Below are 72,089 nucleotides of genomic sequence, written 5' to 3'. Positions count from 1 at the left end.
GTCCCTACTGGCCTAAGTGCAAAGGAAATGTTAGCGCAAATATTTCACATGAGTTCATTTCGGATCAGAACAAATGTTCAGCCATCTTTAAAGAGCATTAAAGAAATATTGATGTTGTTTTGAAATTTTTTAAGCATATATTCTAGGCACTTAGTGCTGAAGACTTGAAATGTAGGCAAGTAGTGTTAGTATTGCATGTTAATTTGTCCTGGCTGAAGAAAAGATAACAGCTAGAAATTTAAAATATATTCACAAAATCAGGCCAGAACAGTCTTAGAAAAATGAATCCTGATGAAGCCCATGGGTTTCCATGAGCATCGCTCTTAAAATCTGCGCATAACTTGTGAGGAATAATATTAGTTCTGCAAAACTCTTCTGGTTGTGCTGTCTAATTCAAGAAAAAAGATAGTGCTCTGTCCAACACAAGCACAGCTCAAAATCCTAAAACAAAATTCTTTTATTTTTTGATGTATATGCAGATCATAAATTTTGGGATAAGCGTTTTTACTGTGGCTAAGGGGCAAATCTGCCCCTGTAGGGTCTACTCTTGCAGCTTTTAAAACACCATCCTACTATCTAAGATTTACTCATGTGACCATAACTCAAACAAAAATAAAACCAGGCATAAGACAAGCTACTGGGAATGCAATAGAATTTTTGAAAAGTGGTGCCTTCCCTAGGAAATCACATCCACACATCCATCACTACTTATACAGAGCCTTTCCCAACAGCTGATCACAGTGGCCGATAATCTGCAGCTTTAGCCCATCCCTGCAGCGCTTTACCACCATTAGGCACAATCATGTGATGCAATTTGAAGCCTTGGAGCTTGATTGCAAATCAGTGTCAGCTGTTAAGAATATTTTTTAAATTTTATTTTTCCTTCTCAGAGCACTACAGGAGACAAAGAGAATGATTTACATTACCAGCTTAAACATTTATGAAAAATAGATAAAAGTAACAGAAGACTGACTAGATAGACACAAATAAGACTAATAGCATGTTATATCTAATCCCAGACTCCTTGCTGCCACAATAACTAGTTCATTAAAAAGTGTTTCTGTATCCCTGGTGTACTTTTCATGACAACAGGGGTTTTTATTCAAGTGAGTGAGCACAGAGGGGAGCAGTCGCAGAACTCTTTTTTGTTCTGATTACTCTGGTTATAAAAAAAAGATTTTGTCAAATTAATGTTTACTGAAGAGATGGAAATAGACCTAATGCATGCTTGGTGGAAGTGCTCACAGACTGGAACTATTCCATGCTCTGTACTCAGGTAAAACTCCAATCAGTTTATCACTTTAAAAATCATTGCTTGCATTCAGCATCTGGCCTGAATGTATCGGGTTTCACCAAAATCAGACAGTGCCTGTTGGATTTTTTTCTATTTACTTCTATAGTTAACTGACTTTAAATGGAAAACACCAAGGCATACACAACTATGGATAACGCAGAGTAAGTCTTTATACTCAGGGAAAAATACGGAGCCATGAAAGCAGAGAACTCAGCCTTCTTGCTACTTCACATGCTACTTCCGCCTATGATCTTAACACTTTGCTTTTGTTACTTTACTTTGGACCCTATTTTTTTTAGCAGAATGATGATAAACTTACCGATGCTTGTAAAGGACATTCAGAACTATAATGAAAAACACTACAGAAATGCTGTGTGTTCTGGCTTAGTTTGATAAGTTGGGGTGACTCACAATCTATTCAAAAGCTCGGTGTATCTGTAATACGATGATTGGCAGAGCATCACAGGGGATATTTGCAATAGGGAAAAGTCACCATCTAACAAATAGTGTTTTATCTTCTTTCCATTGAAGTCAGTGGGAGTTTTGCCAGTAATTTCAGAGAAAGTATGTCCAGTCCCATAATCTCCTGTGAAAATTACACCCAGAGGAGGAGACAAGCAGGATCTAAAAACTGAAGTGCTCTTAGAGCAGCATTCAGTGTTGTGGCAACATCAATACAGGAAACTTGCTTTGTTCTTTCACTGCTAAAAACCATAATCCCTCATGCTTTATGTCACAGTCACATTCATTTATATATGCATTAACATGACCTTATCGCATATTTCTTACAGGAATCCTTACAAAAATATGTGGCATAGGTTGTTTGAAAGAGCTGTTGTTTTCCAGTATCTGGGCTATATTGTATAGATCTCAGAGTGCCATTCCCTTTTCCTCCATAAAGCTAGACTCCTGTTTTTTTCCAGGGGAAAATACTGGATGGGATCCTGTATGGGTAAACTGTGCCCTTGTATCACAGGGTCAGACAGTAATTTGCAGGTTCATCCCCTATGCCTTGATGATACATGCAGGTCATCTCTGTTGGAGAGTAGACGTGGGACAACTGAAAGTGGTTTTAAAGGATGCAGCAAAAGGCTGCAGAGGACACCCTTTCTCAGCACAGCTAACCATGGCACATGCTTCAAGAAGTCAACTGACATCTTCACTGCAAGGCAAAACCAGTGCTGAGAGTCTGAGCTTTTACTTCTGTTTTATCACCTACAGGTAACTCCCCTGTGAGCTGAAAAGGAAGAGGTGTTGGGATCAAAGGCAAGCTCAAGACACACAGACATTTCAAGATGTAGACACAAGTAGCGAGGTGCTTTTAAAAAAGAAATAAGGATCAAAAAATTAGATTCTCCCACCCCTCTACCCTGTAAACCACAGGAAGGACAAGGGTGCAGGAGCAAAGGGCTCTGTTGTTCCATCTTTATGAAGGCAAAGTTGAAATCACTTGTCTTAAATTCATCAATGTTTTAATGCCTTCAAGATCTCTTATTTGTGCATTATCTAAGTGCCTGGCTACTAAATTATACACTTCCTATTTTAATGAGGCTGTAGGAAATAGAAAGCATTTGGCAAGTTGTATCTACAACCAACAAGACAATCAGAAACCAGGAAAGGAAACTTAACTCTACCTGTAATCAAAAGATGCTGGATGCTACACAGGGAAGTCTATATTTGGCATAAAGTGCCTCAAAGCTTGGCAGAGTTCAGAGCAGAAATAAAATCTGGCTGACTTGAATTAACACAGGGTTTGGATTCACTAAACTCCTCATTAAAATTATGAAATACATCAGAGGTTCCACTTGCTTCACAGATCCTTCATAGTGATTTGATCTGAACCATTTAAATACAGGTAAATCTCTATGTTTTGCATACAGAGCACTTGGTTTGCAGTCAGTGAGAGCAAGCAGGCAGCAGTGACACTGGAAGCACAGCCAAGCCAGGCACTGAGGGAGATGTTTAGCTGAAACAAATAAAAATGTGCTGTCAGCACAAAAGAGTGAACCTGTATTTTCCTGAGTGACCCCATGTAGATGTTTCCAGGTCTTGGCCATGTTTCCTTTTTCCAAGGGTTCCTGAGGTGTCTAATAACTCCATGTGTGTCTCGGGTAACCCTTGAGCTCATACATCCTCCTGAAAGCATGGCACCAAATAACTTGGACTGACTTTGCAAATGAAACTTGTGTTCATCACAGACAATGCTGTGCCAAAAGAAATAAACCCTGATGGGTATTAACAAGGTCTGTGGGGAACTGTGTCACAGCAGCTGCCGTAAGAATCATAGAATCATAGAATGGTCTGGGTTGGAAGGCACCCCAAGGATCATAGAGCTCCAACACCCTTGCCACAGGCAGGGCCAACAACTTCCAGGCCTGGAGCTACACAAGGCTGCCCAGGGCCCCATCCAACCTGGCCTTGAACACCTCCAGGGATGGGGCATCCACCACCTCTCTGGGCAGCCTGTTCCAGCACTCTCTCTGTAGAAAACTTCCCTCTAATATCTAATGTAAACCTTCCTTCCTTTAGATTTAATCCATTCCCCCTTGTCCTGCCATTGTCTACCCTTTTAAAAAGTTGATTACCCTCCTGTTTGTATGTTCCCTTCAGGTACTGGAAAGCTATAGTTTGGTCCCCCTGCAGCCTTCTCTTCTCCAGGCTGAACAAGCCCAGCTCCCTCAGCCTCTCTTCGTAGGGGAGGTGGTCCAGCCCTCTAATCATCTTTGTGGCCTCCTCTGAACCCTCTCCAACAGTTCCACATCTTTCTTGTATTGGGGGCCCCAGATCTAGACACAGGACTCCAGTTGGGGCCTCACAAGGGCAGAGTAGAGAGGAACAATCACTTCCCTGTCCCTGCTGGTCACCCCTCTTCTGATGGAGCCCAGGATACCATTGGCCTTGCGAGTTGCAAGAGCACACTGCTGGCTCATGTTAAGTTTCTCATCCACCAGAATCCCAGGTCCTTCTCAGCAGGGCTACTCTCAAGTAGCTCTTCTCCCAGTCTGTATCTATGTTTGAGATTCCTCTGACCCAAAGGCAAGACCTTACACTTTGCTGTATTGAATCTCATTAGGTTCGCCTGGGCCAACTTTCAGATCCCTCTGGATGGCTTCCTTTCCTTCTGTTGTGTCAGCCACACCACTCAGCTTGGTCTCATCCGCAAACTTGCTGAGGGTGCACTCAATTCCATCATCGATGTCATTGATAAAGATTTTAAAGAGCACCAGTCCCAAGACAGACCCCTGGGGGACCCCACTTGTCACCGGCCTCCACCTGGACATAGACCCATTGACCACCACCCTTTGGCTACATCCTTTCAACCAGTTTCTTATCCACTGGATGGTCCACCCATCAAATCCACATCTCTCCAATTTAGAGATAAGGATGTGGTGGGGGACTGTGTCCAAGGCCTTGCACAAGTCCAGGTAGATGACATCAGTTGCCTTCCCTTTATCCACCGATGCTGTCACTCCATCATAGAAGGTCACCAGATTGGTGAGGCATGACCTTCCCTTGGTGAAGCTGTGCTGGCTGTCCTGGATCAAATGCTCATCCCTCATGTGCTCCAACATGTCGTCCAGGAGGATCTGTTCCATGATCTTCCCAGGCACAGAGGTGAGGCTCACCGGCCTGTAATTCCCTGGGTCTTCCTTGCTCCCTTTCTTATAAATGGGAGTGACGTGACCTTTTTTCCAATCCCCAGGGACCTCTCCTGACAGCCACGACTTTTCAAATATGATGGAGAGCAGATTGGCAACCACATCAGCAGCTCCTTCAGGACCCTGGGATGCATCTCATCCAGCCCCATGAGACATTCAGTCTCATGAGGTGGTCTCGGACTTGCTCTGCCCTTACAGTGGGGGGGGGAATTTACTCCCCCAGTTCCCACCTAGGGGTCCAGGGATGCAAGGATCTGGGACCTGAGAATTATGAGAATCCTGGCTGCCAGAGAAGCCTGAGGCAAAGAACTCATTCAGTACCTCAGCCTTCTCCACATCAGTTGCAGCCAGTTTTCTTTTCTCATTTACCAAAGGGGGTACACTCTCTTTGGTCTGCCTCTTCTGGCCAATGTACCTGTAAAATCCCTTCTTATTTTTAACATCCCTCACCAAGTTCAGTTCCATCTGAGCCTTGACTTTCCTGAGCCCGTCTCTGCAAGTCTGAACAGCATCCCTGTATTCTTTACAGGCAACACACCCTTGTTTCCAGAGCTTGTATTTGCCTTTCTTTTCCCTCAGTTTGGCCAGCAGGTCCTTGCCTAGTCACGTTGGTCTCCTGGCCCTCCTGCTCACTTGCTTATTTAGAGGGACAGAGAGCTCTTGAGCTCTCAGAAAGGCATCCTTAAAGAGTAGCCAACTTTCCTCAACATTGGACCACCTCCCAGGAGATCTTGGCCAACAAGTCCTTAAACAGCTTAAAGTTTGCTCTCCTAAAGTTCAGGGTACTGATCCCACTCTTTGCCAGGCCCACATTCCTTGAGATCGCTAACTTAACCAGGGCATGGTCACTGCAGCCCAGGCTGTCTCCAACCTTAACACCTTTAATGATCTCCCCCACATTGGTGAGCACCAGGTCCAGCAGTGCATCACCTCTGGTCGGTCTGTCCAAAACCTGAAACAGAAAGCCTCATCAGTAGTCTCTCTTTGATCAGGTGGCCTGTAGTAGACCCCTATCACCAGCTGTTCTTTATTAGTCTCATCCCTAATTCTGAACCACAGGCTCTCAACCTGCTCCTGACCACTTCTCAAAGAGAGCTCCTCAGAGTCTACCCACTTTTTAACATAGAGGGCAACTCCACCACCCTTCCTACCTAGCCTACCCCTTCTAAAAATGCCATACCCCTCTACAGGGGTATTCCAGTTGTGGGAATCATCCCACCATGTTTCCGTGATTGCAACTAGATCATAATTTTCCAGTGACATCACGGTTTCCAATTCCTCCTGCTTATTACCCATGCTGCGTGTGTTCATGTAAAGACACTTCAGCTGGGCTTTTTGACTCACTACCTTTTGAGGAGCCCTCCCTCAAACCTCTGGGAGGAATCTGAAGTTTTCCCCCACTGCCTCCTAGAGGGACATTAGAAGGTTCCAGAAGGGGGGTCAGCAATACTACCTCCTCTGAGGAGTCCCCAGAAATTCCTATGGGACACTTTAGAGGTGTCTCCCTACAGTCTTGTAGAATTTCAACATCCCCAAGCCCTTCTCTATCTCATCGAATTTCACCCTCTTCATCCTTTTAATCTAGTATAAAGCTAGAGGCTGCTTGCTCTACCCTAGCAAGCCTCACTATATCCCCCTCCCCTCTTCCTAACTAGTTTAAAGCTCTGTCAATGAGGCCTGTCAGCTCTTGAGCAAGGATTCTTTTCCCTCTTGGAGACAGATTGGCACCTGTCCGCTGCTATCAGACCAGGTGCTGAGTAAACCGCCCCATGATTGAAAAACCCAAAGTTCAAAGGTGGCACCATCCCCTCAACCACCTATTCAAACACCTCTACTTTCTTAGCCCACTTGGTGTTCTTTGCTGCCCCAAATGGGATAGAAGAAAACACACTTGCACTCCCCCTCCCTCAATCAGCTTCCCTAAACTCCTGAAGTCTCTTTTGATACTTAGACTTCTTCAAGAGATTTCATCACTGCCTGCCTGAACAATGAGTAATAGGTAGTAATCAGAGGGGTGAACAAGAGTTTTCTAGCTATATCCTTGATCCACACCCCAGGGAGGCAGCACACTTCCCTATGGGTAGGGTCTGGTCTGCATATGGGACCCTCTGTTCCCTTGAGTAGGGAATCCCCAACCAAAATCACCTTTCTGTCTTTGCTGGTGGAAGCAGTCTTGAGGCATGGAGTTGACTTCCTAACTCTTGGCATCCTATTAGGGGGATGGTCCCCCATGTTCCCATTTGCCTCCTCTTCAACTCCCAGCACCTCAAACCTATTGCTTAGGGGGACTTGGGGAACCAAGGTCGGCAGGAAGGAGGTTTCCCCACGGCGCCGAGCCAGGACTATCTTCCAACCCTCTCTGTCTTTCTGGTCACCCACTTCTCCCCGTTCTGCCTGATAGGGCTGGGGATTCATCATTTTTTGGGGAAAATTTCCCTGGTGACTTTCCTTCTGTCATACCAGAGACTTGCTCCACCAATCAATCTCCCTCTCACACTCCCTATCGCTTCTTAGTTTCTCCACCTCTTCTTTGAGCTCTGCCCCCATGCTAAGAAGGAACAGATCCTAAGAGATCTTAAAAATTTCTGGTTTTTCTGTTTTCCAAATCATCCTGGCCCAACATTTCTTAGGGAGCAAAGACGTGAACTGAACTAATTAATTCTTCATTGACAAATACACGATTTTTTCTGGAAAACTTCAGTGCTTAAAGGGTATAGAGTGGAATTTAGCCACTGAGTTGCCCAGAGGTGTGACTGGCGCCCATGGACCAGTGCTGGGGGTATTTGACCTGTCATATATATTCAGCTAAAAGTATGAATTTTAAATGAGTAAACTTATTTCCCTCTTTGATTTAAAGAATCTGAAACTGAGAAAGTGTGTCGGTATAATCTGTCTATCTCAATGGTGGTCCAGGAGGCAGGAATAAATGCAATTATAAATTCTGTCTTCCTGAAGCAGACATAGCCATATACTTCTGTGCAAAACCCTTGCATATCAGAAGTTCACAATAATGACAGTGTTAGCTGGAAAAAATTAATGCTAACTGACAGTGCCTTGAAAGCAGAGAGAGTGGTAGGCCAAACAGTGTCACCTGTAAACCGATGTTTTCAGTAGCAAAAGATGCTTTTGCTGATTTTTGTCAGAAAAAACACCCAAGGAAAAAACTTCAGTTAAACAAAACAACTTCAGTTGTTGGTTGGTTTGGGGGGGCGGGGAGGGGGGTTCAGCTTGATTTTGTACAACATGATTTTCTTTATTCCTTTTATGGATTTGGAGTCACAATTTTTATGTGAAAAGTCATTAAGTTACATTATCACCATGGAGCTGCATTGCATGGGATGTGGGAAAATATGCTTCATGCAAGGAGAGAGTGAGGTATGGAAAGTTGGGTCCCTCTGACCTTGAGTGAAGCCTTCAGCTTCTGCCTGGCCAACTTTGCCTCACTGCAGCACTGCTGCAGGACACTAGTCGCATCTTCTTCACATCTCTAGAGGTTGCAGTGAATGCGTATGCGTGTTAGCATTGGGGGCAGGGTGGGGGGGAGGGAGGGGGCTGGCCCCCACGTATTCGCTCGAATTCTTCTCTGAATAAAAAAGGTAGATCTTTAAGTGACATGAAGTCATATCACCTCAAAAACAGAATTCTTACTCTGCAAACTGTACTGCTTTGTCTTGGCTGCCCAGAGAAGTGGTGGATGCCCCATCCCTGGAGGTGTTCAAGGCCAGGTTGGATGGGGCCCTGGGCAACCTTGTGTAGATCATGCCTGGAGGTTGGTGGCCCTGACTGTGGCAGGGGGTTGGAACTCTATGATCCTTGGGGTCCCTTTCAACCCAGACCATTCTATGATTCTATGATTCTGTCCCTAGGTAATACACAAGTGGATGCACACATTTTAAAGACATAGTATTCCTTAGATGATAAAGGAAATATTATACTCAGTGCAGCTGGTCACCACTAACACACTAAGCACTATGGAACTCTGCTTTCACCTGTCATATCTGTTGCATCAGATAATGAGGCTGACAGACTCTGGTGTAGCCTTTTTTGAACCACTTCTTGCATTACCAGCTTTATGACTTAAGGAAAGAAAGAACTGATGTTTTGACTTGAATTTGCTGCTTTGGAGCTCATTTAACCAGTGTTCTGGTGAGAGGTCCTAGAATGAAAGCAGTTGGAGTAAGACTATACAATTAGGTCTGTTCTGTTAACATAATTGGGAAATAGAGCTCGAACGCTTAGCAGGAGTCTCTGTAGAGAAGAGAGGTACAGAAAGCCTTGAGCATAGATTTAAGGAAGCTAAGTTTTCCAGCTTGCTGGACAGTAGAGTCAGCAAAAAATTTATCCACACAGGAAGACTGAAGAAAAATTCAAGCTCCAGGCAGCAGGCGAATGTTACAGTTATATTAGAACATAGCTATTTGAGGAAAATATCATCACACCAGTGGTACCATATATCACTATTTTTATACAAATATACACAAAATGGACTGAATTTAACAAGATGCATACAGCCATTATCCCAATAATTCACCTTCTTTCAATTTTAATTTTTTAGGGTTTTCTAATCTGCTAAAGCTTGTGTTATGAAAGTTTTGAAACCTTTCTCCTCCTATTTTAACTTTTGGTATCTAATCAGTATTTAAGGCAGCTCAGACACAAACAAAGGCCAGTATTCATATGTGGAAAAAAAATCAAGATCCTCAATATGTGTAATGTTATGCAGAAGGAAAAGAACTCATCACCCAAACAATTTAATAATTTGTGGCCAGATTTGCATAGGTAAAGTTGATATCCTGCCACTGGCATAATGTATACACTATAATCACAAGTGATCTCACTCAGCGCATAGTGGGATTCACAAAAATATCTATTTGGTGTGAGAATTAAACAGAACTGGATGACCAGATGAAATTAAATCTGAACTCTATAAAACTTGGGCCAACTACATCATTCAATTCATTGTTCTCAAATTATTAAACGAGTGGTTTCTTGGCATTTTATGTAATATTCGACAACTGCCCAGGGACAAATCTACACCAACCACAACCGACTGGTGTAACAGAGAGGGATATAGTGCTGAGTGGCTTACCTTAACTCAGAGCTCTTGACCCTTCTGCATCGATATATAAAATTAAATATAATGACAGGGTTCTTGCTGAAAAGTTTAACTGTAGTAATTTTAAAAGATTCAAGAGAAACTTAAAGAAAACCCAAAACAACAGTATAAGCACCTATCAAAAAACTCAGCAGAGTACAGTCTCCCAGCCTGGCAGTCGTCTCCCTCTGAAGGTTTCCTTGGTTTTAATCTGAAAGTGCTCTAGGCAACCTCAGTTGTGACTTCTGAACATATGCAGAACTGCTCCAACTCAGCAATTACATACTTTTCACCTTTGTGAACCTTCCTGGTATCCATAAACTAGGTGGAAACTCATCTGAGGCTCAAGGGAAGTACTTATTGAATTGAGTTGTAGCCCTTGTACACACAACAGCAGAGGGTTCTATAACAAAAAGGAAAAAGATCCACTTCTAACTGCCCTTTTGAAAGGCAAATAGAGACCCCTGCCAGACTATTATGCAATAAGAAAGTGGCTTAATGCTCCCAGATTATTTGGGAGTCTTGTGTTTTAGGGCCCCCTGGGGTCAATGCAAACAAAAGAAGGGGTTTCATAAACTGTGAAACATTCCACATCAAGAAAGCCATAGATATCAAAAGATTTGAGTCTTCAAAAAAACAGAACTGCCATCTTATACTATGCAATTTTTGTCCATATACATTTTGTGAACTGGTTGTTTTTACAAGCATAGATATGAAAGCAGTGAATTTTGTTCTACGAAACAGACAGAATATAAACTGGGCAGCCTTGGAGACACCAAGTATCTGGAATATGTGATAAATGAAACATCTTGCTGGCTCTGCAGGACACCTTGAAATCCTAGAGTGATAGAATGGTCTTTCATCATAAACGAGAATAACCCTGAAATTGGAACTTGTTCATATTTTCCCAGACAGGAGAGCTTGTTGCCTTACTTTGTTTCATTATCACCTTCCTCTCAGTGATGTGAAGCAGGTTTGGAGTCTATGGATCCCTATTTTAGGTAATGTTTACAATTGTTTTACCATTAATGCCATGTGAAGTTTACCTTGAACAACACTAAATTTTTGCATGATACAAAGGCACTCATATGAGAGCAAAGGCTGCAGCTCTGGCTGGGGACTCTGCACCATCTACCCCAGCAGTGGCTGATTTTTCCACCCAGGCAGAGCTGCTCCTGAAGGGAAAGACTGCAGTGCAGACCTCAGACTGTCAGGAATGCCCAGACCTTTCTTCCAGGGCAGCAACAGGCAGCAGACTTGCCTGCAAAAGGTGTGCCCAGGTGGATGACGTCCTGCAGCTCAGCCACCTGCTGCAGGAGGTGATGAGAAGGCTGCACAACAACAGGGAGGCGGAGTAGGAGTTAGAGAGCTGGGTCCAAGAGCAGTCTGCAGAGGACATACAGCCCACAGCCAAACTGCAAAAAACCACCCCAATGGCACACAGAGAACAGAGGGTTAGGGACATTAATGTAAAGGAATGAAAGCTTGCAACAGCAAGGACCAATGGGAGAAAGAGGGTCCTCCCAAAGCCTCAGGATCGCTTGCAGAACCACTTCACCACTCTTCAGACTGAATAGAAAAGTCCTTTAAAACAGCCTGACCTGCTCCCTGTATAACAACCAAAGCAATTAAGAAAAGGCAGCATATGATAGTAGTAGGCAGATCTCTTCTGAATGGTACAGAGGCACCCATTTGCCAGCCTGATGCACTCTTTAGACAGGTATGCTGCTTAGCAGATGCTGAGATCAAAGATGTCACCAAGAAACCGTCAAGTCTCATACAGTCCAGTCATTACTATCTACTGCTGCTGTTTGCACATGGGCACTAGCACTTCAACCAGGAGCAGTGTGAGGAGCATCAAGATGCACTACGGAGCGATTACAGTGGCAGAAAGGGACTCAAGTACAGGAAGTTTTTCATCAATCCTCCTAGTTAAAGGAAAGGGGTTTGAAATGGCCAGTTGAATCTAGCAAGTCAGCAAGTGGTAACAGGACTGGTACTAGAGTCAAACCTGGAGAAGGATCACAGGTCAACAAGAGAGCACTTTAAGTGTGCACAAAAGTATGCCTGTCAGTCAGCTGCATCAGGGGCCCAACCAAAATGCTGCTATGTGAATGCACATAGTATGGGGCATAAAGAGGAGGACTTAGAGATGTGCACATAGCTGCAAGGCTGTGATCTTATTAGAATCATAGAGATGTGGTAGGATGGCTCCTATGACTGAAATGTTGGGATGGAAGGATACAGGCTCTTCGGGAAGGACAGACAGGGAGATAAGGAGGGGCTGTGACTCTTTATGTCAATGACCAGCTGGAGGACATGGAGATCCGCCTGGGGATGGATAAGGAGTTCATCAAGAGCTTCTGGGTCATGACTAAGAGAAGGTGGGAACAGGTGACATTACAGTGGAGGTCTGCTTGTGGCCTCCCCAGACAGAAAAACCAAGCAGATAAACAGCCTCATGTGTGCAAGCCCTGGTCCTCATGGGGGATTCAGCCACCCTGATATATGTTGGAGAGGCAAGACAGCAGGACACAGGCAACCCAGGATGTTCCTGGACTGCACTGATGACAACTTCCTTCTCCAAATTATAGGGGAGCCAATGAGAAAAGCTGCCATGCAGGACCTTGTTCTCACTGATGAGGAGGAGCTGGTGAGCAATGCAGCCTTGTCTGCAGAGCCCATGAAATTCTGATGAAGGTCAGGATCCATAGGACAGTGAGAGGAATGCACAATAAGCTCACTAGTCTGGACTTCAGGAGAACAGCCTTTGGCCTCTTCAGGGACCTGCTTGGTACAGTGCCACAGGAAAAAGCTATAGAAAGAAGAGGGACCCAAGGAAGCTCAGCAGTGATACATTCAAGCATAAAAGAAGACAGAAAAAATGCCAGAAGGCCTGAGGGATGAATAAGGAGCTGCTGGGCAGACTCAAGCACGAAAAGGAAGCACAGGCAGGGTGTAAGCAAGGACAGCTATTCTGGGAGGAATACAGAGAAACTGTCTGAGCATTCAGAGATCAGGTTAGGAAAGGTAATGCGCTAATAAAGTTAAATCTGGCCAGGGTCACTAAGAGCAACAAGAAAAGCTACTGTAAGTATATTAGAGAGAAAAGGAAGATGAGGAAAAATGTTGTCCCTCTCCAGAGGGGAAAAGGAGACCTGGTTACTCAGAATATGGAGAAAGCTGAGGTACTCAGTAACTTTTTTGCCCCAGTCTTCACTGGAAGCCACACTACACAGGTGGCAAAAGGCAAAGGGAACTGTAGGAGAATATCAGGTTCAGGAATATCTAAGGAAACTGGAGGTGCATAAGTCCATGGGACAGATCCATGTGACCTGATGGAACTGGTGAATGAAGTTGCTAAACCACTCTCCATTGTATTTGAGAAGTTGTGACAGTCCAGTGAAGTTCCCACTGACTTAGATGATAAGATGACCTGCTAAGTGGATGAGGGAAATGCTGTGAATGTCGTCTACCAGGACTTTAGTAAAACCTTTGACACCGTTTGCCACAACATTATCCTGGAGAAACTGATTGCTTATGGCTTGGACAGGCATACTCTTCACTGGGTAAAAAAGTGTATGGCCAGGCTCAAGTACATATGGTGAATGGAGTTACATTGAGGAATGTCGATCTGCTGGAGGATAGGAAGGCTCTACAGAGGGATCTGAACAGACACAACAACCCCATGCAATACTACAGGCTTGGAGAAGAGTGGCTTGAAAAATCTGCCCAGTGGGAAAGGACCTGGGGATGCTGGTAAACAGCTGACTGAATATAAGCTGGTAGTAAGCTCAGGTGGCTAAGAAGGCCAATAGAATCCTGGCATGGGTCAGAAATAGCATGGCTAGCAGGACTGGGGAAACGATTGTCTGTCTATACTCAGCACTGGTGAGACTGAATCTTGAGTCTTGTGTTCAGCTTTGGGCCCCTCACAACCAGAAAGACATTGAGGTGCTGGACGACATCCAAGAGCAGCAGCAACACTGGTGACGGCTCTATAGAACAAGTTTTATGGGGCTGAGAGAAGTGGGGTTTTTAGCCCAGAGAAATGGAAGTAGTGACTGGTAAAAGGGAAACATCGCACACATTTTTAAAAAAGGTAGAAAGGAGGTCCCTGCCAAATTTGCAGAGGACACTAGGCTGAGTGGTAGGGTTGATACACTTGAGAGATGGGATTCCATTCAGAGGCACCTGAATTCAGAGGGACAAGCTCAAGAAGTGGGCCCATGTGAACCTCATGAAATGAGTGCCAGGTCCTACATGTGGGTTAGGGTAGCCCATGTTACCAATACTGAGAGCTGAGAGATTAAGAGATTGATAGCAGCCCTGAGGAGAAGAACTTGGGGATATTGGTGGATGATAAACTCCATACAACCTAGTAATGGTCACTTGCAGCCAAGAAAGCCAACTGTGTTCTGGGCTGTGTCAAAAAAAGTGTACCAGCAGGTCGAGGGAGGTGATTCTTTTCCTCTAATCCACTCCCATGAGACCTATACCCAGAATAGTGTGTTCATCTCTGGAGTCCTCAGCACAGGAAAGACATAGAGCTGTTGGAGCATGTCCAGAGAACTGGAGCACCTCTCCTATGAGAAAAGGCTGAGAGAGTTGAACTTGTTCAGCCTGGAGAAAAGAAAGCTCTTGGGAGAACTTATTGTGTCCTTTCACTACTTAAAAGTGGCTTATAAGAAAGATGGGGACATACTTTTTAGTATGTAGCCTGTAGTGACAGGACAATGGTTTTAAGCTAAAAGATGGTAGATTCAGACTAGACATAATGAAAAAAATGTTTTGAGCTAAGTGACGAAACACTTGAACAGGTTGTCCAAACAGTCTGTAGATTCCCCATCCACAGAAACATTCAAGGTCAGGTTGGATGGGGCTCTGAGCAACATGACCTAGTTGAAAACGTGCCTGCTTTTGTGGGGGGAAGGAGGAAGGAGGGAGTTGGACTAGACGACCTTTAAAGGTCCCTTCAACACAAATCATTCTCTGAATCCATAATTCTATGATGATTTTCACCCATGTGGATAAATGTCATACAAGAGGTGACAGAGCATATGACAGACAATGTCTAATTGCATTTACCCTCATAAACAAAATATTAGCATTTGCTGGGTATTCCAGTGCCTTCAGAATGAGCATCCTGAGGATAACAAGAGTCAGTAAAATTCAGTTTCCAAAAACAAAATAAATCAAAAATCTAGAAAAATTATCCCTAAGGCTTTATCAGCCTGTTTCTAAACATTTAAAACCATGAAGACATTTGGGCTTTCTAAATACACAGATATTTATTGTCTGAAAAAACATGTTACAAGTGTCAAAATTTGCATAGATCGTACAGTAACAACCTTGACACTAGGCCCTTTATTCTACAAGTCTGTTTATAAACATGCATTCAAAGGATGAAGGTGGAGGACAGGGAATTAATTTCATAGATGAATACTGCCAGGTTGTGTGTTTAGTAATATAGAAGACAGTTTGAAATTATATGACTGTATGTCATTACCATGCCTTATTCACCCTGCAATGCTAACATGCAAGTCACTTAAGAAACGCAGCTAAGGCTTTAAACAGCCCTTTCCTACCCTGGACCATCCTGCTATCATTATTAAAGTGGTGCAAACCTGGATGGCTTGCACTGAAATCAACTGAATTATTTCAGAATCACACCAATATAATTAGAATAAATTTGTCCCTGCACAAAGAAATTGTTTGGTGAGTTTTCTAGCAAGCTGAAATGGACAGCAAAGGAAGTAGGGCTCATGCAAAGCAAATTGAATACAGCTCTGCAGATGAGATGGCAAAGCTAAAAAAACAGGGTTGAAAAATAAATTTATGGACTGGATTTTCCAACACAGTGCACCTCTTCTCAACAAGTAACAGCATTCTTGCCTGAAAGGCAGCCCTAGCAAAATCATACCCAGGAAATGGGAATTTCAGAGTCAGGATACAGACGAGCACTGCCCCATGGCAGCACAGCAGGTGAAATGGACTACTAAAAGAAGCAGGAATGTATCTGCCTCAGTTCCCTATAACCTACATATGGACAGCTACTTGGGGCTTTCATCTACCTTAGAGTTGCCCTAACTTGGTAGAGAGAGGGAGATGCCACAAGTAGAACTGCAGCAGGACTAGGCAAATGAGATGGAGTTACTTGTATAAAAGTGATCCTCACACGTTTAAAATACGCATCTCTCCATGGATCTACAGGTTTGGGGTTTTTTTTGGTTTTTATGATTTCTAGAAAGTACATACTGGAAATTACTGATTTTATTTTTTCATAATATATTCCTAGAAATGAGGTCCCCTTCTCTTAAATACAGCCTGAAGAGATGGGGTGGGTCATGTGGATGTGATAGCTGGAGATATTGCAGTTAAAGGCTTTATTTTTAGTAATATGCAGGAGGTGGCACAATAAGGAATGTAGTTCTGACATGAAAACTTACTTTAATGTTGTAGGATTCTAGTTTCTGTTTGAAGGACAGGTTTCATATCTAATGTTCTGAGCATTCAGACATTTTTTCCTCTTTTCTGCCGCTCCTTTATGTCAAACGGTCTTTTCACCCTTCTAGTTGCCAGTGTAATTCACACTTTTCAAACTCTTCTGCCTTTAATAACAACAGAAATTAGCTGGATTAGAGTGTAATAAATGGATCCACCAGGGACTAAATAAGGATAAGGTGACATTTTCAGAGGTAAACCACATTTTTGAGACTACACATCTCTTATTGTTAGGTAGCTCCTTCCTTCTGATTTGTTAGCTTTCCTGTAGCATATACACATACAAATCACAGCCGTCCCTCCTGTCTTTGTGGTGTCTCTGGAGCGGAACTTCTGGTGACTCACCACTATGTTGGCACCACCAGTTAAGGGGGCATTTTTTGAAGGACTGTAGCTAGGTCTTCCATCACTTTCTGTGATTCAGCAGGTACCTGAAACAGCAGGTACCCCAGCCTAAATGTGTTATGAACTGTTTTAAAGTATTAGGTAACAAAAGCACCTCAAATCTGAATGATTTCTCACGTAACAGCACTGAAGCTCCAGCAGATGTATGTAGTCTAGCATTTTCTCTGTGTGCTCCTGATGACTGTGCCATGCATTATATTTCCTGTAAAGCTGTATGTCTGACTCCTCTTCTGCCTGCTGATGACCCTCTTCTAGGAGTACTTCAATATTCCTGAGGCTATGCAGCATAAAGTACCCACACTAGTCACAGAGATTACTCTGGTTAATGTTTTTCTTCCCTTGCATGTACTTCCTCTTATCCAAGATGAAGAATAGGTGGAGAAGCTCTGCATACAGAGCTACTGTAGCCTGTGGCTACCTAAGAGTTCAAGTGCAACTTCCAGCCCAAAGCTAGATCACAGGATTGGAGTTATGATGATGCCCAAACTGACAGGCAATCCCAATTCCTAGCTCACAGAAACACTGGAACCCAGGTGCATGCTCAGCCCATGTTTTGGGATTATGCCAGGGAGATATTTCTCATCTGTGACATTCCCAGGTCTCCTTCACACAGCAATCTGCCTTCTAGCTCCACACCTCACAGAGGTTTTGCTGTGCTATGCTGGAGTTAGGCAGTTGTTTCTCCCTGTCTTCTTCGTTCTTTGTATCATCACAAAAAGAACACACATATGTTTCCAGTAGACAAAAAGAATATACATATGCTTCCAGTAGACACGAGTAATAACAAAAAATGGAAGATGTCCTGCATTAATTGTTTATATTTCCAGTCTTTCAGAATAAGCATCAGCATAAATGTCTCTCTTTCTAGAGGAAGTGTGTGACTGATTAAAGACTTTAAATAGCTCTCTCACTGTCTGAGAAATCAATGCAGAGTGAAAATCTGAAAGGTGCAGTTCATACTCAGTAAACCTATTAATTGTGGTTAGAAAATTAGACAGCACTTTAATCTTCTTAATATCCACCCCAAGATTTTTGTGGCACTATTTTTTTGATTAATGCAATCAGGAACATTTAAAGAGTTAGCTAGCAGATGCATTCACAGTGTTTGAACTAGTAATTGAAGACTGGAGAGAGAGGTGAAGAGAGACCAGGCTATCTGAAGAATGATTAACAAGGCTATTGCAGTTAGGTCCACATATTATATTTGTGGGTAAACATGGAATTGTCCTTTGCAATAATGAAGTGTTGGAGATTTATAAGAGATTCTGAATAGGAAAGCTTCTCTTTTTTTGTCCCAATTCACTGGAGACCATATCACTTCTTTCAGCAGCTAACATAGAAAATGAAGTGGTCAATATAGACTTTGTATTTTAATTAACTTGCACTGGAAGTTTTCCAAGGTTCAAAGGCTGGATGTGCATGAGCATTAAACTCACACGTCTCCTCAATACTGTGTATGCAGTCAGTCATGGTACAAGCAAACCCAGCAATTTCACACGCAGCAGCACTTTCATTCTCAATTGTGAATGCATTTGTACTGCTCTGTCACTGCCTTATGGATGTGCTTTTTTGACACCCAGGGATTGGATTTGTGAACAGTCAGTAGATAGCTCTCTTCTATAATAAACAAGAACCTTAAACTTATCAGAGAAGATATTTTCTCCTGACTTATAAAGGACTTCTGTAAATTCAGTGCTGCCTAATTATAAATTTATTAAATCATTTTTATGCTTGTCCTTTGCCTAATACAACTGCTCCTGTTTTTTCTGCCCATATAGATCAGTCTCTTCACAGAAACAACCTTGCCAACCCTTGTATTGTTTGTAGTCATGGGAAGGTCTGCTCAGAATAGTCATATTTCCAAGTTCTTCAAGACTCTGAAAATTATGTAGCAACACTTGGTTTGTGTAGGATTTATCAGGGGCAGCACACACATCCTAGTGCCCTAGTCCCAGCATCCACAAGCACTGCCAAAGAGCTTCCTAAGCTACTCTTACTGAGGAAGATCCACAGACACATTCCAGTACATTACTCTCCAGGAACAGATGCAAACTTCCATGATGTCCCAGCTACCTGCCTTCTTCAGAAACTTGCACACAAATCCCTGACTTCCAATACTTTAATTTATTTGTATCTTTGGTGTACATATGCACATCCTCATCAGCTGCATCAAAGCTGTCCTTCAAACTGCAGCAACATCAGCACATTGTGCACAATCGGTGCTGTCTGAGCCCCTCCTGTGCTATAAACAAGGAGTACCAGTTTTTCAGCTTTCATCCCACACCTTCTACTAACACTCTTTCTCTGAGCAAGTTATGTCTCTTTTGACCAGAAGTGTGCTGAAAAATAGAAGAACAAAACCCAAGGTGGCAACAGCTGGCTTTAAGGTCAAGCAGCCAAAGGGCACTCAAGAGATTTCATTATGGAGATGCGAAGTAATTAAGGGTGCTGCAAGAACTTCAGTACATTCAAGAAGTGCTTGAGACAGGCTTAACTAGATATTGGAAGTTTTGCTCAAAATAATAGGTATTAACCAAGGCTTTTAACTTTATAAGTGTTAAGGGTTTTTTTTAAGTCCTCTGATTTTCAGACACCTGAGGAATCATCTGAACCTGATTTCTAAATGTGCATCCTCTCCAACCATTAATCAGAATTCCTCTGTTTTAGCTTATTAGTGCTAAAATGATCACTGTTTATCTTTCTTCTCTAACCAACAGTCCCTTCTGGGAATTCTGCATCTGTGAAGTCATTAACACAGTAACAAGTGTAGGATATGGATGAGCCAAGACACCTATTATCCTTCTTACAAGCTCCTCTCCCCGTAACAGACATTAACAAGTAACATTGGTTATTTCTTCCACCAACAGAACAATGCTAAACAACATGGCAAACCTGATTCATGATCTAGAGAGATGTTCTCAGGTGTGCATTTTTGAATGTGAAGTCTTTAGCCATAATCACACACATATAGAGATAACAGAAGACCTGGAGCATGCACTCAGGTTTCAGAAAGTACAAAGGTAACAAGTGATATTTTGTTCTGGATTCCTAGTTGATCAGTGATGATGAAACCTAAAATATGAGGCACACATCTGAATGTTTAGGCATTTAAATACCGGTAAAAAAATTACGCAGCTTTCCACACCACATACCAGACTGACAGCATCATACAGTGAATCATTCTATTTGATGTTAAAATGGCTATAATGAATGCTGCATATGTATCTGGTGTATTTTGAAATGTTTCTCTGAGTCTAACCTTACGTGGCCAAATCCCAGCTCACTGACTCATAGCAAAGGAAAGGTTAACATTTTTCACTTTCAAGTTCTGCCTTATAAATAATTTTAAAACTTTGGAAAATATTTGATCCCAAAACTACACATACACTGCCTCGAACAGCCCAGAATTATTTGAATTCATCATTTGACAAACATGAATTAAATCTGAACTGACTTATCAGTGCCCGCTGACATCTCTGTAGTTGTATTCATCATATGACCAATACAGTAATGAGGTCACTGTTCTGCACTCCTCTTACTAGTTCATCTCTCGCTATGCATTGATCAGAAGATTTTTGCAGTACACCTGATAATCAGTTTAAATGCTACTTGAAAAGCCTTGGAAATCATGCTTGAGAGGTGGGCCCATGCAAACCTCATGAAGTTCAACAGGGTGAAGTAGAAGATCATGGCAGTCCAAAGCATAGCTACAGGTTGGGGAGAGAATGGATTGAGAGCACCCCTGAGGAGAAGGACTCATCATCTTGGTGGATGAGAAGCTCAACAAGAGCCAGCAATGTATGCCTGCAGTCCAGAAATCCAATCGTATCCTGGGCTGTGTCAAAAGAAATGTGACTAGCAGGTCAAGGAATACGATTCTGCCCCTCTACTCTGCTCTTGTGAGACCCCACCTGGAGTACTACATCCAGCTCTGGAGTCCCCAGAACAAGAAAGACATGGACCTGCTGTAGTGAGTCCAGAAAAGGCATGAAGTTGATGAGGGAGCTGGAGCACCTCTCCTATGAAGAAAGGCTGAGAGAATTGGGCTTGTTCAGACTGCAGCAGAGAAGGTTCCAGGGAGATCTCATTGCAGCCTTCCAGTACCTGAAGTGGGCCTGTAGAAAAGCTGGAGAGGGACTGTTTAGAAGGTCATGGAGTGATAGGTCAAGGGGCAATGGCCTTAAACTGAAGGACAAATTTAATTAGACATTAGGAAGAAATCCTTCCCTGCGAGGGTGGAGAGGCACCAGCACAGGTTGACCAGAGAAGCTGTGAATGGCCTCTCCCTTGAATTGTTCAAGGCCAGGTTAGATGAGGCTTTGGGCAACCTGGTCTAGTGGAGGGTGTGCCTGCCCATGGCAGGGAGCTCAGATCTAGATGGTCTTTAATGTCCCTTCAAACCCAAACCATTCTATAATTACAATGATCTGCCTGCATTGGGATAATTTCTGTGGCTGGAGTCAAGGAATTAGTAAAGCTGGAAAAAAGAAGTCTCAATAAAAATATTATAGGAGATGCAAATGTTTTATAAATCTTTATGCTTTGAACAGGAATTCAAACACCAGTAGAAGCATATATGTTGCTAGTAGAGCCGCTCATACTGGTTAAAGTTTGTACTTATTATCTATCATTAGCAGTCATTCCCTAAGTATATAACTAATATATTCATAACCTAATTCCATAATATCACACTGTAATTATTTCTAATGACTCCATCTATGTAACATACATATCTGAAGTCCTTAATGACTGAGCACTGAAGGCTGAGATAACTTATGACAAATTTTTTAACATCTTGTCCTCTAGCCCATTATTATGAACTCAGAACCCTGTACAGGAGGGCAGCAGAAGTTTAGGAAAGAAACCGAAAAAATATGGCTGACAGGACCAGACATGCAACACCCAGATCAATGATTTCCTATTTATGAATCCAGCACCGGTGCTGAGCACTTCACCATGGCTTAAATACCTAAATGCAGATTTTTAAATCATAGGTAAGAATTTAAATTTTAGCAGTCTATAAAAATATTTACAGGCAGTGGTGCCAAAATCAGTTCCTCTGAAACGACAGTAAAGATGCACACACAGCAGAATGAGACAGGCCATTGGCTAAATAATTGTTTCTTCGTTCTTCCTCTTTCACATTTAATGAGAGACTCAGAGATGATGTTTCCTCCATGTTCATGCCTTTCAGAATGCTCTGGCTGGCTTTCCCGTTCTGTGCACAAGTCCTAGGCAAAGCAATCTAGCACATGTTCCAACATACTTTCATACATATCGTAACTGCCCTGATCATGTTTAACACAGGAACTGTCCGACTGCTCATCCCCTTTCTCAGTGTTACTGGGGGGTTGCTCAGCTATCCCTGCATTCCATTACAGTAAGTCTTCCCTTCTCTGTACTGTCTGGGGTGAGGGGAGTCCTCAAGTGCTGTTGTGATTGAGGCAAGCAGGCCTGAACTCAACATTCACTTATATATTAGCTGAATGGACCGAAAACTTATATGATTAATTTATAATGATAACAAGGCTGGAACTTAACCTCAGAACAGTAGTTGCTATCCTGAAAAAGTAACTACTTTTAGTTCAAATATTTTTTTGAAAAAACAGTCATGCAACTTACTATAAAGAATTTTTAATAATTGTAGTGTGGTTGCATTAGCAATGAACCTACAAAACTGAAAAAATATTAATTTCGTTTGCAGTCCTGGATATCATTACATTCAACTTTGATGCCTGAAGCACAACCTAATTACACAGGTTTTACAGATAGAGTCTCATCATTTTATATGCCATTGTCAATCCAAATCAATTTAGTACACTGTCTCCAGAGCCCTTAAAAATACTGAGGCTCTCACAGCCAGTTTCTGTGGCAATGGCTGAAAAACTCCAGTCAGGTTTCCTAAGTAGCAAATCCCCAGGAGCATTTTCACACCAGCTTTAATAGCTTAGTCCATGACTGCTCACTCAGTTCTTCCAGCTAAAAGACTCTGCGGTTGCTTCCTAGCCAAGTTAACTGTAAAACATGAGATATGTCACTTGGTCTGCAGGAGGGGTTCAAGCTTTCTTATGCCCAAGATATGGAGATTTATTCATTTATTATTACTTTGTTGCCCTCAACATTGTGAAAGCCAGACTGATTGTCTACGTACCCTCTGCCTCAGTTCACACAGCCGCTCTGCCTGCGAAAGGTAAAAAGAGGCCAATTCTGCAGTCACCGCATGTGTATGGAAGAGATTTAGTCATTATCTTTCCTCCTTAGTAGCTAGCTACCGGAAGGAACATAAATTAGCAGAAAGCTTTTTGAGTCTGACATGCTTTTAGTGGCTGGATTTTCCTGCTGTCAGCAGAAGAGCGCCATGGTGATGTCCGCCAGCAGCACTGTAAGCTGGAGCACAGCCAGGGTTTCTGCCATAAACCTCAGAGGTATATTCGCCTTTATGTAATAACACTTTTCACAAAGGATCCCAAAGTGCTTTGAAACTGCACAACACATATTCAGGGAGTGATTCATCACCAGGGCTTCTCCAGGGCACCACTATCCCTGCATGCGCTGTCAAATTCTGGTGTCTAAAATAGCAGCATCTTCCACTCAGCTTTTTAAAGCATGGAGTGGGTGGTGTTTGTGCTCAGCTAACTCTTGTCTGTGGGGTTTGTCTTATTTAAAATAGGAATAGAAACAACAGTGATACTGAGCATCATCTTGGCTCAGTTCCTTGCAAGTGCTTGTTTACAACACAGACATACATGCTTGCCACTGTTTTAAGACCAACCTGAGTCATCGAAATCTGATGAAACTGTCACCACAAGTCTTTCAGGATGTGACTGGAATCTCCATGTCCTGCAGAGGTCTGAGCTGCCAAAATTCTTGTAGATCTGAGGCAGCTCGTATTAATGCCTCTTCTTGAGCATTTAAATGAGAATTTGTGGTTGCACAGTACGTATAAGTATGTGAATATTACCTGAGGGCATAGAAATAGTGTTCATGAAGATTGCCTTTCTCTCTCCCTTCTGCTACTAATACTTAAACTGTATCAATTTGCAAACTATTATCATTCTTGCTCAGAATGGGTAATATCAGCTAACTTTGTTTTGGGTCCTTCAGAGTACGGGATAAAAGAGACAAGACACAATTACAAGGTTGGGAGAAGCTTTATTAAAAGTGCTATCTGCAAATGCTGAGAACAGTGAAAAAAAGATTATAAAATTGTAGAATAATGTTAAGATTAGGTTTTTTACTCAGAACAGGAAATAACTGTGATAGATACTACCAAGCTAATAAGCAACCTAATGCACTTTAAAATAAAATCCAGCAGATGTGAATCATAAAAAAAAACCCCAAGCATAAAAAGTCGCCAGTGTATGTATCACTAGGACTGAGTGAAAGCTACACAGGCACTAACAGCAAAACAGAGTTCCAGTCTCAACACACAACCTAATCCAATGCTAGAAAGAAAGTGATGATGCCCGTGGGATAAAAAACAGTAAGAATTATAATTTAGAATTAGTTTAAATACATCAGACATATTGCATGAACTGAAGTAATTACAGTCAGATCAAGTGTCTTTCGGAATTCCACTGGGACTGTGGTGGTCTTGACGATCTCAGGCTCTCCGGGTCTTAAAAACCACAAAATCACCACACACAACGACAGTGTGAACAAGAAGAGAAAGCTGAACCCTTCCACTACATAATAGCAACAAACAGGTGAATGTTCATCATCAAAATAATTGATCTAATACTCCCCTTGAAGTGAAGTTTGGTCCTGGGGCTCTGGCATTGGTGTTTGATGGACAGCCATTTGTTGTTCCTAGAATGAGTGAAGTGCTTTTAGGTTTAAATTTATGACAATCAATCAAGCTACAAGAAGTAAACTAGCATTAAGTGAACAAATACGTTTGTAATACGCATTTTCAAATCATATCACCTGACAACAGAACCAACTCAGAAAGCTGGAATTAAAGCTGGTACAAGAATTCACACAGAACAGAAATTCCTGGTGGCTTCTCCTGCAAGTAGCTTAAGAAAAAACTGTACCAGTCCAAGCTGATTTGAGATGTATCATTTCTTTGTCATTCAGAATTGCAGTAGGACAATATGAACTATTAAAAAACCCTAGGAAATTGTCTTAGGAAAAAAAATTTGAAACTTTTGAAGCTTTCTATTTCCAGAAAATATATGACATGAGATACTTGAGTTTCAGAATAAATTAAATTCAACACTATGATACTGATTCATTCTGAAGCTTTCTTTCCTAAGAAGTGACATTTATGTGCCCATGCTGTCTATTTTCTCATCTGTGTAAAAAACAGAGGGGCAGATTCCTGGTGTTTTGTATAAAAAGTATTTAAGAGGTATTGTAAGAGGTGATAAAAATTAATCTTTCCTACAGTGATTTATGCAAAATTTAAAATGTACAAAACCTGATGTTTTCCCCAAAACCTCAACCTGAACCAGTGTTTTCTGATAAAACTTTTCTGAATTATAAATAAAAGTAGTTCCGTGTGTTGAATGCAAACTCAGTAAAGTTTGTTGCTAGTAGATATGTTGTAGAATAAACTTGTTTCACGTACTTAGTATTCATAACCTATACTGAATAAGATTTGACTTCACTACCCTAACCCAAGAAATAAAAGATATCTGAAAAAGATCTTATAAACGAAATCAAACATAGAATATATTGACCAGTAAAACACTTTGCAAAATATATATGATATATAAAGTCTCAAGGGCAAAAGCATAGCCCACAAAGATTAGAATGTTATGTTGCATGATAGAAATTGTAGATTTGAAGTAAAATATTACTTTAGCTCAAATATTTGAAAAGGCCATACCTTATTGGTCACATACATAATAAATGACAACCTGCTGCCTCAAAAAGCGACATAGAAGCAAAGAGAATGGAGAGGGACAAAGGAGGAAAAAGGAGTAACAGTAGGAAATATTGAATAAGACTATGTAGGACAGATGTCCCCTGAATAATACTAAGAGACAAGGCTCTTTTCTTGCCTGTCATTCTGAGTTCAGGAGGTCCTTGAGATTGAAAAAGAATGTATGGTCAGCAACATAAGAGTCAGAATTTCCAAAACACACATCATAGCAGGTATTGAAAGTGCCATCAATCAGAAAAGCACATTTCTGTTGTTATGCTTGTCAAGAATGAGGGTGGCAGGTCTCATCTTTGACTGCTGTGTGCAGAAGGGTGCAAAGGGTGTGCCATTTAGATTCAGATATGCTTCCCCAACTTGACTCCTCTCAACTGGGTTATTGGTTACACTGCCAAATTCTCACAACTGGTTTCATATTCTATTGGCATGGAGAAAACATTGGGGGGGGGGAGGGGGGAATAGCACCATATTTGCTATTACTCTTACCTACAGATCCCCATCTTATTCTTTTTTCAGTTTGTGATGTCACCTTAATGATCATGCATGAAGCAATGCATATATTGACAACATACCTACAAAATTTTAAGGAGTTGCATAGATCAGCAGAAAATGCAACTGTAATAACCTGAGAACTTCACAATTATCCTGAGTATCGTCTGACAGTCTCTCCATACAAGTACCTTTAAAAGTGTTGATTTAACTCTATGTTGTTACACTACTCCAGAAACTTGCCTGACTCCTTGATTTTGGAATCCATCACTACAGTGGTACAAATTAGCTACATAAAGCAATAAAGAATTGTGGGAGTCACAGTTTTTTCAACACAACAAGATGAACACAAACAGGGAGATTTGCAAAAGAAAGTATTGCTTTTTTCATTCTTGCTTTTGATGCAGCATCAGCTGTAGCTTCTAGTGCAGCAGCTGGCCTGGCTACAAGCAATTCAGAGAAGCAATGTGCTTTCCTCCAGATGCAAAGAGTGTACTATTTCCAGTTAGGATATATGTAAATATGTATATTTTCCTCCTGTTACCCACAGAAAGTTCTGCCCTAGCTGAGCATCATTTCAAGTAAACCTACCTTTTTTTATCAATATACATAGCCAGTGTGGCCACTTGCTACCAGGAGCAGATCATTCATGGGATCACTGATATTGGCCGTAAAAACAAAGCCACTTTGTCTTTGGCCTTCTCATTGATAGCCAAGGAAATATTTCACTCCTGTAAGTAGTGTGATAGCTATGTAATCATACCATCAGCACTGAACTTGTTAGCAAGAGAAAATCCTTGTATACAAAAGGCCCCATATGGCTAAGTATGTATTTTTCAAAGATAAAATCATGAAGCTGTCTCTTTCATTATACATTAATGGCTTCTTTATTCTCTGCAGGAAAATAATCAGCCACTGAAGAGAGAATATAGAATGAGACTCATGTGTCAGTTAGTTACAGATTCATTTTCAGGGCTTAATTTTGTCTGGGGATTTTCATGTTAATAAATCTGTCTCACAAAAAAATATTTTGTTAAGGATTTGGCACTTTGAACTGTAACAGGAAATGTAATATTAGAATAAATGTATGACAGGCTGAAAGCAATTCTGAATATACAGATATCACAGACTGATTACAGATTTGGTACCCACTCTCTTTGAGGCCAAAGTAGCATTTTCTACCTGCAGTTGGAGACACGCTAAAGAAACAGTTTGCATTTAGATAGCCTTTCAAAAGGAAAGCATTTGGGTTTGAGTCTTTTAGGAGTCTTTTCTTACTAAACTAACCATGTATTTATATTGTTTACAGTGTACCTATAGAAAGCCATTTCACTGATTCTCTTTTCCTAACTTTGGGTAAAACTGTTTGCATACCTGGAAATAATTGCTGTAAAATACATTTCTTTTTTTTTTTTTTTTTTCTTATTTGACAGTAGGATTGCCTAGCAAACAACGGTGCTTTATTTCTGTCTTAAAGGATGATTTCAAAACTGGCAAGACCTTAGAGGACCTGTAAGTCATTAATTTTATGAACCTTATTTTTAACCCAGAGATTGTATTCTCCAAATAAACTTAAGGGAAAAAAAATGGATTTTAGCAGGTAGCTTGAGATATGAATCAAAATCAATATCTAATGTTTGTCCTAACTAGCAAAAGAATTTCCAAGAAGAAGCTAATTTTTACAGTAAAAATATTTCCAATAAAGTGAAGACATTAGCTTTCTTTCTTGCAGCAGGAAGCAGTTTAATATTACACACAAATGTTGATATTCCATTAGCTGTATTCATTTACTAGGCTCTGCCAAAGGATTCTCACAATACAGCTGCCATCTAAAAATCAGCTGAAATACTCTGTTCTGTAACTGGTTACCTCAACATATTAGAAACAATAGACATAATGTTATTATGAATTTTAAAATATTATATTTTTATTTTAAAGCAACACTATTGTTCTGGATATGTCATATTTCAGGTTGCAGATTTATATCTTCCACAGATGAAAAACTTTTGAAGACTAATATTGTGGCCTAGTCTGACTAGAGCTTCAGTGGAGTAACAAAATACATATGTCTAATGATCAAAAGTAAATCTGTTTCAACAGTCATACATATAGATTAAAGAATATTTTCTAAAGTCTTCAACACCGATGATGTCCTGGCTCTGGCCAGGCCAGAGTTACCCTCCCCAGGCAGCCAGCACAGGTGAGCTGGGTTAGCCCAGGTGACCTGAGTTAGCCTAGGCTGTTTTCCACACCACCTGACATCACTCCACCATTAGAGGGGCTGGTTGAGGAGGGGTGCTCCTGGGTGTCTCCAAGGCAGTCCAAGTGTGGCTGGGGTGTCATAGAAACATAGAATGGTCTGGGTTGGAAGGGACCCCAAGGATCGTAGAGATCCAACCCAATCTGCCACAGGCAGGGCCAACAACCTCCAGGCCTGGAGCTACACAAGGTTGCCCAGGGACCCATCCAACCTGTCCTTGAACACCTCCAGGGACAGGGCATCCACCACCTCTCTGGGCAGCCTGTTCCAGCCCCTCACCACTCTCTCTGTAAAAAACTTCCCCATAATATCTAATCTAAACCTTTCCACCTTTAGCTTCAATCTATTCCCCCTTGTCCTGTCATTATCTACCCTTTTAAAAAATTGATTCTCCTCCTGTTTGTATGTTCCCTTCAGGTACTGGAAGGTTGCAATAAGGTCCTCCCACAGCCTTCTCTTCTCCAGGTTGAACAAGCCCAGCTCCCCCAACCTTCTAATCATCCTTGTGGCCCTCCTCTGAACCCTCTCCAACAGTTCCAAATCTTTCTTGTACTGGAGGCCCCAGATCTGGACACAGTACTCCAGATGGGGGCCTCACAGGGGCAGAGTGGAGAGGGACAATCACCTTCCCTTCCCTGTGGGCCTCCCCTCTTCTAATGGAGCCCAGGATATCATTGGCCTTCCAAGCTGCAAGAGCACACTGCTGGCCAATGTTAAGTTTCTCATTCACCAGAACCCCCAGGTCTTTCTCAGCAGGGCTACTCTCAAGTAGCTCTTCTCCCAGTCTGTAAATATGTTTGAGATTCCTCTGACCCAAAGGCAAGACTTTACACTTTGCTATATTGAATCTCATTAGGTTCACCTGGGCCAAATTTCAAGCCTGTCAAGTCTGTCCTTGTGCTGTGCAGCACTCTGTTATTGTTGGGTTGGTAAGGTACTCTGTCTTATCACCAGGTGTGAGTATAATTTGGGACAGGCTGTTATTGTTCCCATTTTATGGTGCTTTTGTCAGCAAACTGTCCTTATCCCAACCCATGGAGGGTCTGTTTGTTTCTCCTCTGGGAGTGAGAGAGCAGCTATCATTTAATCATAGAACTTTCTTCTGTAAGATCCCTGCCTCATATATACCTGCTAGGACAGAATTGTGTTAATAATCATAATCACATGTTATCTAAAATCATCTATGTATGTCATTTTTGCTTTTCATAAAGTAGCTAGATCCAAGTGATACTGCCACCTTCATTTTAGAGATGGCAGAGAAAGAGGCATATTAAGGTCAAAGCATTTCACTAATTTGAAGTATACTATTTGTGGATACCTGAGACCTCATTTTGTGAGAGTTTTGCATTGTGCAGCTCATTATATATGGAAACATTTATATTGATAAACATATGATCAATGTTTATAAATAACTGAAGAGCGGGAGACAAAGGGAAATGGCCAACCTCTTTTCAATGGTCTGTGGGGACAGGTAAAAGGGCAGTGGCCACAAGTTGGAATACAGGAAGTTCCACATCAATATGCATAAGAACTTTTTCATAGTGAGGGTGACAGATCCCTGGGACAGGCTGCCCAGGGGGGTTGTGGAGTCTCCTCTGGAGATATTCAAGACCTGTCTGAATGCCTACCTCTGCAATCTGCTGTAGGGAACCTGCTTTGGCAGGGGGGTTGGACTCAATGATCTCTGGAGGTCCCTTCCAACCCCTAAAATTCTATGATTCTGTGAAAAAACAGCTCTCCATCATTTCATTTTCAGTTATGTTTATTTCTCATCAGATGTTCAGCAGAGAGGACCCCAGGAGATTAACAGATTATGCATATAATGCTGAAAGTTACCAACGATCAGGGTTTGGTCAGCTAGCGTAAGTAAATCAGGAGTTGGTGGCAGAGGCAGGGCAGCTGCCATTTCTTCCAAATAGCATGCAGTTGCAGCAAGCAGGCTTCCCTTTCCTCCAAGCTGTGGTCCTGTTCAGCAGGTACACTCCCAACTCTGCCCCATGTGAAGGAGGGTACTCCTTTCCTCCTCTTCTCTCTTGTGTGATGTTTGGCTGCAAAGCAAGCTCCTCACTCATGCTCAGTGCAACATAAGGCTTAATGAGGAAAAACTATAAGCATGAAATAAAAGTTAAATGAAATAGCATTTACAAAGTACTGACCTCAGTCGGACTTGCAGTCTTAATAGTGTAGTTCTGCAGCCTTTGGCCAAATCACTCTGCATTCTTAATAATAACGTAAGATTAAAGGGGATATTTTCCCATTTGTTTTATTTTTACAAATACAGGACATAGCAGAAAGCTTATATCGGGTTTTTCTACTTGAGCATATCATATTTGTTCCCAGGAGTCATTTCCAGGCTTTGGACCCCTGTGTCCAACACACCTCCCACTGACTCTGGAGCTACTGAGTGACTGGTCACAACAGGAGGCTGTAGAGTCCCAATGCTCATAGGTGTTAGGATGGGACTACAGGTGTATTTTTCCCATGGACTCCCTCCCCCAGTGTCCCATTCCTCATTCCCAAGCCATTGGTCCCAGCTATGACTTTTTCCCATCCACCACCCTTTCCACGCATGTAGTACTGGCAGCCCCTGAAGATGACCATCACTTTCCACCCTTGCGTCTTCCTCCCTGCCCACCTGGGGATCTTCTCTCCTCCATTACCTCTGTACAGCACAGAATTTGCACAGACAAGTATATACATTGTACTAGAGTAGAAAGAAGTGGCATCATTCTGATTCTGGACGGGAGCATGTTAAGTTCTTTTTGGCCCTTGGCTGGAAATGTCAAATTGTTTTTTAGGATCCAAGTTATATAATAATTAATTTGCTTTTAGTGTACAGAGGGTACATTTATGATACCTTGTTTCTAACTGAAAACATTATTAAGCTAGTCCTAGCCTAGAAAAAAGTTGTATTTAGTTTCTTTATATAGACCTATAGACTATTCTGTGCTATCTGATGACCAAGAGAAATTTATATTTATTACATACTAGAGAACATTTGAAATTTAAATGATGCTCACTAAAGATGTAAATCACCCAGGTTTCTCTCCTCTTTTCTGGCAGGAACACTCATATGCAAGAGTTGAGCACTTGCTGTCAAGAAGATGCTTTGGTATAAATCTTTTGTCATGCACCTCATTTATTTGCTTCAAATTCTAATGGATAGCAAACACGAAACCAGAAGAACACTGATAAATCAAGTTTGCCTAAAGACTAAATGTGCATTCATGGTAAGGTCTTGCTCCATAATCATTTATCGGTGGTAATTGGAAAAGACACTTTTATTTCAGGTCCCCAAGAGCTTCACAAATAGTAGTTATTCATAATGAAAAACGGGGCACTTCTAAAAATACTGTATGGCAGAAGTGGAACAGAAGAAAAACACAAAACTTAAACAAAAATTACTTTCTACAAATATTTGCACTATTGCACCTGCAGCAGTTTGTAACACTTCTACTACCACTGTTGTCCTTTTCCTCATGTGGCTTGTGAATTTTCTAGGCAATCACTGCACAATGAGCATACTCAAGCTTTAACAGCTTTGCAAAGCCAAAGGAGCACTAAACAGAAATGGCAGGACATTCATGGGGGCAGTAGATATCAAAGGACAGCCATCATAATAAAGCTCAAATACTACAACTTGAAGCTCTGAGAGATATTTAATCGTCATTGGCAGTCACCTGTGAAGCACTAATATACTGCCACCTTCATACTGGCCATCAAAATGTTAGTTAAAATGTCCCAGGGACTTCAAAGTACCCTGGCTAGAGCTAAGCCTAAAGAATTGTTGCAACAGTTCCACTGCATTTCATGAAACTGGAGATGTATCTGTCGTCCTGCCTGTCAGAGCACCTGAGCAGTACACTGTAAAAGAAAACTCATCCATGGCTTGCTGCAGTAGAGAGAGCTCTAGTTTTCATCCTGGAGTGAGCAGAGCACAGCTCTGCTCAAAGGCACAGCAGGAGCTCTGGGTTCAGAGAGTGACAAGCACATAGAGTTTTGAATCTCCTGCTGCTAAAATAATTTAGGAGCTGAACTGATAGAATTTCTGGACCTGAGTGGATGGTGGCTTTCCCTAAATAAAACAAAGTTCAAAATGTACATAGAAAAAAAGATAAAACATGCAGTACTTCAATTAAAAATAAAAATCTGTCAGATCTCCAGCAATGTATTACTGCTGTTGTTGCCTGACATCCTGAATGCAAGACTGAAGGTCAGGAAAACCAGGGTATAGACAGTGTACCTACTGCACTGTCCTGCATTTGTACTGTAGACAGATTAACAATCTCAGCTCTACAGGAAGCAGCAGTTTATGGCATTGTACATTTCTTATGGCTCAATCAGCCTTTGAAAATCAGCTGCTGTGTTCCTTCAACCTTTCATGGCAGCAGCAATAAAAGGCTACTGCTCATGTAGGCATTTCTGGGGATCTGAACCTCTCTAGAATGATCACAGCTTTCAAACCTGCAAAACACAGAGGGGACTTGCCTGCTTTGTCCTCCTTTTAGATGCTCCCCAGGCCATACCAGCCTCTTTCCAGCAGTTTGCAGCTGTTTGAGGATCAGTCCCAAATATGCGTCAGTCATCATCATGATGGACAACTTTGTTCTGTCTCGTGCCTCTGCTCTTTGAAGAGCCTTGTGCCCGAGGAATCACCTACAGGAACTGCGATTCAGGGGAGTCTTTTTCATTGGTTTCTTTGAGGATGAAAGGAAGCCTGGAAGGAGGGGGGGTCTTACTTTATCTTTCCCATGGTTTTCATTTGCAGAAGGTTTGCTGCAACCATTTTGCATCTAATTACATCTCTGCCATTCTGATTAGTCACTGCATATGATGCCAGTTGCTGAAGGAACTCTCTCAACCATATCAAAGGCCATCTGATTCAGTTGTCTTTTGTATCAGACACCTGGTATTGGGCTGCTATACAATCTATGTCAATTCCCTGCAGCTTTCTCTACCACTGAGATGGATGTTCCATAGTGCCACTCAAGCACAGCCCCAGCTCTGCCTATCAGCCCCATACTGACAACATCTTTTCTTTGAACACTGGCCTTTACCTTTCATAGGCTCAGCAAGTTTTCCCTGTATGTCCAGTGTGACCTTTTGCAAACATCAGTATAGCTGTGGTAGTTCAGAGCCAAATTTTTCATGCAGATAATTGGATTTGTTTCTTCTTGCAGGAACATCCCCTATATAAAAGCTGTGTTAATGACATTCAAGACAGATATCACTGAATTTCTATCCTTGTTTATTGGAGGGAAACAAGTGATATCTGCAGTTTAATAGTATGCATAGGTTAGTACATATCTTCTTCATTAGTTTGTGTTGAAGTTGAATGGCAAGTAATCATGCCCTAAATCTGGGATTCTTAGGCAGCAATCTATTGTTTCCTTGGAAAATAGGTTAGTTTTCCAAAGTCATGTAAACAATGGGGGGCGGGGGAGTGTTTGTTGTTTTGGCCATATTATCGTCTTCATAAAAATTATCTTCATACTAATAGGTCAGATGTCCCAATACAACACAGTTCTGGAGGAAAAAACTCTTGCTATATAGCACAGCTTAGCTTTGCAATAGCTATTTCTGGGGCTCTTAAGGAAAGATTGTGTTCTTCTTAGTTAATTACAGCATAGGAGAAACAAGAATACAACAACAATCATGGGGCCAAGAAAAAGTTCAGTCTGAAACAACATGTTGAAAAAACCTAATATTGAGGACATAAAAGAAAAAAAATTAATAAATAACAGTGAATTTAAAATTAAAAGTTTTGAAAGGTAGATCATCATTTATAAAAATAAACTGTGGTTCATCGGTTAATATTTTAAGAAAATTTGGACAGGTTTTTGTTCCCTAGGTCTCTGGGTAGCTGACAGCACGTGTTTTAAACAGAAATGGCTTAGGAAATACTCACCCTACTGCCACATTTTCTGACATGAATTCCTTTGCTGACTAATCCATTAATGCATTCCTTGGAGTCAATCTGCTTATCTTAATATTCTTTCTGTGGTGGTCTCATGTAGACCTGGAACTCTTTTCTACATAAATTCAGTATAAATTCCATAAAACAGATACATTTTTAGCTTAAAAAGTTCTAAGCTTTCTCACTTTTCCTTTGAAATTGAAAAAAACATACCTAGTGATGAGCTTTGTCTTTACATTTAAGATTAAATAAGGTCTGTGACTGTTCACAGCATTTTTTTCTCTGATCTTTGCCCGGGAAGTAAAATCATATTAACTTTCACTTCTTTTAACTATATTTACAAGTAATATATCATGTAAAAAATCTGGTCCCATAGGGCAAGGGTGGAAAATGCCCTACCAGTTGTTCGCTTTTCCCAAGTATCCAAAGAGGCAGCACCAATCTTTCAGCTATCCATCAGCTCTTCAAAAGCATTTAGATTGGTCCTCACTGTCTCTGTTTTCTAGAGATAGTATATGATTGATGTATAATATTATCCTTCTTTACATCATCCCTCTCCTGAGCAGTCCGGCTCTCTCAGCCTCTGTATTCTGATTATGACCATGTTTCTTATTTGTCAGCATTTATATTTGGTTCATTTTCTTTGTATTATTGTGCACATGGGTGTGTATTGAAACAGAAGTAAGGTCCTAATGACCAGACATTCCAAAGGCAGTGCACATGTTCTTTCAATCAGTAGTGAATGGTTAGTAGACTGATGCAAGAAACAAGGCATACACTGATCCTCTCCTGCCATAGCTTGCAGCAGAAGCCATAGGAACTTCCTGGCCCAAAAGTTACATCAGGATCACCTTCTACAGCAGCCTTTAGCAACATAGACCTCTGTATCACTTGGCCTGAGACCAGGGGTCTTACTCTTAAGCCAATGCCTATAATAGTATAAACACATCTTGTATTGCTAGAGTCCGCATGGTGCCAATGTAGTATACTTATTTATGTACTAATGAAGGCTTCATTATCAGTTTTCTGTTTTGATGGGTATGGGATCACAGTAAGTGCAAGTTACTTGTAAATCTCAGGTTCTTTGCTGACCACTATTCTCTCCTTTAACGTGGGGTTTACAAGCATAGGTTACACACAAGATTTAGTATATCTGCAGTTTCAACTTCAGTAAGAACTGCTGGATGAATACCATCTCACCTTGGCAGTTTGAGTACTGTACTGTTGATTGCTCTTTGTTCCTGTGGTGAGTTGACCCCAGACAGCAACTGCACCCACCAGTGACCTGTTTCACTACCCCATGGTAGGATGAGGGAGAGAATAAGAAGGGCAAAAGTGAGAAAAACTCGGGGGGTCAAGATACAGAGAGTTTAGTAAGTGAAAAAGAAAAAAAAAAAAAAGAAAAAAAGAAATCTTGTAACCACTTTGTTAACTCCATCCCAAGAAGACCCAATACAGTTCAAAAATCTTAATTTCAACTGGCTTCATTTGTCACCATTGCCTATATTGTCTGTCTGATGCTCTTACCTCCTCTAACAGTATCTCTATCAGCTACCATATTTTGTGATGTATTTCTTTCCCTTACCTCTTTCTGTGAATTAAAAGTGATGGCAAAGAAACTTCATGAGTCTCTCCAAACTCTATTGTTTTCAAAATTAAAACTATTTTTTTCTGTTACAATACTCAATAAAATCCTGTATCCAAGAAAGTTACATAAATACTTAAGTTTGAGGAAACCTTTTTCCAATATCACTAGGTATCTCACTTGTTTTTCTCACTAATAAAATTAATTTTGGTGGAATTTTGGAAAAAAATAATTATTTTTATATCATATTTCATGAATAAAAGAATAAAAGATTTTACAGGAAAAATAAGCAGAGGGAAAAGAGAAACAGGTATTCTCCCACTCACATTAAACAAGCAAAATGTTTTAGAAAAAAACCTTCCTTTTTGGAAGGTTTTGGGAAGAAGAAATCAAGAAATAATGTTTCCTCACACACATTTAACCACCTGTTTCAGCACTGGTGTTTTGAAAAAACCCACAAATTTCTCAACATAATAAACCAATGAAAAATTGCCACCAGTCCCATATGCTTTGGATGATTCACATGTGTAAGTCTCTGCAGGGTTGAAAATGTAGGCTGGATATCATTTCAGGCCTAAGGCACTGTTGCTTTTTCTCATTGGCAAAGGGTAGGGGACACATTGGCTTGCCAAAAAACTGTATATCTGCCAAGGATCTTCTTGGAGTTGCCTGGCTCCATGAGCTGTGCATTAGCACACAACTCAGCTGCTGAAGCTGTACCTGTACTATGTCAGCCACAAGCACAGGGCAAACTGCATCCTGGATTGCATCAAACACAGTATAACCAGTCAGTCAAGAAAGCTGACTACCTCAGGTCATGCCCTTTCTGTAGATGTTTTGTAGAATAACATTAGATAGCTTCCAGTCAGCAGGGAGCCCCCCAGACTTCCAAGACTTTTGGTAGAAAGAGGGATCCTGCCAGAACACCATTAACTTCTTCAGTACTCTGGGATGAATCTCAGCAACATTCATGGTTTTCTGAACATTCAGGTGGCACAGCTGGACCCTTACTTCGGGGTCCACAAGTCATTGTTCCCATACTCATAGTCCTTCAATTCAGGGGATGGGGCAGCCCAAGTTCTATCAGTATTATTAAAGACTGAGGCAAAACTGTACTGAATGCCTGTGCTTCTTCCTTATTAGTCAGATGACCATCTTTAACAACTGTCAGTCCAGTGTTTTCTTTAGACCTCCTTTTGCTATTAAAATATTTAACAAAGCCCTTCTTGTTGTCTGACACCACAATGGGCAGTTTCTACTCTAGTAGAGCTTTGGTCTTCCATGTTTTCACACTGCATACATGAACCACAGTTCTGTAACATTCCTGGAAATTCTGACCTTGCTTCCAGAGATCATCCAATTTCTTTTTTGTCTTGAGCTCTATGATGAGTTCCCTCTGCAGTCAACCTTGTCTTCTGCCTCACTCACTTGACTTACGACAGAGTAGAATTGTGTTCCTGTGCTTCTAAAAGGTGGGTCTTAAAAGACTGAAAAGACTGACCAGCACACTGATTTGCTCTCCTGAAGGACAATTCTGTTGTCCTTTTTTCCTCACTGAAAATTTTTTAATCAACCGTTTTATCATCACTGTGGCCAAGGCAGCCACCTACCATCACATCCCGCAAATCCTTTTCTATTCACAAACAGCACGTCTAGGAGGGCATCTTTCCTAATTTTCTCACTGAGTGCACATGACAAAAAATTATCTCCTACAAACATCAAGAATTTCAGACCTTCTTGTCACAGCAGTGTGATATTCTCAGTTGATATCTGGGAAGCTGAAATCCCTACCAGTGCAGAAATTCCTCCTAATTACCTGTAGAATAACTCTTCACTGCTTACATCCTGGCTGAGTGATCAGTAGTAGGCACCCACTACAACATCTCTTTTGTTTCCTATTCCCCTAACTCTCATCCAGAGGCTCTTAAGCACATCATCACTAACTGTAAGAGCTGTACAATCAAACCTCTCCCTTCCATATAGTGCACCACCTCCACTTTGCCTGTGTTGCCTGTCCCTCCTGAACAGCCCTGAACTCCAGTTATGGGACTCATTCCACCAAGTCTCACTAATACTAATGACATCATAGCTCTGGAAGCTATCCAGAACTTCCAGTTCATTCTGTTTCTTATACTGCATGTGTTGGTGTGCAAGTATTACAGTTACATTCTTGAGCCCTCTTTGCTCCCAGGAGCAATGTAAATGTTCCCACTAGCATGTAACATATTGTTTATTCTTCCTACAGTGCCACCTGACTGCAGTGTTAAAGAGCAATCACTCCATTTGCTAGCTAGAAGTACCCTCAAATTTAACAACACTTGGAAACAGTACACAGGGAAAAAAATATCAGCGTTATTGATGGCCATAATCAATCTGTGGGACAGTAGGAAGTCAGATACATAAAACTTTACATGAGTTGCATTGTTCTGTGGGGCTAGAAACCCCACAGGAACTCTTATTGGAACTCTTAATTTAATCAGACCCTTTTCTGTCAAAGGATATTGTAATACACTTCTTCCCTTTCCTGCTATGCAGCCAGTAAGCAAAGCCATTGCTTTCAACAACAGGATGCTCCTTTGAAAGGTCAAATTAACTTTGGGGTGCCAAGAATGACATCCAGTGGAAACCATTAGAAAGAGAGAATAAAAATTTTTAAATCTATCAGGATCGGGTTCAGACTTTCCCACATAACACAGCCAGACATGAAGAGAGCTGGTGTCTGCATGGAACATTGTGACAGGTGGAAGGAAATGAGACAGAGAAACTCACAGAATTAGAAGGAAAGAAGGGCAAATTCATATGATTAATAATATAGGTTTTCATAAGGAAAAGGAAAGGAAAATGAAGACTGCTGACCAATCTAGATTTTGGCCTCTTTTTATACCCCTGAACACTTTTGCCTCCTAAGATGTTTAGATGAGCATTAGATGTATTCTGTACTAGCAACTGTAATACTGGGGGTTTTTTTGTTCTGGAATGTGTTCTATAGATTTTCGGAAGCTATTTACCCTAAAAAAGAGAACTCAGGCCAATACTTTCCAAATTTCATGGCTTAACTTAGGAACAAAGATCTAGAATACATGGGTCACCTGGCTTTTTCAGATCTAGGCACCCAACACTTCCCTGTTAACAATACTTAATTAATATATTTTACAATTAATTATATCCCTACAAAGCCAGAAAGACAAGCCGCCACAAAGGATTTCTAATAGGGCCTGAAACTTTTTATACCTAGTTTTATTTCCTTTTTCTGTCCAGGTTTTTTTGGTTTCTTTGGTTTTTTTTAAATCCAGAGCAGGTGTGCAAACTCAGGCTAGCTTCTGACTACTAGATATCTGTCTGCTGTTGACACTAATTGGCACCTTTGGTACCAATCTTAATATGACCTCCAAAAAGTAGGTAACTATAGATCCTGACACATACTTCCTCTTCTGCACCAAAAGGCAGACTAGGAAATCTTGGAAGGAAAAAGTCTGTTTGCTTTGCCCCTGAAATATCTAAGCTAAAGAAGATTTCAGCCACCTGACCGCATTTTGGTCCTTTCAAATACATTTACCTCAGCTGAAAAAAAGAACCCAGGAAGGACAAATTATCTTTCCCAGGCCTGTCCTCATTTAGGAGCCTCTAGTAGATCTAGCATTACCATGCAATAAAAGTTATCAAATTTTTATCTTAGTAAAGTTCACAAAATTATTATCTGTATCTTCATTAACCATCTCCTAACTCCCACCTACATCATAGTTGCTAGTGATTTGATTCAATATGTATTCATATCATAACAAAATTTCTTTTGCTTTAATTTGACTCTTCGTGGTATATTGACTGGGACAGCTTTTTAAATGGCTCATGTAAAGACAAAAAAATCTGAGCTTTAAAAAATTTGTTTTGTTTCAGATTTTTTGATATGCTAAACTGACTGAGAAGAGACATAAGCATAATCTCCAACTAGTTCAAATGTTTTGGGCATGCATCTTAGATGCACATTTCCATCATGATGTCTCATGGGCACCTCTTAACTCTGTACTTAACATATTTATTTTATCTTGCTGTTTCCTGTCTCTTTTTTTCTATTTCTTTTTTGATTATTCAATGTAACAAAACATTGTTTTAACCTTCCTCCAAACAGTTTTACATGCAACCCATTAGCTTAGCTGTGGTTTAAGGCTTAGCTGTGCTGTGTTCCCTTCTTGGTACCCCAGTCACACTAACAAAACTTGTGGATAATTCTAGCTTACATGAAAATTTGTACAGTTGGTTTTCCAGATGCTAGATACTGTTGGAAATATGACTCTACTGAAATAATGCAAGCCATAACACTAAGGCAAGGAAAAATAATGTGTGATATTTAGGAAAATCTTAATTTTCCTTTTGTTGTGGCCAGACTCTCCCCTTTTCAGCTGGACGGGGAGAGAATATACATTGAGAGGCTTAGGAGTTGAGATAAGGACAGGGAGCTCCCTCTTCCACCAGCCACATAAAACCAAAACAGCTTGAAATAATTCTGTCTTTAGAATATGAACTGAAGGTTTGACTTAAGGTGCAAATGAAACCAAAGGCCTTAGATTAATTTCATCTGGCCAAATACAGGTATAACATATGAGCTACTTGTCTAGATCATCTGCACATGATTTATCTTAATGTAGATGTTACTTTCTATTGCGATAAATTATATACAGAAATACCCATTTTTCTTCTACTGCTGATGTGGATGAATAATTTATGTAGACATCTGTATTATATAGGGTCAGATTAATAACTCTTTTAATGTCTAAAGGAAAGAGGTGTTAGCATGCACAGTGCCATCTACCAGAAGGTACCACAGTACCTCTGGAGTGATAACAGTGTTTAAAAATTGCTGCATTCACATGTGGTTTTAGATTACATGCCTAGAGTGGAGAGATGCTTTGTGTGTGGGGGAAGAATCTGAAAGAATAATATATCCTTTTTTTAGGGAAAATAATTCGAACAGTAACAGAAAAAGAAGTGCCAATATTGTGGTCAGGGCACGGGAACATGCTGTTGCCAGCAAGTGCTTAGAGGCAACAGCATTTGTAACCTGTAAGAGCAAAGGCAGAGATGATGCAATTGCTGCCTGTTAAAGAATCTTTTGGTTAAACCCAAAAGAAGGTTAATGAGAGAAATTTGGTACAAAAATATTTTTTGGCATGAACATTCTTAGTTTGAAATTTAGAGAAATGTTTCTAATCCTCAGAGAAAGAAGGTATAAGGATATCTTTCTAATGGAAATTCTTCAGCTGAGAAACCTGAATGGTTTAATGACATGACAGAAAGTTATGTAAAGGATCATGTAATGCCATTCTGTTGTGGTAAGTCTAGGCGTCCTCAGCCCTGCAAATTCACCCCTGTGATTCTGCTTTGCTGTAATATAGCCCTGTGTCACATGCCTTTTACCTTTTGAGGCCATACAGTTCTAAAGATTATTCAAAAACTTAGGTATAAATGTAGAGAAACAAATTGTTCATAGATTAATTACTTGATTGCTGCAAATTATGGTGCTGAGAATGGGATCTGGATTAGGAAAAAAGGTAAAATTTCCCCAAGGGTTTGGGTACCAAACTGATCTCATAACTCAGCTCTTCTCATTAATTCATACGGCAAATTAAAGGCCACATTTGGATTATTGTTTTATTCAGCTCCACAGACATTGAAAATTAAATTATTCTGCAGTGTTTAAATGTCCCATGCACAGTGGTAGGACAGAGAAGGAACATTGTCCCTGGTCCTCATCAGGAAAAGAATCTTATCTCTGGCTGGAAGTCTAACATCTATTTCTCACTTCACTGGTAAGCAGGTGGGCCCTGAGTAAGAACCTGGCTGCAAAGAGCTGCTAGTGTTGCTATGTCCTGATTTACAGGCGTACAGGAGCCACAATCTAGCCCTGAGTTATCCGAATCAGTGGTCACAAACTTGTGCTTCCTTGTACTAGCAGAGTTTTTGATGAAGGCTCATGTGCTCTAAATAATCTTAAATACACAGAGAGACTCCTTCTAGCCTTACTTGAATAGCTCATACTCCTAATTCATTTAATTGAGATGATTTGCATGACACAAAGAAACCGTAATCTCTGCAATCCCTTTTGATCACTCAAATGTGCCTAAGAAATGCCAAGGATTAGATTCCTTCTCAGTCTTCCTGATTATGAGTGTTAATGCTAACACTGAAACTCTATTCCCACATCTCTGTACCGTAAATAAAATGTTTTTAAATGAACTTATCATTAGCTTCCACCAGATATTTACTCATAACACAGTCCCTGATTCAAGAACATCTTTGAAGCTGACTCTTCAAAAGATAGAGCACATGAAGATCCAGAGCATTTCCTAGTACAAGCAGAGCTAAAAAATTTGAATTACAAATTACTTCCTTACAAGGGCTGCAATACTGTTTCTGTTGGAGTACATTTTACTGTTGGAACTTACCCATGATTGATGGAAGGCATCTATATAAACCCTCAAAACTATTGTGTGGAAAGCCTTGGAGGGAAGGCTAAAGGGAAGATCAAAAGAACAGAGAATGAGTTTCTGGAATTAATTACTTGGGCCAATGCCTGTGATAAAGGCACTTGTTCAAAAGGGCCAAATCATAGAAAGGCATTTTTACAGAACTGCTGATTCTCACTGCACCTGGGAGCCAGCTGTGCAGTAAGAATCATGCTAGAGCATCTTCATGAAAATGATCATCAAAACAACACTGTAACAGCTATCACTACCCTGAAGTCTAGACACTTTCCTGACCTCAGTCAGTTCACACATGGTGGCAGGCATCAATCCAGGTCGTATTAAAAGAAAAGCAGGACCTTCAAGCAACACACATGTTCTGTGTTCACTGCCATCCATGCTTTATACTGCCATACAGCTTTTCATGCATAGGTATTGCCTTTGAGGGTAGTAGTGACCAGTCACACTGCTTTTGTAACAACTCAAGAGCTATGTTCAAAAGTCATTTAGTCTTGTTTACCGTAGTCTTGCAGCTTGGCTTATTCTGGGCTCAGAGCATTAGCACATTGATTCATATAACTCAGAAGTTAACAGCTTGTATGTTTCTGTTTCATGCTAAAATAGCATAGTCTAAACCCAAAGGAGCAACAGTTCAGGAAAGCAACTACAGATGCTTTTATATATATGCAGATATACTTACAGATGTTTTATAAATATATATATATTTATATATATACTTCTAAAGCCCCTATCACCATATTGATAAATATTCTTTGGAATGCTGGAATACACCAGCATGCAGAGCAGGCAGCCTTTAGGGCAAATCTTTGCACAAGTGGAAGGGTGCTAAGAGAGGAAACCTGACCTCACCACAGAAGCTATTCAAAGATCAGTTTTCCACCAATGTCAATACTCAGTTCAGGAATAAATTAGGCTATAGTTTTATTTGAGAAAACTGAAAAAGCAATCTTTGTCTTTAGCTTAATGGGTACGTTGAAGACATATCAATGAAGTGAGATGTAGTTTGTAGCTTGAGCAAATGCACGCTATAGTATGCCCGAGGGACTGAGTCAAATGTTTTCTCCTTCCATGCATTTTATGGTCTGCAATCTTCACAGAGTTTTGCTTTTTTTTCAGCCATTGCAAATGAAAAGCCAGAATTCTGGTTTTTATGAAGCTTTGACTACAGAAACCTTTCTGCAGAAATGCCACTTTTTGTCTCATGTTGGAATTAGAAGGCAATTTCTTAAAATCTCCCCTGGAAACCTCAGGTGATATACTTCTCACACTCCTCCCATGTACCCATCACACACCCACCAACATAATGTGTTTGGGTCGCCAGTGACTCTGTGTAAGAGGAAGAGCATCTCTCACAGAAACAGCAGCATTTCCTGGTGGCTGAAGGACTGCTGTGCTGAGGAAAGCATGGGGATGTTTGTGAGAGAAACTGCAAAGAAAGGAAGGTCAATTAATATGTGGGACCAGAAGATAGAAAAGGAAGGGCAAGAAGGAAAGCATTGATCCCTTCACTTTGTCACCTCACCTATAGCATGACAACACTGGTGACATTAGAATTTTTCTGCCAGCATAGCTCGGGATAGCAGGTTTCCTTCGTGGTCCAATGTTGGGTGGTGAGATGACATAGTATCAGGCACCTGGGTCCCTTGAGGCCCCAGCCACACTTGCCTGGAGACTGTAACTCAGTGTGGATGATCTTCAGACCAAAATCATGATAGCAAAGGACACTCCATTAGAAAAGGGCAGAACCATTAGAGTGATAGTTGGAAGATTCTATTAATTACAAAGCTGCATGGGCAGCTAAGTACCACAGCTTTTAACTTAATGAAGCATTTCCCTGTACTTAGCTACTGTGGGCATGCCAAACCTTTACCAGCTGATACAAGATCAAAGCTGCATCAGGCAGCTGATCGCTTTGTAGCATCTCTACAGCTTCAGCTTTGACATTTTGCAGTTTTTAGATAGCAACCAGCCAAGTGTGAATGGCTCCAGCCTCAAAAGATTACAACCAACCACGCAGAACATCAGCAAGCATGTTTTAAGCAATGACTACTCCCTTGTATGATCTATTTATTCCCCATGAGACAGAAGTCAAGAAAACTGGTGTTTGCATGGGGAAGATTCAGCCTATCTGTCCCAGCAGCTTGGCAGAGGGGTGGCTTGCTCATATCAAGTCTTCCCTCAGGCTGAGAGGTTGGTTTGGCAGCAATGCTCAAAGCTGCACGCAGTGGGGAACTGATTAATAACCTACCTTGCTGAAAATGGCAGTGCCACTGCAAAACCTCGCTACCACATATAATCCCACCCTACAGAAAGAAACTTAATTTAGGAGAGCCAGCCTCCCCCACTCATCTGTGCTTTTACCCCCAGGGCTCAGCTACCCGCTGAGACTGTCTAGCAAACCAGAGAGGCACAGAATGGTCTGTGCTAACGAAAAGTATTGAGGGATATAGAAGGGCTAAATACATTTGGGTTCATCAAGTCTCTTTATTGCTTGCAAACTACCCATAGAAACTAGTCAGTTAAATCACTTCCAAAGGAAAGCAACCAGTTCCACTTCCCACTTCCGTATGTAGAAATTCCAGCCGTACCTTGATCCCTGCTACATACGATGCACCTTCATGCCTGTAGAATAGCTACTCCTCTAGCCACATCTACACATCTGTGGACACAGTAGCATGCTTGTAGATACTAATCCCAAGTGTTTAAGTTTAATATATGAAATGCCTTTATCTCCCAAACCAAATCCTTACTGAGTATATAGCTCCCAGCATAGCACAAAGGAGGCAACAAGGTGCTACTGCGTGAGGGAGAATGCAGAACTCAGAAAATCAATGCAGCACTATACCCTGCAAGTGGCTGACTGTGTCACCACAGTCGAGCTGTCACCTTAGTCTTGATACACAGCCCACCAGATTCAGCAAGTTTAGAGGTTTCTCCCTGTGTGAGAACAGTGAATGAGTCACTTTACAAAGGAGCAGAGAATAACAGAACTAGCAAAATTCCCTGTGTAAAACCAGAAAAGCTTACTATCAACAACACACACTACTGACTTGAAAGTTCTTCCGAAGTATTTTCTTTCATTTGGAAACTCTATCCTTGCTTTCCACTGTGGCAACAGGAGCTTAATTCCAGTGTTGCACAGACAGAAGAGACCTGCATTACCAAATACAGTAAACAAAAGATTGTCAGCTTACACTATCTTAATTCTGCTTTTAAAATGGCTCTGATATTCGGGTCATTTGCTTCGTTAAAGCTACACTGAGGCAGTACATGAGAACAATCCAGTCTCTAAACTTTATGCCACTTCACTGCACTAAAATAGTAATATGCTTGCTAGAAGTCAACAGGAGTTAGATGAGTCACTTCAAATACAATACTTTGCAATAAAGCCTAATTTACTGGTACTTACAGTTCTGTTTTGCTGATGTTTTCTCAGGCACAATAGAATAATTGGTGCTTCCAAAATTAAAAATGAGCTTAACAGAAAAAGCTTTGAATCACAGCTGGCCTTTCTACAAGCCCTATGTTCACCATTGACATTTTCAAAAAGTTCCCAGAAAGACTCAGTTTGAGCTTTAAAAATGTTATATTACTTCCTTGGAATGAAAAAAAAAAATAATGTCTGTCCCTGTGGTTTAATCTGTTTAATCTTAACTTCTAGCATCCAGCTCTGAATACTGTTACACCAAACTAAGACAGCATTCTGGTGCCATCAAGGTCTTATGGAGAACAAGCTGATATGCCAATTACACCACCAGCGTGCAAGTTCATTACTCAGCAAAGGACAGTTTAAGCTAAGTTTCACACATCCCAGTCATAGTTTGCTGGAATAGTTATTTGTTAACTCCCAAAGGAAGTCATAGCATGGCCATCCAGTAATGTCAAGTACACAAGCTATGGCATGCCCCAGAAAGCTATTTGACTGAGTCTCCTTTCTATGACCTAACAGACTGACAGCTAGTTGAGATGAAAAGATCTTTATGTTCAGACTGCAAGGATTAAGAAATGGTAGATACAGTTCTACTAGCATGTACAAGCTACTGCCTTCTGATAAGCGTACAGCAAATTTTACCCTACATAGCATGTTAATAGAGCACAAGAGATAATCATATTACTTTTCTGCTTCTGCACTGCTTGTCACAGGAGACTTCTTCTGAAGGCAAGGTCTCCTAACATGGAGTCCAGACCCACTCCTTAGGGGCATTTGCTGTCTCCCTGGGTCTTGGGTTAAAGACATGAAGAAAAAGCTTCCTACCCTGGTCCAGCCCTCAGATTATACATTATTGACTTTTCAGGTAGGCAGTGATGTTGCAATTGTAAGCCCAAGGGCAATTAAAAGAAACTTTAGGACCTTGGGACAACTGGTTAAGCAATCAGGAGTGTGAGCAGTGTCCTATATCCCTCCAGATGCAGGGAATAATGAGGAGAAAAAACAAGAAGAGACAGCGTATCAATACCTGGCTCCAAGACCGGCATAGCGTCTGGGATTTTGGTCACATGTCAGTTTATATAACACCAGGCCTGTTGGTGACAGAAGGGTTACACCTTTCTCAAAGGGAGAATAGGATCTTCCCACAGGAGTTAAGAAGGCGCGTTGAAAGAACTTTAAACTAGATTTGTAGGAGGAAAGGAATAAAACCAGGTTCACTAAACATAATCCTGGGGGTGGCAAGCCTATATCTTCTAGTGATGTCCTTCAGTCTGCCATGTCAGTGGAGGTAGGAAATGGAAAGCCCTGCAACAGTAAAGACAAAAGGGTTAGGAACCATGGAAGCACCTCAAAATGTTCAGGTAAGAATTAGGACTTCTTCCCTCACAAAGGTGGAGGGATCCGTAGCCCAGCTGAAGTGCATCTACATCAATACACACAGCATGGGGAACAAACAGGAGGAGCCTGGAAAGAAGCCAGGAAAACTATAATATAGACATATAGTGGCATGATTCACCCAAATGCAATGTTACAATGGATGGCTACAAACTCTTCAGAAGAGATAGGCAGGGAAGGAGAGGCAGTGAGGTAGCTCTGTATGTTAAGGAATGTATTGATTTTTTAGAACTTAATGATATTTACAGTAGGGCTGAGTGTCTATTGGTAGAATTAGGGGGCAGGTCAACAGGATGGATATTATGGTGATGGTCTGTTACAGACCACATAAACAGGGTAAAGAATCAGACAAAATGTTCTATAACCAGCCTGCAGACATCTCTAGCTCTTGTTCTCATGGGAGAAATCAACTTAACAGATGTTTGCTGAAAATAAAATTCAGCAGAGAGGAAATAGTCTAGGAGGTTCCTGAAGTGTGTGGACAATAACTTCCTGACACAGCTGGTGGGTGAGCCAACTAGGGAAGGCACTGGACCTGTTGCTTGTGAACAGAGAAGGACTTTTGGTGATGTGACACTTGGAGGCTGTCTTGGTCACAGTGATCATGAAATTATAAAAATTTCCAGTTCTCAGAGAAATACATACATTATTGACAAAACGAGTGCTAAGGAGAATCTCCATCATATATTGGATGTGAAGGGAAGCATAGTGATAAGGGATGAAGAAAAGGCTCAGTGACTTAATGCTGTCTTTGCCTTAGTCTTTAGAAGTAATACCAGTTGTTTTCCAACCACCCAGCCCCTTGGGCTGGAAGGTGGGGACGGGGAGCAGAGAGAAGTCCCCATAATCCAAGGGGAAATGGTAAGTGACCTGCTACACCACTTAGACACACACACAAGTCTATGAGGTTGGATAAGATCCACCCAAGAGTACTAAGGGAGCTAGCAGAAGTGTTCATGAAGCCACTTTCTATCATGTATCAGCAGTCCTGGGTAACTGGAGAGGTCCCAGTTGACTGGAGCTTAGTAAATCTACAAGAAAGGCTGTTAGGAGGATCCAGATGACTTCAGACCTGTTATCCTGACCTTGGTGACAGGGAAGGTTATGGAGCAGATCATCTTGAGCACTGTCAAGTCCCATAAAGAACAACCAGGTGATCAGGCCCAGACCGTATGGGTTTACGAAAGGTAGATCCTGCTTGACTCATCTCATCTCATGCTATGACAAGGTAACCCACTTAATGGATGAGGAAAAGGCTATGTATATTTTCTGCATGGACTTTAGTCCAGTAAAATCTTTATTATATATACCGAGCCCAAAGAGTGAGTGGAGTTACATCCAGTTGGTGGCTGGTCAAAAGTTTCCAAGGACTCAGTACGGCATCCAGGTCTCTTTAATATCTTTATCAATGATTTGGATGAGAGGATCAACTGCACCCTGGAGGAGTTTAATAGATAATAGATAAAAGTTTGATAGATTAAATACCCTGGTATTTAATTAAATACCCTGGAGGTATTTAATCTAGGTATTTAATCGACATGTAGATGTGGTGCTTAGGGACATAGTTTAGTGGTGGACTTGGCAGTGCTAGATTAGCAGTTGGACTTCATGCTCTTAAAAATCTTTTACAAACAAAACTATTCTATGTTTCCATGATATGCCATGACAGCTCTGAGGCTCATAAGCTTCACTGCACACATCACAATTGTTCCTCTAACACTTCAAGAGGGACTATAGACTTTTCATTTTCCTTTCTTTCATTTATATCTGAAACGAGAGTAACACACAAGACGTGGCAAGTATTTTCAGCTTGAGTATCAGGGTAACATTTGCCCATTGTCTAAGCAGGGTACAATATCAGCATGTTTAGTGAAGCACAGATCTCCTGGGGATTTCAAAACAGTTACGTTTATACCCACAATGTTCACATCCTCAGCAAAAAAACCCAAGACTGCCAGCAATATACTGCCTAGTTTTAGAAAGTTTTACCTCAAGAATGGCCTCTTCTGTGAGTGTTGCACATCATATCACTGCATACATTTTTATCCTCTTTCCAAATAGTACATCAGCTTCACTCACACCTGTCCCAGGTATCTAAAGAGTAAAACACTGAGTAGTGAAACTTACCTCCTCATTTAGGAGATAAAATGTAAAAGTCTGAGATGTGGCTGAGGAAGGCCTTCTTACTGAGTCACAAAGTTCAGAAATGATCCCCTTGCTTTCTAAACTCCTCCTCAAAGAGGAGCCTAGGTGCAGCTAGGTCCAGTCTTAGTCCCAGACTTGGTCAACAGTTTATGTCTAAAGGATTATAGATATAACCATATACCAGAGTCATCAGTTTTCTGTCAGAGCCCTCAAAGGACTTTCATTGAGACAGTCTTGCAAAGTTGAAACTAATAGAAAGTCCAATAAAGCAACAGATATAAAGAGTTTTGAATTGCTGTTGATAAATAAACTTCCTACAGTAGCACTAAGATATGGCTATGATTATAATTACAGTGCTAGAAAAATTCTATCCCAGATATTCTTACATGGTAAAATCATAATTGTTTACCAAGGTGTCCCTGTCTTGGGTGGAGGAGAAGGAGCACAGCCCACTGACTGCCTCTTTTAATTTTTTCTCTGACTGCCTGGGGGCAACTTCCTCAGCACCGTTTATACCTCACTGTTAGCTGTTCCCTCCCAGAGGTGACATCTAACATGATTTGTGTGGGTAGTTCAGTATAATAGTCATATATGTTTTGCAGGTACTCATTTTAGCTCATTATCATATTCAGAGGTGTCAATTTTAATATTAATTTCATGGCTAATGTAGTAAAAGTTCTCACTACACTACTGCCACCTTCAAAATTCTGTGTAGACACCATCTATCTGTTTATTCTACACTCTCTAACCAAAACATGGCTGTCCTGTGACTGTAAGACTCCTTCTTTTGCTGCTTCTCACATCAATCTTGTGGACCTCCATTCACAATATCTGTATAAGACATAAGTAGACATCTGTGTTTTTAACCTCTTCTGTGTAATTCTTGTCATTTACAGCAATAACAAATCCACTCAATTTTAATTTTTTTTTACCAGAGGATGGGGAAAAAAATCTCAACATCTCCACAAAATATAGAAGGGTAAAAGTAGATTATTTTATTAAAAGGAACAATGGAAAATGTTGGTACAGGCTGAAAACTGATGAAGCTCTAGAAAGTTCAGACAGATCTGTGTAGTTTACAGGGCAAAAATAAATTGTTGTTGATAAATTTTTTCTAGAAGTTAATTCCTCATTGTGGATCAACTCAGATACAATGCTATCAAAGCTGAAAAATAATCAAAAAAGAAGTATATATAAACAGAATCATGGAATCATGGAATCATAAAATCATAGAATGGTTCAGGTTCAAGGGATCTCAAAGCCCATCTAGTTCTAACCCCTCTGGCATAGGCAAGGACACCCTCCACTAGACCAGGCTGCCCAAAGACCTGTCCACCCTGGTCTTGAACACTGCCAGGGAAGGGGGCAGCCACAGCCTCTCTGGGAAACCTGTGCCGGTGTCTGGTCATCCTCACAGGGAAGAATTTCTTCTGAATATCTATTCTGTAGCTACCTTTCTTCAGTTTAAAGCCATTACCTCTCATCCCAACTCTACATGCCCTCTCCTCAGAGCTGCTCTCAATTCATTCCTTGCACAGTCTGTAGTTGTGCTTCAGATTGCCCCAGCCTATGTGAAGGACCTTAAATTTGGCCTTGTTGAACTTCATTAGGTTTGCACAGGCCCATCTCCCAAGTCTGTCAAGGTCCCTCTGGATGGCATCACTTCCCTCTAGTGTGTCAACTAGACCACACAGCTTGGTCTTGCTGGCAGCCTTGCTGAGGGTGCACTCAATCCCACTGTCCATGTAGCTGACAAAGACAAGTACACTGGTCCTAATCCTGATCCCTGAGAAACACCAATTTTCACTGGTCTTCACTCAGATATTGAGCAACTCTTGAGTGCAACCATCAAGCAGTTCCTTATCCACAGAGTGATCCATCCATCAAATTCATGCCTCTCCAATTTAGAGACAAGGATGTCATATGAGACATTGTCAAATGCTTTGCACGAGTCTATCTATTGTAGAACAACAATAGCAAAACCAATGACACATAGTTTGGTAGGTTTCTATCTGTCTTTCTAAAAAAATTCCATTTGTGCAATCATATCTCCTCTGTGGGTTTAGCTGATCCTCTCTTTACTCTTTTCTTCAGTAATTGACCATTTTCAAGTTAATCTGAAAGAGTGAGACAGAGATTTCCAAAAGTATTGATTTCACATTAATTCTGTGAAAATCAGTACCTGGATGGAAAAGAGAAAACCAAATCTGTTTCAGAGAGGCAAAGAGAGAAAAACAAGAATTGGTACACTCTTGGCAGTAGCTGATGGACAGTCAGCTAGTACATATTGTCTGGCTTATCATCACACCTATCCCCACAATACATGCAGCATTCACTGGCTTTCCCTGGGGAAGAGATCACAGCTGTGAGGGAAGCCAAGAACTGGAAAAGAAGTTGCAAGGAAAATGGGGTATACATTTCAGAAACTAGGCTCTGCAATTTTCTTCCTTATAAAAAGAAAACCAGACACAAATTATTTTTCATTGTGGAAAATAGCAGATTTTTCACTTAAAAGAATTATTGACGGGGTCATCTTTACAGGAAATTCTGCTGCAGACAACAGCTAATTAAATTTTATTGTTCTTAGGATAATAGATATAAGAAGCAACAGCATTTGTCTTAAAAAGAATATTACTTCTAACTGTGCATGTCTACAGTGCAAGGCCTGATTATATCAATTATATTAGTGTGCATTAAACAGCAATCAAATGAAATGTCAACATCTGCTTAGATGCAGACGTTGTCATAATTTTTCTTTTATAAATCCCTTGGAAGCAATTATAGTTTTAGTGCATTTACAGTATCTTTCTAGGTGGTACTAGAAAAACAAGTGTACCCAGAAGATGGCAGAAAACATATTATCAGTCATAGTGCAACCTTTCAATTTTTTGTTTTGTTGGGTTTTTTTCATAGAATCACAGAACTGTAGGGGTTGGAAGGGACCTCAAGAGATCATTGAGTCCAACTGCCCTGCCAAAGCAGGTTCCCTAGGACAGATCACACAGATCGGCGTCCAGACAGGTCTTGAATATCTCCAGAGATGGAGCAAGCATCCGTACTCAATTTTCACAGTCTTGATCTGGTTTGGTTTTAATTGAATCTTCAGTGGTAAAATGTAGGAAAGATCTATTTTGGCTAACTAAAGAAGTTTAAGATTGCATTAAACATCTTAGAAGGAGGAGGAGACTATTACTCTAGAGACTAATGTTTAACTCTTTTCTCTAGATCACAGTGCAATTCATTGGTGAAGGTAAGTTTTCCATATAAAGAATAGTTTACTGTATAACTGTATTTTTTGCCAAAGACTTTATAACTCCGCTTTTTAAAATCTCTATGTCACAATATTTGGTCTAAAGAAAAGGTATCTATGATGCATATTCCAGATATGCTTTCATACTGTAGGTGATAAAATCTGAAGCTCACTGACTTCATCATGCTTTCCACTTCAACAGCAACTGTACAGTTTAGCGATTTGTTCTCCCAGATGAATGGCTTTTCTTTCTGGTTTAACTTATTTCACTGCATGAAAAAGGTGTTTTGACTACCTGTGCAAAGTCTGGCTAGGTCAGGATGTACTGAATCTCAGAAAAAGTCTATTTTGTTTGTCCTAATGATTCTGTTCTTGTGTTGGAAAAATAAAACTCTGTGTAAACATCTGCTATACTTTTGTTTATGGGTTTTAAAAGTGAGATGAGTGCTTGAGCTTCCTAAGACTGCCTGATTGACACAAAACCACTACCCCTCAGACCTCTCACAGAAGCAAACTCTTTGCCTTCCAGAATAAACAAAAACCAAGTAGGATAAAATATCTTAACTTCCTCTATTTCAATTGTACCTTTTCTTTCTTTACCCTAGGTGATGCCATCCTTAGCTTCACAAGAAGAAAACCCAAGCAGACAGCCTTCACTCCAACTACCTGGTAATTGTGATCCTTAGATTCACAATTTTAATTTTCATCTTGATTATAGGTGAGACATATAGATGCAGTGTATAATAAAATGACAATGCAGTGGGCAATTGGTGCTTTGTGTGTGTGTTGCATTATAAATGTTCTCTTTTTAATGGGTTCTGCCTAAGCAAATTCTCTAACTGAACAGTACTGCATGAATCTAGAAATTCACACTGCATTATTCTTGTTACAATTTGCTTTCAGCAAACATTGACACATTTAAGATTATAAAAAAGCACACATTTTCCCAGTATTTGCACAGCAATGCTTAAGAATGACGGTACTCTCAGAAGCAGAACGCAGCAGATTCACAGTCATAGAATCAAAAAAATCAGTTTTGAATATGCATAGAAAGCACTTCTTAGCATTTTTTCATCTTCAGAATTATATTCCTTACATGAAATATTTTCAGAATATTTCCCATTCATTAGTAATATTCTTTGACATTTGCTGTGAACATATAGCTCTACGTTTCTACATCCAAGTATTAGCACCAGCCATAAAACTCAGGGTTTGATTTGAATTTTTGATTGGAGCCCTTTTTTTCACATGCAACATAACCTGTAAGGAAAACAGCAGAATTTTACTCAGTGGAACTCTGATAAGTAAAGAGTTTGTACTCCTTTCTATTTTCAGCTAAGCACAGTTCAAAGCACTCAGACTATCAAACTATCTTCAGCTGAAAACAGTGGCTAAAGAAGATCAGCAGATAGTTTGAACACAGTTTCCCAATGCCTGCACAGGTGTCCATCTTAAGACAACTTTTTAAATTGGCAGACAAGTATGTCCCAAGAATCCATAACAAAAAATGAAGTTTGAAAAAACCCTAAATTGCAAATATAATCCAAATCCTTAACAGTGACAGTAATGAATCATTGGAACACAAGGAAAGAGTGTTAGTCATCAGCTTTAAATTGGATGTCCTTCTGAAAGATACGCTATAACTCAGCCACAAATTATTGAAGCTGATAGTTTTCAATTACATAGCACAGAAAATAATAACCTTCTCCACAGGAATTACTGAGTAAAATTTGATGACTTACATTATGCTAGAATTCAGAAAAGATTGATCATAGTCCTTTCAAAATTTGCATTTTAGGGCTGTATTTTCCGACTATATTATCAGATCAGGATTTGGCCCATAGGGAGTTGAACTGCTGAATCAGAAGTTAATACCATTTTTACATCGTGCTGTTATGTATGGTATGTTTTGTTAGATTACTTGGACTATACTTTTTATTTTTAAAAGATTTCACACCCAACTTTTGAATGTTTAGCCTTTTAAAAAGGATGTCCTTAAAAGCTAGTGTTAATCTGATAGTACTGTAATCATATACTGCCTTTAAGCAGGGAAAAATGATAACCACAGTATGGTAGATGACACTCAACCATATAACTTATAAAAAAACATGTCTCTTTTCATTTGCATTAGACGCCTTTTTTGTTTATGTCAAATGATATTACACTTACTTCCATGCTTGCATAAGGCTAGTGATTCTTCAGAACTCTGCCACTTTAATCCCTGCCTATCTTCCTGCAAATTTTATTCATAAATGCTGATTTTATTTTCTACAGTCTTTTAGGATTTTTCTATGAAAATTTCTACTGATTGTAACCACCATTCTGTTTGATCCTGCCCCAGTTTATCTTCAAGCTTGTTTGGCTACATAAAATTTTGTTTCCATCTACTGTCACAAATTCTTAAGACATATAAATCTCTGCCTGTTTATTTGCAATTTATGATGTCCTCACATTTAGACCAACTGCCTGTCTTTGATATATTACTACCTTCTAGTTAGGTGTCCTAAGTAAATGAGGCTTACGCAATCACTCTGTGTGTTTGCCAGTCCTCACCAACAGCTTTTTAATCTATTGACCAATTTAATTCAAATTTGATATAGAGAGGTAGAGTCTCCATTTCATTATTTTCACTGGAGTTCTGTGAAGATTAGTTGTCTGGGTGAATGGAAGGGACTGAAGAAACAATGAAGTTGGGGATTGTCATGGTTTAATGCTGGCCAGTGGCTAAGCCCCATGCAGCCACTCACTCCTCCCCAGAGAGATGAGGGAGAGAATCAAAAGATTGAAAGTGAGAAAACTCATAGGTTGAGGTAAAAACAGTTTAATAGGTAAAATAAAAAGCCACACATGCAAGCAAAGCAAGATAAGGAATTTGTTCACCATTACCCAGGTTCAGTCCTCTCCAGGAAAGCAGGGCTCTATCACACATAACGGCGACTTGGGAAGACAGACATCACCACTGCAAATGTCCTCCCTTTCCTTCTTTCCCTCAGCTTTGTATGCTGAGCATGCCGTCACATGGTATAGAATATACCTTTGGTCAGTTGGGGTCAGCTGTCCCAGCTGTATCTCCCACCTTCTAGTGCACCCCCAGTCTACTCATTGGTGGGATAGGGTGAGAAGCAGAAAAGGCCTTGGCTCTGTGTGAGCACTGCTCAGCAGTAACAAAAACATCTTTATATTATCAACAGTCTTCAGCACAAATCCAAAGTGCCGCTTCCTACTGGTACTATGAAGAGAATGAACTGTCCCAGCCAAAACAAGTACATTCACCACCTCTTATTCCATATCACTGACATCATGCTCAGTTCCTACACTATCTGATACAGTCTCATTAACCACCACCTTCCTTCTCATTCTTTGATATAACTTGCAGATATCATACCCTTAGGCTATGGACAACCCTTGTAAAATGTCCACAAGATATCCAGAAAGTCAAAAAAATATCCACAAATGCCCACAAAATGCTATTGAGTTCATTGGCCCATGACTTTGGGCTCCATATATTATGGTGGTTACTCAGGATGGGAGAAATGTTGGGTTGTGTGGAGCTACTGGGCACCAACAACAGCTCAGGTTGGGACCACTGCTGCACTTCCACTGCTTCTTGTAAGGCTTGTCCTACACTGGTTCAGGTGGTACCTGCTACAGGAATTCCATTAACATGCAACTCAAATCATGGCTTAAAACAACTGAAAGGTATTTCCATTACAATCTCCATTCCTTGTCCCTTCAGAATGATTTATATGGTTTAACACTGGAATGAACTGCTCCCCTTGCCCTTGGACTGCTCTAGCTTGGAATTACCCATGAGCTACAGTCCCTTAGGGGAGTACCTGTTCCAAGTGTAGCCTTACCTATGTCCCACAGTCTCTCCAGGGGTATATCTGCTGCAGCATAGACTTATCCACATGCCGTGGTTTTGCCCCAGCTGAGAGCCAAGCACCACACAGCTGCTTGTTCTTTAAAAGGGAGTGGGGACTGGGAGAGGGGGAAAGAGAAGGAGAAGAAAACCCAAGGAACCAAAACCTCATGGGTTGGGATAAGGATAGTTTACTGGGATAGCAGAAAAATAGATATAATAATAGCAGGACTTTTTATAGCAAAATATATGAAACTGGTGATACACAATGCAGTTTCTCACCAAACCACACAACTTGTGCAGCTCAGAGCCATCCCGAAACCAGACTGTCCTCAAAACCATGAGTCCTGAAGCTCCCCCCACCAGCCTCCCTTTTGTACTGAGCATGACATAATTGGCATGGAATACTCCCTCTGGCCAGTTTGGGTCACCTGTCCTGGCTGCATCCCCTCCCTTCTTGTTAGTGGGGAAATATGAACAACTGAAAAGTCCTTGACTGCTTTGCAACAACTGGAAACATCAGGGTGTTATCAGCACTGCTCTCATCCTAACTCCCAAACACAGCATTCCATCCACTGCTAGAAAGAAATTAACTCTATCCTAGCTGAAACCAGGACACCACACCACACTTGCTTTGAGGTGCATCTGTTCCAGCTTGACCTTATCTACCAGTCACAATGCCTTCATAGATCTGCCTGTTCTAACACACATTCCCTACAACCACATTCCCTTCAGAAGTAAACCTTCTCCATGGTGGGCTCATCCATGGCCACACACTTTGAGGTACTCCAGAATGACCTCATGCACAGCCACCAATGCTTCCAGCACAGACTTATCCTCAGGCCACAGTCCCTTCAGATGCAAGCTGCTGCAGCACAGATAGATGTTTTGAGATATGCCTGCTCTAGTGTGCACTCATGTCCACAGGCACAGTTCCAGTCTGTCCAGTATAGCACAGGAAAACAAAGAGAACACAGAACAGCTGCAACAAAGAAGTTGGAGAAGGTGTGGGGAGAGGCACCATTATTGCAAGAGCAAAATCAAGGGGTAAAAAGACAAAACGGCCATTCATTTCATACTGCCACAATATTACCAATGAAAGAAATCCCTAAATCTTCCCTAGAGAACATTCTCTTCTATTCAGTTCCAGCTGATACACTTCAAAACAGAGCTTAACTTCCTGCAAGTGGTGACATCAATTCTTGTTCCACCACTTGGTAACTATTGTTTCCCTCTTAGGTCCACATTCAGGAGTCTCAGACCTTTCCAAACATAAAGAAGTGACCAGAAAAGTGATGGCTATGTCTCCTTTCAACAGCATTTCTCAGCATCTTGAAGCTGATACAGATGTGTTGCAGATCTAGGAGCTGTGCACTTATGCCTTGCTTTCAGAAGAGAAGCATCAAAAAAAAAATTTATAAGATTTTTTTTTTAAAGTGCAGAAGCTTTAGCATTGAGACATGGTTAATGTATCAACTAATGACACAGAATTCTAAAAGGTCATACAAGGAAGAAGCAGTGCATGGCAACAGAGTTCACGAAAATGATACACCAGAAAAAAAAATATTTTTTGTCCTAGAAAGTAAGAAAATCTATAAGCTTAAGAGCAAACAGACCTTCTCAAAGTTTTTTGCCAGAATGATGCTGTAATATATTACATAATGATTATTTCAAGGTTAATAGATCTTTGAATAACAAAAGGCTGCATGGGTAGACATATCTTCCATGAAGATTGAGCAATGGCTATGACTGAAACCCACCTCCAGTGTCACAAACTCTGTTGGAGTCCTCAGCAGACAACAGACCAGCAAGTGACCAACACTGCAGCCTTCTGCTCACACAGTGCTACAGTCACAGTAGATCTTGGTGCTCTCAAGGCTGAGCCCAAGGACTTCCTAGGTTGTCTCAGCAACTGCACAGATCTATTCAGTAAGTCTAGAAAAAAAGATACTATCATCTCAGACAGTATATCAATTTCTGATTTATAGCAGAAGCTTCTGAGCAGTATGAGGAGAAAAACTAAAGCTGAAGAACTTAATTTATACGCATGACAAATGCACTATAACATTTCAGGTGCATCTGTGCATTGGGTATTTTGTTGATGTTTGGTAGAGGTTTTTTGTTTATATGGGGGGGAGTGCTTTTTGGTAGGCAGTAATGGAAGCCACAAATAGAAACTTAAATCTTGCTGACTTCATCTTTACAGGTCTTCCTTCTTATCCTGGCTTATTTACCAAAATAGCTGTGAATATTTCTTTTTTGCCCTGGTAGTTGCTCCTGGTAGTATCACATTTGTGACTGAAATGCCTGGGATAGCACCAGGAAAGGATATCAGAACAAGAAAATGGGCAGAATGTGAAGAAGGCTCACTTTGGTTTAGAAACACTTAGACTGTTGATCCAATGGGAAAAGTTTATTATAGAACATTCAGGTGTGCAGCAGTGCAGAAGAATGTGACAACCTACTGGATGATTTCTCTATTTCAGCAGCTCTCAGAAACTACGCTATGCAAAAGCCAATAGTAATACTGCACAAATAAAGAGATCTTGCCCTTGCAGTGATGTGTGCTCAGGCGTTTCTGCTTAGGAAAAAAATTATGCTCTTAAACATACAGCCTGTCAAAAAGCACTCCAAAAAAACCCCATTCTGCATGTTGGGAAGGCATAAGACTGCATTTTGCTCACATCATACTGTGAAAGTAGCCTACTGTTTCAGGACACTGAAACTGGAGAAATTTCCTGAAGGCAAGAAAGGGTGCCACTGCTATATGTAAGAAGGAATATGCATCAAGACAAGCAGTTTCCCCCCAGGTCATGGTGAGGAGTGGTTTACCACACATGGTTCACTGCTGCTGTCAGGGACAGAGGAAGCCTCAAGAAACTTAGTGTAAGTTGGAGCCAGGAGGAACGAGTCTGATGTGACCAGGCTTCCCCCTAAGCAGTCCGGTGCCTTACAAAAGAGAGACAGTTAGCAATTGTATGAGGTCACCCAAAGACTCACACTGACATCTTCAAACATAGGTGCCTGAAGTGATGGTTCCTAAGCACAGAGATTGTGCATCTCCAGCAGACAAATGAGTTGCTTGTCACTTTGGAAAATAGACTCCTCTGCCTACATCAAGGAGGCACTTCGGTACTTAATGTCTAGCTTGAGGGGATCTTCCGCTATCGTGCACCTAAACGCCACAAAAAAAGGAATAGATTCTACATCACTGGGCACCTTTGGAAGCTCCAGCATCACAAGTGGAAATGAGAACAGTTCTTCCAGTTGTACAAGTAGCAAAAGGGTCTGAATGTCTTCTCAGTTCCAGTAGGAATTGTTTAAAACCACATTTGAGAGAAATGCACTTCAATTACTTAGTCCAGAAAAATATCATCTCAGTGTCTGGGGATACCTTTCCAGCTGTATGAATCAGATGAAGGCAGAACAGGGAAATTATCCAGCTTATCCTGGCATAGCATTTTATCCTGAAAGGTCCTGAGCGTCTCAGCTGTCAGTTGAGCATACCTTGGAAACAGAACCTGGCTTTATTTCACTTGCAGGAGTGATTTCTCTGATTCTCTGCTGCATTCAGGGTAAGCAACTGCTTTTAAACTGCAGGCCATTATATTATTATGAATGAAAGAACCTTAATTGCATTAAGACCTTCCAAAAGCACAGTTACAGCAGGAGCATTGAGCTTTACTTTGAGTAAGCCGCAGCACTCCCCTCCAGCAAAGGAAACACTTTAATTCTTAACATAAAGGTTGTTCTATTTATATTATAAACCAAAAGCACTTGCTATAGTACAGAGAAGCAGGATCATTACCCAAACCACTCTGACATGAATCAACTCCCAGCCTTTCCAAATTATGCTCATATTATCAAGTAAAACTGTATCATCTTACACCCCAGTGGAATCTGACACATGCACACATACACATTAAAAATTTACAACAAAAACAAGGACTCCTCTCAGCAGTGGGTATAAATGAATCATTAAGGCCACAGCCAGCATCTTCTCTGTACCAGGAGGGAAAAGGGGGTGTTAACTCCATCAAAGTTAGCATACCTGCAATTAAAACACTGGTCAAGGTGGAAAAGCACAACTGTATTCTCACTTAGAGCTTGTGAACAATGGCTCTGCCTGCCCTGAAGGGAACAGGGTAACACTGCTTACACCTGCTGAGCAGCTCTGTCTCTGTCGTCAGGCTTCAAGCAGAAGGAGAAGTTGAATAGCAGCCCAGGCCTTTCTCTCTGTTTTCCCTAGTTTGTGCTTGGCTCCCTGCTGTTTTGCAAGGCCCTTTCTCCTGTTTGTTTTGCTGGAAGGCACAGATAGCTTTTTTCTTGTCCTCAGGCTGCAAAGCAGCACTCAAAAGCTGACTAACCAACTTTTTTCCCAGCATGGCAAATTGATGTTACAAGGTGGCTGCTAATAATTGAAAATCCAAGCGGTACAAATAACAGCTGCTGTGTTTGTGGCTCTGCAAGTGGCTCAGGCTGCCTTCACCTCTCCCATCTAACCCTCACCTTCCCCAGAAAGAGATTCAAATTAGCTATGCCTGAGCCAAGGTCACATCAACCCTGCCCTCTGCTCGGGGTGCCTTTTTCCAAGTCACTCCTCTCTCTGACCAGAGCGCAGAGTATAAATCGCTTGGCTCCTGCCCATAGACATCTATGTCAGGCTGAAACACTGCACCAGCCTGAGAAACATGGGCAGGTCTGAACTCTCCAGCCAGAAGTTAATCTAAATCAGTCTCTGGGAGGCTTATGAGTAATTTCAGTGACAGCCTCCTCCCAAAGGCATTTGCTAGTTATACGTACTTTTTGCTAGCCTCCAGTACAAGATAACTGTTACAAGTAATTTCCCTTCACCTCTCTACCCCTACCTCTAACCAGAATTGAAGGTTTGGTTTCATTATTGGGGTTTTTTTAGGGATTCATCACTGTTCTTCCTGTTTCCCTCCTGAAATCTGCTGAAGTTTCAGGCATGTCCAGAAGCATGACAGATTGTCCCCGTTCAGATGATGCTCCCTGCTCTACAAAGGTTCAGCTGTCTTCAGAGAATCAGCTAGTCATCTTGCAGTTACTCAAAGATATTGCCAGAGCTTTTTTTCTTAACTACACACATACACAGACACTGGCCACATTTCTCTCCCTTCAGTGGCAAGAAGAGCAGTAAGCATTCATACAGACTTCTGGAAAGGACTCAGTACCTTTGTTATCACCTACCAGCTTGACAACCAACAGTTTCATCGGTGCTTACATGTGTCCTAGCCCAATATTTTCAGGTTTGGCATCTGCTTTATTATTCTATTCCTAACCACTATGTGGCTCAGTTTTTTCCTGTTTATTCCCTTTATACTCTCTTCAAGCCATTGAGGTGACTTAGCTTTGGTGTCAAGCAGATTTTTGGCTCCACTGCTGTTATTGAGACAACAGTTCTGCAGTACCAGAGCAGATCTTTACCATTTATGAATCTGGCAACTTTACCACAACTGACAATGTTACCATGGATTTGCAGAAAAACAGAACCTTGTCCTTCTCCAAAGAGACCAGAGTTCTGCTTCTTTAATGTTACTTGCTGCTCCATCATCTGCGGTTAAAAATAATAGATTAATGAAATTTACCTATCCTAATTAATCCTATAATCTTATCGTCACTGTATAAGCTGAATCACAGCTTCCCACTCCTGTAACCCTTATTCAGACAGAGTAACCCCATGACTATTTCAGTCTCAAGACAACAACAAATATGGGCAGAGACACTACCGCAAGCATAAGTGAAGGTATTTTCAGTAACAAAACACTTGTGGAATGTTCAATAAAATCTGGAAAATAGCCTCAAAAATCAGCCCAGACTCTGGGAGATGTTCCTTTGCCTAAAGTTGTAACAAATTTTTGCATAGTATATTGCTTAATCTCTTTGGGGATTTAACGGGGGAAAAAAGGCAAAACCCACAAGCAAACAAATAAACAAATGAACCACTAAAAAATTATCAAGACTATAAAGTGTCATGGATTATTTCTGTTGAGTTACCTTGGAGTGCAGTGCCTCAGGATAATTTGGTAGCTGAGCATACAAGTCATAGGTGGCTTCAGCTGGTTTAGAAATGAAGGATCATGACTTTAAAGATGCTGTTTGTGCTCCTTGTTTGTGTCTAATGTGGCCCAATCTATCTGGTAATGAAAGGTTAGTCATGTCACACAGAAACAAGATTTTAAAATGCATTTAAATCCTCATTATTCTGAGTTCACAGTATGATTCAATGAATGAATTAGGAACCCTGGAGATACATCCATAAGAGGGAACAATCTTTCCTAGACTGTGCAGTCTCTTAAACTAGCAGTGAAAGTAAATGATTGACTGTGGGTAAGATCAGCTAAGGACTTGTGAGGGCGTAAGACTGATCTGAAAATTTCTATGGAAAAAAAATTCTTTCTTTAAGCACATGTTGCACAAAAAAAAAAAAATTGCCTGCAAAAGGAATTGTTAGGGGTCGTAGAGTTTTCAACTCCAAAAGGTAGTTATCCATTAAAAGTCAAGAGTGTCCACATACAGTGGAGAAGTTTCACCCAGCTCTATTTAGGGATAGTCCTAGCACAAAGGGGAGCAAGCTCCATGCCACAGATCCATCTACAGAATGAGATGCTTGCAGACATTTGTCCTTCTCTGTGGTTTTGTTCATAAGTAGTGCAGGGTCATGGCCCTGATTCTGCTTCTCTTTGTTCCTCATCATCTGATGGGGACATTCAGGTTCTTCTGCCTGGATATTGTTGGCTGCATAGAGAGAGGGAGCCACAATTCATCCCTTTGGGCTTTTGTAGACAGGAAATAATCAGACCGGTAATAATGTAGTAGGGAGTGTACTAGTCTGGTTCACTAGATGGCAATCAGGAGTAGTTTTGCTTTGAGCTAAGCAAAAAGCTTTGGTATTTGCCATGGTTTCAGACTATTATGCCATGATCTAATCCCAGTCAAACCCACAGAAGTTCAGGGTTTGGGTTCTGTAAACCTCCACTGAAGAGTCCGCACAGCAGAATTAAGCAACATTTCTGCACAAACAAAAGAACTGAGAAAATGGTTTAAGTGAGAGAAAAAAAAAAAAAAGTACTTGTGTTGTGTCTTAATTTAATTTAAAAATAGGGGTTTTCCTGAGAGGTGGAAGCTGGAACTAGTGTAATTCTGTGAGCTTCTCCCAAGCGGGATCACACTTCACTGGTGTGGCTATCTCTGTTGATTTCACAGAAACAATTGAGTATAAAGCCTTAGATCAGTCTGTGTGTTTGATGACCATTGCATAAGATTCTCAGGACTGGGGACTGTAACACTTTGGGGCAGATAGTGATGATCTTCTAAACAGTAATCTGCAGGTAAATCAGAAAAGTGGCCTGGGAAACATTTGTCTAATGAAAAATCACCTCACCCAGGTTCAAGGCTCCCAAGCTTCTCTGTTTTTATGTCTATTCACCGTTAATGGGTTCAAGAGTTATTTTGGTAAACATGCTTTGGTTAATACAATAAAACCCTAAATGTTTTCAAAAAATGCAAGACAGCTTGCCTTACTGAATTGAAATGCTAATCAGAACTATCCACGCTTTTCTGAGTTGCAAAAGCAGACCAGAGTACCTAAGCATGTGTTTTCTGTTGTGATTTACAAACAGATCTCTTCCTACCCTCTCATGTCAGCTTTACACTGAAATGAACTATTAATTCCACTGAACTAATCCTGATCTGAATCCATATAAATAAAAGACCCAGGCCCTTGAGTCATTAACATGTAATATTAATTTATGATAACAAAAATTAGTAAGTCAAAACTGAGCTGTGACTCTAAAAATTAGCATCAGCAGCATAAATTCACCAGAAATGCTTTTTCTAGGCTAAATCAGGAGTAGGATTCATAAGTAATCACAAACCTGACAAAACATTATTCATTCTATTCATGACATTGGTTCTATGAAACAGAGTCTGGTTTCCCTTGCCCTTTAGAGTGTATTATTATCTAATATACTTTTCCATGATGCAAAGTTCTCCAAGTTATAACTGAACTCATAGAACTCACCAACCATACCCTGAGCAAAGTAAAAATAACTGAATACAATGGTATCAGAAACGAGTCTTTATCTCAATTGTCATTTTGACCGGGATGAGGGAATGAGGGAGTGGTCACAGCAGCTAACTCAAATTTGCCCATGCAGTCTAAAATTTGGATTGTTTCTTTTCATATAAAGACAAGTTCCATTGCTTTTGCAAACAAGAAGAAACAATTTTGATCCCAGACTGCATATAAACTGTGTCACAAAAGAATGTGGGCCGGGTCTCAAGGAACCACCTGCCCACATAAAAAAATCCACCTGGAAAATTAGTCCCTTTCCAGAGTCACACTCTCCTACATGCTACAGAGATAGAACATGTTCTGCATCATGCTCAGCAAGATTTCTTAGATATTTATTCAATCTTGGCATCAATTTATAAGGACATGAGGCATCAAATAACTTTTCTAGTATCAGTTTCCAAGATATTTAAGGCAACACTATAAGGAAACTATTTTCTATGATGGAAACACATCAATCTCATCAAAACTAATGGAAATTACATGACTGCAATGATGACAGAATAACTAGACCCCCTGTTTCACGTGCTATATGCCATAGCTAAAACATGTCCTTATTCCTTGTAAGTCTAAAGGAAGCACTTGACTTTGAAGAAGTGTAATTCCAATCAAAACAAACTGATTTTAATCTCAGTTTTAAGACCTGCACCACATAAATCCTTTAAACTACAATAATATTACAGGCATGAATTCACAATATTACAAATAGGAACTCATAAAACAAAAAGAAAATAAATATGCAAAAGTACTGAAATCTTCATTAATCGAAGCTATTTACTTACCACAAAGAGCATCTGTTATGTCAGATAATTCACATGAGCTTCTCCAAAGTAGCATGCTACATATTCAGAACACATTACTGCTCAGCTATTTAGTGATCTTTTCCCAGGTTCTGCCACAACAGGAGCAGGCAGCCATGTTCATACAGCTGAGCAGGCTGTGCAACACGCCTTGCTCAGATAACCCTGCTTTTGTTTTGTTTGCTGATATTTTTCCACAGCCTTTCAATAAAGCAGCTTACAGTGAGTTCCCCGTCTTAAAACCCTTCTGGGAGCCCTTGTGTGAATAGACGAAAACTGTTTGGACATTATTGGACAGTATGACTTTAAGGTCTAAAAATTGCCTTTGTGACTCAAATAGAACTGTGTTGCAGAAAACGAAGGCAAAAATCTGCTGTCAGTTGTACAGTGTTTATCTGTAAACTTCACTGTCATTTAATAGTATGAGCAATTTGAATCATCTCACTGAAGTCCCAGTGTGTGGGATTTTCACTGAGGGAAGAGGCAGCTCAGGCAAAGTAGGAGATGTGACTCCATGCAATTGATGTAAAGAAACAATATTACATAAAATCATGCATCAGGGCTTCAAAAACATTGCGTTAGTTTCCTTAAGAGCCTTGGCAGAAAATAGCATTGAAGCAAAGTTCCATCTACAAAAGTATCAAATTTCTTCAGTGCAAGTGAGGCTTGTGTACGTATCTTTTTATTAAAGCCTCCTTTTTATTAAAGCTATAAACAAAATAACACAGAGGTTAACTAACCACTGGCTCATTAGACTGTAAAACATAAAGCGGTGCTTTCTTGAAGGACTAAATTACTATTATTTGTGATAGATTGTCCTGACCAACATTTTGCTTTTCTACAGTTGGGCATGTCAACCCAAGTGAGCAACAGTGCTGCTGTCTTTTCATAGCAACGGGGGGGTTCTGGACAGCCCTATTTCTTGCATTCTAACAGGGATAAATAAGAAAAACTCTGTCTCCATATGCTTCCTTGACTGACCTCGTTGGTGAAGCCTCATCATTTTCAGGAGTTTAAGAAAGTTTACAGAGTGCCAAACTAGGAGCTAGACCTCAGGCACTAGCTAAATGCTAATTATTTTGAAGCAGCAGTAGAAAACTGTATGCCAAGCAGTCATGAGCATTTAGCATAAGCATAAAGTTAAACATAAAACAGTATCTTTGGAGGATGAATTCTTGTCCCTGATGATTCACCAGCAGGTTTGCCACTGATGCATTGGAGTCACAGATGCATCTTTAATAACATGTTAAACAACCTCTTAGTATGTTCTTCCTACCTATGGTTGCATACATACCTCACTTCTTAATCAATAGAACCATGATTTCTAACTGCAAAAAGGTTTCTCATACACTTTCCCAGCACTAAGGCAATTCAGCCAGCTTCACCTCACTAAATTCTAACACAAGCTACATTGGCTGTATCTCAAGCAGCCTTGTGCATACGGGTGTCACATCAAGTGTAGAGTTTGGGGTTTGATCTTAAAGGGATGCAACTTACTCAACTTTCTAATTTCTATTTATTTAATTATTTTATGGAACTTGCTGTAAAGTTAACTACAGAGTGTTATTATTCTCATTGAAAATACTGCTCTCAGAAGTAAGCTGCATCTAGGTACGCAAATGTAGTCTACCTATAAATAATACAAATTAGAAGTTAAGTGAACAGGTGTAGTTTCTATGTTAACTTGATACTTTCTCTTTAGTTAGTCTTTTTCCTCTATTTCTCCTCTATGCAGTCTAGACAATTTCTACAGTGTGTAGAAGACAATTTCCTGCTACAGATGGTGCAGGAACCTGCAAGGGGAGGGCGGATACTGGACCTTGTTTTTACCAACAAGGAGGGACTCGTTGGGGAAGTGAAGGTCGGGGACAGCTTGGGACAAAGTGACCATGACATGGTAGAGTTCAAGATCCTGAGTGGAAGAAGCAAGCCAAAAAGCAGGATAGATACCCTGAGTTTTAGAAGAGCTAACTTTGACCTCCTCCGCAACCTAATAGGAGCTATCCCATGGGTCTGCTGTTAGAAGGTAAGGGAGCCTGTGAGAGCTGGCTATAGCATTCAAACAGTGCTTCTTCCAAGCACAGGACCGGTGCATCCCTTTGAGCAAGAAATTGGGAAAGAGAGGCAGAAGACCTGCATGGATGAGCAGGGAGCTAATGAGTGAACTCAAAGGGAAGCTGAAGGTCTATGAATTGTGGAAAAAGGTGAATTGTGGAAAAAGGGTCTGAGCACCTGGGAAGAATATAGGAATGTTGTCAGGGCCTGTAGGAATGCAACGAGGAAGGCTAAAGCCCACTTGGAATTGAAACTGGCAAGGGACATAAAGGATAATAAATAGGGTTTTTTTAGATATATGAATAGTAAGAGGATGACCAGGGATTATGTGGGTCCCTTACTGAACGAGGCAGGTATCCTGGTAACAGGGGATGCTGAGATGGAGATACTGAATGCCTTCTTTGCTTTGGTCTTCACTTCAAAGGCCCCTCGGGACCCACGGACACTGGAAGAAAGTAATAGAGTTTGGGAAATGAAGAGCTTCCCTCTGGTTGAGGTGGGGGTGGTCCAGGAGCATCTCAAAGGGATTAACACACATAAATCCATGGACCCGGATGGGATGCGTCCACTTGTCCTGAGGGAGCTGGCAGAAGTGATTGCTGAGCCGCTCTCTATCATCTTCGACAGGTCTTGGAGGACAGGAGAAGTGCCTGAAGACTGGAGGATAGCCAATGTCACTCCGGTCTTTATAAAGGGCAAGAATGAGGATCCCAGCAACTATAGGCCACTCAGCCTCACTTCTGTCCCTGGTAAGGTGAGGGAACAGCTTGTTCTGGATGCCATCTCCAAGCAATTGGAAGAGAAGAAGGTTATGAGGAGTAATTAGCATGGATTCATCAGTGGAGCAGAATCTGACTGGAGACCTGTTACTAGCGGTGTTCCCCAGGGCTCGGTGTTGGGTCCAGTCCTGTTTAATATCTTCATTGACGACCTTGATGAGGGAATAGCATCCACCCTCAGCAAGTACCTCATGGTACAAAGCTGGGAGGAGTGGCTGACACGCAGGAACACTGCGCTGCCATCCAGAGAGACCTGGACAGGCTGGAGAGCTGGGCAGGGAGAAACCAGATGAGATTCAACAAAAGCAAGTGTAGAGTCTTGCACCTGGGAAGGAATCACCGTTTATATCAGTACAGGCTGGGGGATGACCTGCTGGAGAAGAGCTGTGTGGAGAAGAACCTGGAGGTCCTGGTTGATGACAGGTTGGCCATGAGCCAGCGGTGTGCCCTGGTGGCTAAGAGAGCCAATGGGATCCTGGGGTGCATCAGGAGGACTGTGGCCAACAGGTCAAAGGAGGTGATCCTCCCCCTCTATTCTGCCCTGGTCAGGCCCCACCTGGAGTATTGTGTCCAGTTCTGGGCTCCCTGGTATAAAAAAGACAGGGATTTCCTGGAGAGAGTCCAGAGGAGGACTACAAAGATGATTAAGGGCCTGGAGCATCAAGCCTATGAGGAAAGGTTGAGTGAACTGGGACTGTTCAGCCTAGAGAAAAGAAGACTAAGGGGGAACCTTATGAATGTTTATAAATGTCTTAAGTATGGGATGCAGGGGGAAATGGCCAGCCCCTTTTCAGTGGTCTGTGGAGACAGGACAAGGGGCAATGGCTGCAAGTTGGAGCACAGGAAATTCCGCACCAACATGCGGAAGAACTTTTTCCCAGTGAGAGTGACAGAGCCCTGGGACAGGCTGCCCAGGGAGATGGTGGAGTCTCCTTCTCTGGAGATATTCAAGACTCGTCTGGATGCCTCCCTGTGCAATATGAGCTAGGAAGCTGCTTTGGCAGGTGGGTTGGACCCGAAGACCTCTCGAGGTCCCTTCCAACCCCTATGATTCTATGATTCTATGATTTTTAACAGTCTTTTTTACCTCCTAGCCTTAACACTATAAAAGTTTAAGATTATTTTATTCTTACAATTTTACCCTTTGGCTACCCCAAAACACTTTCTTTTAATCCTTTAATCCTCTAACTTTCTTAATTAAGTTCTGAGAATTTAAAATAATTACAAACATTAGGGGGAGGGATTATTCACTTTAATTAGTGTTCTATGATGAATATTTAATGTGTATGATCACTGTAGAGTCAGAAAAAAAATTATAATCCCACATAATATGCTGCATAAAATTGGGAAGTGTGGGAAGTGTCCTACAAAAGCAGACATGGAAATTAAGAGTTGTAAGGAATTCAGTAAGTTACTTTCTAGTTTAAAAATAATAGGTTACTACTTCTACATTAATGACAAGTTTGTCATATACGTATAAAGCACTCAGTCTCGATGTTAATTTTGACACATCAAGGAATGCAATGGAATAATTTTAAGCTTGCTGCAAAGCAAACTTTTTTCCACTGTAGTCAAGTATAACTGGTATCAATAGAAGACCTCTACAGACTTCTTTTTCCACAAGTACACTGCTTTCATTGACCTTGAATTGTCATCTGCCTGCAACAACAGCATCAGAGCTCCTCTGGGGATCCTATTTTTCAGTAGCACCTAATATTCTGTCTCCTCCTGTTTTTCCTCCTGCCTCACAGTTGCTCCCAGTTATTCTTCAGAGGCTCCTTGCTGTGGTTTTGCATGGCGGGGTTCTGGTGGAGAAAGGGGTCTGTAGGGGTGGCTTCTGCAAGAAGCAACTAGAAGCTCTCTGCAGGCCCCACAGAGAAAACACCAGCCAGCTCAAGGCTGAAGTCACCACTGACCAAGGCTGAGTCCATTAGCAACAGTCACAGCACTTCTGCAATATAGTAATTAAAACCAGCAAACCCCCCCCCCCCCCTCCCCCGCCCAGAAATGGCTGCTTTTTGCCACCAGAGAAGGGAGTGAGAAGATGCAGGAAACTATGCAGGCACCAAAGCCAGGGAAGATGGCGGGGAAGGAGGTGCCCCAGGGACTGAAAAGAAAGATTCCCCTGTAGCAAATGAAGAAACCCATGGTGGAGCTGGTGTCTTCCCTACAGCCCATGGAAGATGCCTGGGAGCAGAGGCTCCACCTGTAGACCGTGGAGAGGCCCTATGCTGGAGCAGGGGGAGACACACAGAAGCCACTGTGACCCACATTGGAGCAAGCCTCTGCCAGTACTTGCAGCCTATGGAGAGAGACAAAGACACAGAGATGACCAAGAGAGAGAAATCCACGCCAGAGCAGGTTTGCTCAGGGACACACACTTGTGACTCTGTGGAGGACCAGGCCGGAGCTGTCTGCACCCAAGAGACTGAGAGACATTCTATGATTTATGACCACACCCCATAGCAATGACCCACGCTGGGGCAGCTGGTGAAGAGCTGAAGCCCTGTGGGAAAGGACTCACAGTGAAAATGTTCATGGAGGACTGTCCCCCGTGGGAGGGACCAATGCTGGAGCAGGGAAGGGTGTGAGGAATGCTCCCCCCAGCATCTTGCCCCAGCTAAGAAAAACAGCTCATGAGGAACTGACCGAAACTCCCATTCCCCCATTCCCTACCCTTCCCCCTGCCACAATTTGGGGGGAAGAAGGGAGTGAAATCATGACTAAAGTGAAGCCTGCTAAGAAGGGAGGGGTGGGAGGAGGTGCTTTAAAATCTGATCACACTTCTCATTACCCAACTCTGGTGTCACTGAGTGTGCAGTGCAGTGTCATAAATTAGAGTTTTCTTTCCCTTATTCCCTATTGAGTCTGTTTTGCCCATGACGCAAATTGTGGAATGATCTCTCCCTGCCCTTATCTCAACTCCTAAGCCTCTCAATATCTATTTTCTCTGAAAAGGGGGGTGATAGAATGGCTTTGGTGGGCATCTGGCCTCCAGTCAGGGTCAAACCACCACACTCCTCTTCATCTATTTTCAGCTTTCTGTGGGTGTTCCATCCCCGCTACCCTTCTCTTCCATGATCTAAGTACAGACAGCTTACAGAACTCTAACTCTGCTCCTCATCCATTCCCTTTAGCAGAGACTGAAATCCTGGTCTGCCTCTCTGACACCTTTTGTGGATACCCAGCTGCCAGTCCAAATAGCATACAGCTAGGGGACAGCCCTTTAATATCTTTATAACTGATGCTTCAGCACAGTGCTGCAGTGCTGCTTGTCCATAAATGGTCTTTCTTGAATCAGACCTCCTTCTGTATCTCTGACATTTTCTAGATACCCATAAGCATTTTTCTTTTCTTTTTTTTTTTCCCTACAACATACCTTTTCAGCCATACAGATAGAAGAGGTCCAAGCAGAGCTGGTATTAATTGCCTTTCCAGTGCTGCAGCAGTCTTTCTCTAACCTTGACAGACGCACCTTTGCCTTTCTCATGTCTTCTCTGAATGCTGTTGTGTTAGTCAGTTGCCCTGATTTTGCCTTTCCTCTCTTGGCATCTCTCTATTATTCCTTGATTTTTGCCACATGAATTGTGTTTCAGCTTTTTGTTCAAATCCCTTCTTTTGTTGGTTAGTTAGTCCCTTAGACATCTCCTGGTTTATTTCACAAGGTCAGACCTACCCTCATTTCTATTCAAAAGCCAAGATTG

Source organism: Gallinula chloropus (genome assembly GCF_964237585.1).
Source record: "Gallinula chloropus genome assembly, chromosome: Z".
NCBI classification, from domain to species: Eukaryota; Metazoa; Chordata; class Aves; order Gruiformes; family Rallidae; genus Gallinula; species Gallinula chloropus.
The sequence above is the reverse complement of the archived record's forward strand: the minus strand, read 5'-3'. Positions refer to the sequence as shown.